This window comes from Chionomys nivalis, chromosome 9 (genome assembly GCF_950005125.1).
Source record: "Chionomys nivalis chromosome 9, mChiNiv1.1, whole genome shotgun sequence".
Lineage (NCBI taxonomy): Eukaryota > Metazoa > Chordata > Mammalia > Rodentia > Cricetidae > Chionomys > Chionomys nivalis.
In genome coordinates this window covers 75,281,813-75,353,901 of record NC_080094.1, presented here as the reverse complement: position 1 = coordinate 75,353,901, position 72,089 = coordinate 75,281,813, and the positions used below count along the sequence as shown (strand labels likewise).

The window sequence follows — 72,089 nt, the reverse complement described above, 5'->3', positions numbered from 1 at the left end:
ACCCCAGTTAGGACCCTGGGCATTGGAGGAGAGGTTGTCTGAACTAGCCTTGTCCCATAGTCAGACTGATGATTATCTTGAATATCATCATAGAACCTTCATCCGGCGACAGACGGAGATAGAGACAGACCCACATTGGAGTACTGGACTAAGCTCCCTAGGTCCAGTTGAAGAGCAGAAGAAGGAATAAGGTAAACAAGGAAGTCAGGACCATAAAGGGTTGGTCCGCACACTAAGACAGTGTGCCTGAGCTAATGGGAGCTTATCAAATCCAGCTGGACTGGAACTGAATGAGCATGGGATCAAACTGGACCCTCTGAATGTGACTGACAATTGGGGCAGACTGAGAAGCCAATGATAATAGCACTGGGATTTGTCTCAATTCCATTTACTAGCTTTTTGGGATCCTATTCTATCTGGATGCATACCTTCCTAAGCCTGGATGTAGTAGGAAGGGCCTTGGACCTCCCACTGGGCAGGATATCTTGCCCTCTCTCAGGACCAGAGTTGGGAGAGGATGTGTGGGGGAGCGGGAGGGAAATTTGAGGAGGGGAGGAAGTGAAATTTTGATTGGTATTATTTATAACATAATAAAAAAAGAGCCATCTAGGTTATTTCCAGGTTCTGGATATAAAGAATAATGCTTCTGTGAACATTGTTAAGCAAATGTCGTTGATACATGATTGAACATCCTTTGTGTATTTGCCCAAGAGTAGTATCACTGGCTGTTGATATTGATTGATTCCCAATTTACTGAGAAACAACCATATTGATTTCCAAAGTGACTGTACATATTTACACTCCTACCAGCAGTGGAGGAATGATCCCCTTATGCCATATCCTATCAAAAATAAACTGTCATTAGTGTTTTTGATCTTAACCATTCTGACCAGTATAAGACAGTATTCAAGACGCCTAACAATAGTGGAGAGGGTGCATGAATTGTCCTTCTTCTGTATTCAGACTGGTGACTATCATAAATATCATCATAGAACCTTCATCCAGTAAGTGAAGGGCAGAGATTCAAAGATCCACAGTCACACACTAGGCAGAGCTCCTGGAGTCCAGTCAAAGAGAGGGAGGATGGATTATAGGAGCAAGGGGTGTCAGGATCATGATGGGGAAACTCACAGATTAAGCTGATGCAAGCTAGTGGGAGCTCATGGGCTCTGGACTAACAGCTATGGTACCAAACTAGAACCTCTGAATGTGGGTGACAGTTGTGTGACTTGGTCTTCTTTGGGGGCTTATGGCAGTTGTATATGGATTTATCACTGATGCAAGAACTGGCTTTTGGGAGCCCAATCTTTACAGAGAGATATCATGCTCAGACTTGATATAGGGGAGAGGGGCTTGGTTCTGCCTCAACTTGATTATGTAAGCCTTTGTTAACTCCTTAAGGAAGGCCTTACCCTCTCTGAGAAGAATATTGGAGGTGGGAGTGGACACAAGTAGGAAGAAGGGAGAGAGGGGGGAACTGTGGTTGGTATGTAAAATTGATAGAAAGTTAAAATCAAGAAAAAGACATATAATGAATAATTTTTATTAAAAATAGAAAAAATGAATGAAACATGATATAACTGAGAAGCTTCTGTAAGGCTAAGGACATTATCAAATCAGTGGCCTACAGAAAGATAAAACATTTTTTTAAACACCTACCAAATGAATAGAGTGCTACTATCCAAAATGTATGAAGAACTCAAGAAACTATATATTAAAAAAAAATCTGATTATATACATATATATATATATATATATATGGTATAGATTTAAACAGAGATTTCTCAATAGAGGAAACTTAAATGGCTGAGAAACACTTCAAGAAATATTCAACATTCTTTTTTTGCCATAAGGGAAATGAAAATAAATTTTTTGAGGCTCCAACTTATGTCTATCAGAATGGGAGGGATAAATAATAAAAGTGACAGCTTGTGCTGGTGATGATGTGGAATTGTTGGTGGAAATGTAAACTTGAAAAATTAATATGAAAATTAGTATGGTGATTCCTCAGAAATATGGATATATATATATATATATATATATACACACACACACACAAATACACACACACACACACACACACACACATATATATATATATATATCCAGCTATACCACTCTTCATCAGATACCCAAAGAAACCTCCACCACACTGCAAGTAAACTTGCTCAATCATGCCCATTGTTGCTCTATTCATAATATTCAGAAATTGGAAATTATCATAGATGTCCCTAAATAGAATAATAGAAAAAATGAGGTTCATTTATAGAATGGAGTTTTACTCAGATTTTTTTTTAAAAATTGGCATCATAAAATTGGCAGACAAGTTGACAGAACCAGAAAAACATGTGTCTGCATTAAGATATCCCAGACCCAGAGAAACATATATTGTATCTATTCACTGATATATGGTATCATCTGTTAAGTCAATAATAACAAAACTACAATTCATAGAATCCCAAAGGTAGGAACAGAGTAAGGACTAGGGGAATCAGATAGATCTCATTAGGAAAGAGAAATGAAATAGATATTTATGGATAAATGGATGGTTGTATGTATGTATGTATTTATGTATGTATATATGGATGGATGGAGTTGTCTAGAATGGAATGCCCAAAGGCATATACATGAAGGCCATATAAACAAATTCACCAAATCATGATGGAGGCAGAGACATAACTGTCCATCTTTCATCATCAAATTAAAATTTCAGTTTTATGTTTGGTTACATCTAATTCTGTTTGCCAGAGACCCCATAGGAACCTCTAAACAATTCAGGCTATTGACAAGACTATAGGTTGCTCTCTAAAAACTGACAGCAATATCCTATTTCTTAAAACAGGTCCATAACTCATTGGACATGGAGATGTCAAGCTGCTGCCAATGTTCAACCTTCATGCCTATGTTCCACCGTCTTTCTTATAGAAAGATACTCAGCATGGTATCAAAAAGGAAATGTAAACACCAAGCCAGTCATAAACCTTTTATCTAAAATGGAATTGGGCTGACTTCAAGATGTGCTAAAGCAATCATGGCACAAAGCTTGTGGGAGTAACCAAGCAATAATTGATCTGACTTAAGTTCCACTCCACACCCGACATTGCTTGGGTGACTGAGAACCAGAGAATAGATAGCCCAGTGACTCAGGGTAAAACAAAATGCCACTGGTCTCAAAGAAAGAAAGAAAGATAGATAGATAGATAGATAGATAGATAGATAGATAGATAGATAGATAGATAGATGATAGATAGATAGAGATAGATAGGGATAGACAGAGAAATAGACAGAGATAGATAGATGATTGATAGATGATAGATAGATGATAGATAGATAGATAGATAGATAGATAGATAGATAGATAGATAGATATCCTCCAAAAATATAGTGATAAAATGACTCCTAATAATATTCTGTTATACTCAGGGATCACTGCTATAAGACTATGCTATACCCAAAATAGCATAGCAGCTGGGGAAAAATAGACACCCAGAGCAAGACATTAAGCAGAGAGTGAGAGACCTTGGAACACTCAGCCATAAACCGGATGTCTTCTTCAAATCCCTTCCCTCAGTTCCATGGAAACCCCAAAGAAGTGAAGACAGAAATAATGTAGCAGCAGGGCATGGGGAACACTAAGAAATCAAAGCCCTCTAGATTAACATTATCAAACATCAGATGTACCCACCGAGAATGAAGTTACATGCACAGAGCCTACTTGGGTCTGCACCAGGTCCTCTGTGATTCCAGTAGCTTTCAGTTTAGTGATATTATGAGATCTTTGAGTGTTTGAACAAGAGAGTCTCTCACTCTTGTGTCCTTTTGCACTCTCTGGCTTTCTTTTTCTTCTGTTAGTCTTTTGTGATCATTTTGGTTTCATCTCATTATATTTTATTTTGTTATATTTTGAGAAAATAAATAAACAAATGTAAACAAAACTTTCATTCATACCTACTGATAATGGGAAATTTTATTTCTTCAGTGGAATGACACTGGGTATACCAACCACTCCAAGACAGTTGTCACATTCAAGAGTATTGATCGACAAATAATGGACTCCAAAATACTGTTTGTGTGCTCTTATTTGGTTATAGCTTGATATGTTTGTTTTTTTTCTTTCTGTTTTGTTTTTTATTTTGAATTTGTTTAGGGGGATATTGTATTTTGTTATCTATGTTTTGGGAATTTTGGTACTGTTTTGAGTTTTTGAAAATTAAAGCTAGGTAGGAAGAGAGAGAAGAGAGACTCTAGGTCACTTTAAAGTAGGGGAATTATGTGATCAAATATATTTAAATATAAAAAATAATAAAAATCTTAAAAATAAAATTTTTTAATGTTAAAAAAGGTGTAACGGCCAAATGAATGCAGACAGATTGTAAAAATATATACAGCTTTAATGGGGAAATAGACTTACAGAACCACAGGTTGCCACGAAGAACAGGAAAGCAGAAGGGGTGGCTGTGAGCATGCCCGGCAGATTTATAAGTAAACATTAGCCAGAGGCGAACACGCCCCCAATGGGCGGGGCTTATCCCTACAAAAAGGTAAAACTGAAAATAAAATATCAGCTAGACAATGAGAAATAGACTCAATTAAAGAAATCAGAGGAAGACTTTACAGCTAACAGCACTAAGTACAAAGACTCTAAAATATTTTTATGAACAAAAGCCACCAATAAATTTGTCAACCAAGATGAAGAGGGCAAAAAAATCACATGGGCTCTTGATCCTCAAATAAGTGGACTCACGAATAGACATATAATAAACAGATTCAGTGAAGGTACTGAGTCAGCAAAACAATTTGTCTCTAGTCAAAGTATAGTCTTAAATAGATTCACTGATGACTTTTTCCAAATATTTAAAGACATTAAGACAGGAAAAAATGTCAAAGAAAATTAAATGCTCATCGAAAATGAATGGAGCCCCTCATCTTGAATACCACTCAAATTTATTAGCAGATAAGTACCACTTTTGATATTAGCAGCAAAATTCACTCTAAAATTAGGAGGCAATTTTCCTTTTTATAGAGCTACTTCAAAAAAGAATGCTTACATATCAATAAGCTATGCATGGGACTAAATGTCTAGCTCACTGACTTTAAACTTATTATTTTTATGTAACCATCTGTAAAACAATAAGTTTAAGAGCCTAATTTTTAATAAAAAATATTCCTATATTTTCTTGTTACCTAGTAAGGTAGGCATTGTGTTGACCAATGTGACCTGTGATTTCTTTTATCTTATTGACTACAAATAATTTCTATTCACCCCTGAAAGTAGTGAGTTATTATCAAACTTCTCTTAACCTTCTCTTCTCTGTCTGTCTGCCTGTCTGCCTGTCTCTCTCTCTCTCTTTCTCTCTCTCTCTCAATTTCCCCAACCCTTTAAACAATGCAGTGTGACACCCAGAGCCCCACAATCATATCTATGACCATTTGTAAGATATTTGAGTATAACACTTGCCTGGAAAATCTGAATTGTTGTGTTGGGTGAACACTATTTACCTAGTAATACTCTTTCCATTGGTTTCTTTCTGCCAAAATAACAGTGCTTAAATCAGTTTCCAAAACTTTTTTTTTTTATTAAACTCTAATCTTGCTTCATAATGACTCATTTCTAAATTGTGTCCTGCAATAAAGTCAAGTATCCTGATTTTCAACTAAAGGACTCTAAAAAGAATTTGAGCTCCTACAGTGAATTTCAAAATGATATATTTAGTTTCTCAATTTGTCCCAGAAATGAAAGAGGTTACACCAATAAAGTCTCTTCAACATGATTGCCTAAACATGATCTAACAAGGACATCAATGGACAAACCATTAATGGATACAGAAAAGGCCATAAGGCCTAAACTGCACCCAACGACCTATGGGTAATTGAAGAAAGCTCAGAGTGGGAGATGTGGTCCTCCACAGCAAAGAGCCCACCAATGGCTGTCCAGTGTAAAAATAATCAGCCCTGAAAATATGTATACAAGTCAATATATATGTTTGTATATGCATATATAGTCTAAGTATATCCATGGAATAACAATGAACAAAGAGGACATGAATTTGAAAGGCAACAACTTTTGTCATATGGGATATTTTGGAGCAAAGAAGGGGTAGAGAGAAATGTTATAATTGTATTTTAATCTCAAAATAAAAAAACTCAGCAATATACATTGTATTAAAAAGTCACTCTTTGAAACAATGGAAGAACATTATAGCATACAAATACAAAAATATGAATCTTAGTCCCCAATCTCTGACTACTTACAAAAAACTCACAATCAAAAGTTTATTCATTTTTATTTATGGGCATTGCTGCTTCACCTGAGTGTTTGTCTGATCTTTGAGCTACAGATAATGTTACCATGAGCTTAGTTACCATGAACGTGCTGGGAAATGAACCCAGGTCCACTGGAAGAATAGTCCACTTAACCACTGAGCCATGTCAGCTAACAAAAATATTAATCCAGTCCCAATTTTAGCTTTTCTTTAATTTCTTGTTTTTATTTTATGTGGATTGGCGTTTCCACATGACTGTTACTTTCCCTGGAACTGAAGTTATAGACAGTTGTGAGCTGCCCTATGGATGCTGAGAATTGAACCCTAGTCCTCTGGAAGAGCAGTTAGTGCTCTTAAACACTAAGCCATCTCTCCACCCCCAAGAGTGAAACATTTTAAAGCATTAAAAGAAAACAAAGTAATTCTTTTCATACTATAATACTTAATGTGTATAATTCAATGAAAAGTATAATTATGAAAATCTTAAAATTAGGTATTAAATAGTTAATTTATTATTTAAATTACAATTAATTAAGTAATAAAAATGACTGTGATAGCTAGTGTTGTGAAAACAGCAAACTCTAGAGTCACATGGGAGAAGAATCTTTCAACCAGCCAGCGAAGAATTATCTTGATTACTTGAAGTAATGTGAAAATACCCACCTTATTTTAAGATGAAATTGTTATCCCAGCAGGGGACTCCAGACATTATGAAATGAAAAGTACCACAAACTGACACAAACACATTAGCCCTTGTTATTTTTATCTACTGGTTACTTCATGCTTCTGCTGCATTGACTTCCATACCAGATGGAATGCACCTTGAACAGAGAACTAAAATAAACCATTTCTTTCTTAGTATTTCCAGGTTATTTTTGTCACAAAAAGAGAAATAAAGCTAAGATATTGGGCTCATTTATTTGTTCATTTTTCCACTAATGAGTAGAGTTTCCAATTATTTTCAAACAATGCATTTAAATAATTTTTACTAAAAAGATAACAAATGGGAATTTCAAATAGCAGGATTTGGTTTTGCATCTGCTTCTGGAAAAACTATCTAAAGGCAAGTCCTAAAGCTGCACACTGTAATTGTAAATTGTGTTCCTTTTTTTTAGAAGAAATAAAAAGAAACCCAATGTCTTAACTACATTTATGAACCAAAGATGAAGAGAATTGTCAAAAGCAAACTAAGGTGTCCTGGAGTAGTCCTATCCTACCTCTTAAATTCTGCTCAAAATGTGCTCAAAAATTAAATGAGTGCGATCTTTTTTGTTTCTTTTGTTTTAAAATCAAGTTAGAGTTTAGTAAAAAGAAAATAGGTTTAATACTGATTTAAGCATTGCTATTTTGGCAGGGAGAAACAAACTGAAAGAGGTTTTCTTTTTCATATTTACTAGGTAAATAATGTTCACCCAACACAAGAATTCAGATTTTCCAAGCAACTGTTATAGTCAAATTTCCTACAAATGATCATAGACATGATTGTGGTTCTATGGCCATCACACTGTATTGTTTAAGGGGTTGGGGAGATGGACAGAGAGAGTGCTGGGGAAGGTTAAGAGGTTTCACAATCTCTGACTTCAAACTCTACTACAGCGTTATAATACTGAAAACAGCCTGGTATTGACATAAAAACAGACAGGAAGATCAATGGAACTGAATCGAAGACCCAGATATCAACCCACACACTGATGAATATCTAATTTTTGACAAAAAAGAAAGAGTATAAAATGGGAAAAAAGAGCAAACCCAATCCATTTTCTTTATCTAGGGTTGATCTTTGAATTTTGTTCCCAAGATTGAGATACATTGATAATTCAAAACATTAACAAAACTCAAGCAAATATACTCTTTTGTTTTTGTTCCCAACACACTTAGTCCATATTTTCAATCTTTCAGATTTACTTGAGTCATTTTATTAAATGCAACACTTTAAATTTGCTTAAACTTGTCATTTAATTTAATCTCGTATTTGTTTGCTTTATTGTTTTCTGACACACTATCTATAGAAATGGATAATTTATCAAGGGAAAGAATATGTAAGTAACATATGTTTTTGCCCATCAGGCATCTTATTAAATTATTTAAATTGTAACAAAAGACAAACTAAATTTATCTTACTATTCTTAAAAGAGATTAAAAGTGACCTTAACCTCCCCTTCCTTTTAATTCAGTTCAGTGACTACTAAAAAAAATGGGGTTTTATTCCATTTTTCTCTTTCTTCTTTCTTTCTTTCTTTCTTTCTTTCTTTCTTTCTTTCTTTCTTTCTTTCCTTCTTTCTTTCTTTCTTCCTTTCTTTCTGTTTTGTAGAATGAATGGCAAGTTTCCCAGGTTCTCACAGGGACCTGGATATGTTTTGTTTGTTTTCTTGTCTATGGTAAGGGTCATGGACCACATAACCTAGACTAGAATACGCTTTGGCATGTGTGACTTTTTTTTATTTATAAAGGCATTATTTTCAAAACAGGAGCTCAGACTGGGAAAATACTTCTTTAAAATTTTAAAATATATCACTTGTTATCTGTGGAACCAAAATAAATGACATAAGAGCAGTTTCTTCACTAGTGCAATTGAGATAAGAGACAGTGGTTATCAGAAATGCTGAGAAGTTAATACATCTAAATTTGAATCTTGCATGAATAAAATGCCATCAAGAGTACTCTCTACTTTCACGTCATATGTATTTTTGGTGCTTATTAGTCTTATTTAAGTTTAATCTTTGAAAAATTCAACATATAAAAAAATGATTTCAGGAAGCTGGAGAGATGGCTCAGTGGTTAAGAGCATTGCCTGCTCTTCCAAAGGTCCTGAGTTCAATTCCCAGCAACGACATGGTGGCTCACAACCATCTGTAATGAGGTCCGGTGCCCTCTTCTGGCCTGTAGGCATACATGCAAACAGAACATTGTATACACAATAAATAAATAAATATTAAAAAAATGATTTCAATGAAGAAACAAAAACTTTTTCATGAGGGTTTAGTTTCATAGAAAAACATGACTTTAAAATGCTCTTAAAAGTAAAACTCCAAAGCAATTTTGATAGACTATGAGAAAAAAAAGCAACAAATATGGAAAGTTGTGAGTCTTGTTTGTGGCCACAAATATGGAAATGGACCAGAAAGAAAGAAATATGATTTATTTGAGTTACCAAGAAAACAAGCAGGCTGGCAGCAGTATAGAAAGATGGAAAAATTACAGAAATATATGTATGGCAAGAACCCCATACACCACTTGAAATTGAAGCTTTTCTTAAAGAATGTCAGAACAATTAACATTTGTACAAAGATTGTGTGATGGATGAAGGTCATTGGTTAAAAAATAAAGAAACTGCTTGGTCCTCATAGGTTAGAACATAGGCGGGTGGAGTAAACAGAACAGAATGCTGGGAGGAAGAGGAAGTGAGCTCAGATGCCTCAGACAGATGCCAGGCCACTGCTCTCCAGGGCAGATGCGATGAAGCTCCAACCCAGGACGGACCTAGGCTAGAATCTTCCCGGTAAGCGCACCTTGGGGTGCTACACAGATTATTAGAAATGGGCTAAATTAATTCGTGAGAATTAGCCAAGAAGAGGCTAGATATAATGGGCCAAGCAGTGTTTAAAGGAACACAGTTTGTGTGTTGTTATTTTGGGGCATGAGCTAGACAGGCGACCAGGAACTGGGGCGGCAGGAAAACAGCCCGCAGCTCCTACTACAGAATGGCACCCAACGTGGTAGCAGCAATTTCTTGAGTCTGCTCTGCTTGCTAGATGCAAGCAAGCGCTCTCATCTAAGAGAGGCTTCCTGACTCAGCTTTAGCTGCAAAGCTTGCAGCTCTTTTAAGAGGTCCTGCCATGAAACACTTAAATGATATTGATAAAAGCTGACTGCATGCTTGTTTTCATCCGTAGCAGGAAAAAAGTTGTATTGTTTTAAAATGCCAGCTTTCTGGGCCATCCTGCCAGGGCAAACTCTGACTCTTTGAGGCAGGAGGGCCAGCTACAGTGGGAGTACTTGAGTGTTGTCTGTGGATATACTGTTGAAGCTTGCTTGCTGTCAGGGACCTTGAAACGCCATAGAGTTGTGGCAATAAAGATGGCTCCAGTAGTACCTCCGCCATCAGGCTGGAAAGCTAAGGAATGGGCTGGATCTAGCTGGCAAAGCTACGGCTTTAGTCCTATCCATATTGCTGAGTAATTTAAAGGCTCGTGTGGTCAAAAAAAGAGAGGTATACAGTAAAGAGAGATTCAAAAACAAAGAAAATTTCTAAATGATTTACAGTTTGTTTAAAAAAATATATGCAAACTAAAAGTTAAAGTTCTTAAAAGTAAAAAAAAAAGGAAGAGAGTTGTTGGGTATGGTAGTACATACCTTTAATCTGAACTTTTGGGAGACAGAGGGAGATTGACCTCTGTGACTTCAAGGTGTGGTAGCACACGCCTTTAATCCCAATGCCTGGGAGGCAGAGATGGATGGATCTCTGAGAGTTCAAGGACAGCCTGGTCTACAGAGTTATTGCAGGACAGATATACAGAGAATATAAAATAAAAGTAAAAATAAACGAAATAAAGGTCAAAATAAAGTCACACCAAGATGGGAAATACACAGAGAATCTTGATACTGTATGCTATTATGCTCTCTTTGAATTGTTTGAATACTGAGAAAAGAGCATCAACTGCTAAAATATATATGTTTATAAATGCTGCTGGACTAATCCAACATAGATATTTTGAAAATACCTTGACTTTAAAATTTGGATCTAAGGACATGATGCTTTGGAAAGGAGTTTCTTCTTTTGTTTTCACAGAGGATGAGACCCTGTGGATTTCTTCTATTCCAATATGGTATGATAGACCACGCCCTCCTAAAAGGTTGCTGTGAACACCTTCAGAAAATTAATTTGCTCAACTGCCGACTGAGATGAACCTAGCAGACAGGTTATCCCATAAAAGACCCGAATAACAGCGCCCCCATTCAGCAGGAATCAGTTTGGAGAGAAATAACTACATTCATATTCCCAAATATTGTTTATAAATATTCTTTTACATTTAAAGGGGGATATGATATAGGTATGAATAATTTGCATTGATATGAATTTTACTTTAGTGATTTAAATTTAAGGTCAATTTTGTTATATGTATATGTGTTTCTGATCTCAATTAAGGTATTGTGATTGTGTAGTTCATTTAAAAATGTAATGTATATAGGTTGTTAATAGATAATCATAATAGTCAAGTTTGTAGTCATGTTAGTTAGATTTCCTAGATGTGCATAGATATATTTTAGATAGGTATTCTTCATATCTTTCAAAGATTATAGAATATGGCATTTTAAATGTTTTAATAACTTAGGATTTTTCATGACAATGAGACACTCTGCTTCAAGAAGATGGGCATCAAAGAGGATCCTTATGGAGTTTGATAGCCATTTGGGTAAGAAACTGCTCTTGCCTGGACTATTGCATAAACTGGACACAGAGAACCCTCAGAGAGAGGACTGCTGAAATTGCCTAAAGGTGAGATGATCTTTCAGGGTTCATGATTCATGAAGGAGTCTGCGAGACATTCTGCAGGACACAGCAGAGAGTGACTGAACTGCCTTTGAAATTTCCTGCTTCATGGAAATGTCTCTGGAAACTATGGGCCTGTAGGCCGAAGATGGATGCCCCAACGGTACAGAGGAACTTTGGGTGACTGTCCAAAGTTTGGGTGAGATGTCTCTGTGATTTCTAGAGTTTTGTAAGTTGCTTACTTCTCATTTACTTAGGTAATATTATATCCTTCTGGAGTCTTTGATGGAGTTGAAGAATAGATAGATAGTTAAAGTTGTTTTCCTTTGTTATGATAAAAGATAAAGTAGATATAAATATTGTAACTGTAATTTTTACTTGATAACTGTTTTGTTATATGTAATTTTGCTATGTTCAAGTTAAAGCCTTCCTTTTTTGTTGGAAAATAAAGAAACTGCTTGGCCCTCATAGGTTAGAACATAGGCGGGTGGAGTAAACAGAACAGAATTCTGGGAGGAAGAGGAAGTGAGCTCAGATGCCTCAGACAGATGCCAGGGCACTGCTCTCCAGGGCAGATGTGATGAAGCTCCGACCCAGGATGGATGTAGGCTAGAATTTTCCTGGTAAGCACATCTTGGGGTGCTACACACATTATTAGAAATGGGCTTGTCCAAGTGCGAGAGTTAGCCGAGAAGAGGCTAGATATAATGGGCCAAGCAGTGTTTAAAAGAATACAGTTTGTGTGTTGTTATTTCGGGGCATAAGCTAGCAAGGCGACCAGGAGCTGGGACGGCAGGAACACAGCCTGAAGCTCCTATCACAATTGTGGACCTGGAGACAATCCCTTTTATATGCTGATGTTTCATGTTGATATGCTAAGGAGCCATATTTACTTTCTGATTTAATCTGCTTTTAGAAGGGCCTTATTCCACTTCTAGACATTTGGGGGGACACTCACAACTAAGACTATTAACTTTGTTTACAAAGAAACCTTAACCTCCTGCTACATGCCTATGATCTAGAGTAGAACATTCCCACTCATGATCCTGTCAACTCAGAATCTACTCTGTGATCTTATTAAGTTCCATGGTAATCCTTTGAAGATAATGGCTTCAAAGTTCATCAAAATGGTACATGCTGTTATTGCAAATACCATGAAATGAGCCTCTCTCTGAGAAACCCACCTGTACTCTCTTTGGTGTGTCTCACTTTCGTCTGTATTTTCTCTATTAATCGCAATTTCAAAAAATAAGATGTCTCTTAAAACTATATATATCTGTTTTTCTTGTATGATTGACTGAACATGTGTGTGTATTTGTGTATGCACACACACTGAAAATGATGCCAGCTGAAAATTCCTGAGATGTATTACTGATTTAAAGAAGATTTCATAACAGAATTATGCTATTATTTAGAGGTATTCTCTCTAAAGTGATGGGAAATTCCAAAGATAGGTGAAAGTAAGGCTATTCTTTCTCTTTAATTTAGTATTGCTGAAGTATACATACAGCTGCATTATCTGCTATGGCTTGTGCATCAGAATATGTGAAATGCTTCACTGAAAAACACATGGAACTCTTGTCAAATATGCTAAATATTATGCAAAGCCAAGTTGTTAATCTGTCTTTTCTAAATTTACAACCATAACTAGACTATTTAAATAATTTAATACAGGTAAGTTTTATATCTAGTATAATTTCTTTTATTGATACAATTTTTTCATATTGTCTTCACAGCACAGTGAAAGAATTGCTTTCAAAGTAAAATAATAAAACTGAACCATGTGCAAGAACATAACTATCAGAATTTGCAAGTAATCCTAGTAATTAAGTGTTTTCAGTATATAAAAATGCCCATGTCTGTGTTATAGGGAGGAGGGCCCCTTGTTCTGTCCTGCCCAGCTAGCTTATACCCGAAATAATCACATAGAAACTGTATCCATTTAAACACTCCCTCGCCCATGAGCTCCAACCTCCCATTGGCCAACTCCTTCATTGCAATTCAACCCATTTCCATCAATCTGTGCATTACCACATGACTGTGGCTTACAGTCAAGATTCTAACTGGCATCCATCCCAGGCATGAGAACCATGGCATCTCAACTCTGGCCTTCTTCCCCCCAGCATTCCATTCTGTCTACTCCACCTACCTAAGTGTTGCCCTATCAAAAGGCCAAGGTAGTTTCTTTATTGAACCAATGAAAGCAACACATAGACAGAAGAACCTCCTACACCACATTTGTACTGCTCTCACCATTTTCACTAATGTTTTCTTTAAAGATAGTTTTTTTTTAGAAATTTATTTTCATTTATATTTTTTTCAATTTCTTTGCTGAAATACTTTTATTTCTTGGGTGAGATTTATAACTTTTTCTTTGCTTTAAGTAAGATCTTTATAAATAGCACACTTTCACATGGAGGTATTTTATCACAATTACTTTATAATATTAAGAAAACTATAATATTATTGCCATCTGACTATTAACATCTACAAATTGACTTTTACACCTGCTTTCGGGTATCCCTAGGTTTGAATAGTTCATTTTCTTCAAAAATATTACTTTTTTAGTATGTGATGATACAGTACTCACTTTTAGATGGATTTAAAGCATTGTTTACAAATTAACCTTTAACAGACATCACTACAAAGCTAATTAAAGTCACTTCCATAGGAAAAAGATAAAGAAAGTTGTCTGAACACAAAGGTTTTCTAGAAGTGCTTATACTCCTGAAGAATTGTGGCTGGAGGCTCCTCTGCTATCTGTGTTTGCTAATTGCTTGTAGTCAAGTCAAAGAAAACTTCCTTGAATATTTACCACATGGTGTAGTTTTATAACTTTCAATCAGGTGAAAACCTGACACCTAATTAGGAGATAGTGCTGTTATCTTTCTTGATGATTGCTCTTCAAAGCATTTCTAGATCCTTGGAAAAGATAGTCTTCACGTCTTCTGCTGTAAGCTGGCAAGCAGCTTTTAAATGTTCCATTTCAAAGGAGCAGAGAAAGAATTTGCAGCTGCAAAGCTCTGCAGGTAGAAAGGTCAAAGATCTAGAGTCAGTTACAGATTTGGTCACAAGAGAGAAAAGTTAAGGTTTTAATGGTCACTGTCTAGTGTCGATGCTTTCCCAAGAAGAACATTGATGAAAGATCACATTTTTTGGTTATTAATTTCAAGTGGACATTTCAAATTCAGATTTTCCACTCAGTCTTCTGGACATGCAAGGAGGTGATTTAATCTGAGGAGTTTCATTCCCATATGTAGGCTCCACCTTTCTACTGGTGAGCTAGAAGGAAAAGTACTGACAACATAAACTTTTTCAGTCCCAATTGTTGATTCATTTGGGGGGCAGAAGTTCAGTTAACACTATTGACCCTGCACAGCAAGAATTTTGTTATTCACCAACTGTGTTTGGTATCTATCTGGCCTTCTCAAACAACTTATTATCACTCTTTATAATTTGGTAGCCTTTCGTAATTTTTTTTGGTTTTTGGTTTTTGTGGTTTTGTTGGTTTGCTTTTTTGTTTGTAGGAGTATATACTCTGATATTAAGAACTGATCTACCTCTCAACATAAAACATGAACTTGGCATGATCATGTCAGAATCAGCTATAATTCTATTTTTATATGAGTACAAATGGCTGGTCTTGCATTGTAGAATACTGTATGTGTATCACCTAGGTAATTAAGCATATAACAAAAATAACATATCAGGCCCAAGGATATAGTCTAGAAATTCTTGTACCATTTTGATATTATAAACTACCTCTAAAAGTACTGATCCTATGATGTCACACTCATATTTTGTGTGTATTAATATGAACATACAAGCATGACTTTTCTCTGACTAGATTTGAGGCTCCTTCTCTTTAAGAAACTCTATATGTCTCAAGACAGAAATCCCCCAACTATTTTCTCACTTAAAAAATACATGCATGTGTCAAAACTCAAGTCCAAATGGATCAAAGATCTCAATATAAAAACATCCACACAGAACCTCAAGAAGAGAAAATGGAAAGTACACTTGAACGCATTGGCACAGGAAAACAATTCCTAAATATAACACCAGTAGCACAGAAATGAGAGAAGTAATTAATAAATGGGGCCTCCTGAAACTGAAAAGTTTCTGTAAAGCAAAGGGCATGGTCAACAAGGCAAAACGACAGCCTACACAATGAGAAAAAAATCTTCACCAATCCCACATCAGACAAAGATCTGATCTCCAAAATATACAAAGAACTCAAGAAATTGGTCATTAAAAGAACATATAACCCAATAAAAAAATGGAAAACAGATCTAAATAGAGAACTCTCAAGAGAGGAATCTAAAATGGCTGAAAGACACTTAAGGAAATGCTCAACATCCTTAGTCATCAGAGAAATGCAAATCAAAACAACTCTGAGATTCCATCTTACACTTGTAAGAATGGCCAAGATAAAAGACACTAATGACAATTTATACTAGGGAGATTGTGGGTAAAGAGAACACTCCTACATTGCTGGTGGGAGTGAAAACTGGTATAGCCCCTTTGCATATCAGTGTGGCGATTTTTCACAAAATTAGAAAACAACCTTCCTCAAGACACAGCAATACCACTTTGGGTATATGTCTAAAGGATGCTCAACTGTGCCACAAGGACATGTGCTCAACTATCTTTATAGCAGCATTGTTTACCATAGCCAGAACCTGGAAACAACCTAAATGTTTCTTGACTAAAGTATGGGTAAAGAAAATATGGTACATTTTTGTGTAAATGGAGTACTACACAGCAGAAAAAAATAATGACATCTTGACATTTGCAGGCAAATGAATGGAGCCAGAAAATATAATTTTCAGTGAGGTAACCCAGATCCAGAAAGAAAATTATATGTACTTACTCATAAGTGGTTTTTAAACATAAAAATAAAGATAACCAGCCTAAAAATCATAATCCCAGAGAACTAGACAACTATGAGAATTCTAAGAGAGACATACATGTATCTAATCTACATGGGAAGTAGAAAAATACAAAATCTCCTGAGTAATTTAGGAGCATGGGGATCTTGGGAGAGGGTTGAAGGGGAGGGGAGAAGCAGGGAGGAGAAATAGAGAAAAATGTGGAACTCAATAAAAATCAATTAAAAATATATGCATGTGTAAAAAGACTCAAACTTATGAACTTGCTTAAATTGCAAAACCTGCTTTTAAGCCTTGTAAATAATTGAGATATAAGAAAGAATCAGTAGCAATTTTAAAATGTAGTATAAAAGAAAAGGTATATAAGTTTTTAAACATAAACAGATCTGGAATTCATAGTTTTGAGTATTTCAATATTCAATAACTCATATAAATCACTTGCTTTATATAAATATCATTATGTAATTAAGGGAAGTTATAATTTATCAAAGTTTATAAATATTATAGTTAAGAAATAGGTTTTTTTTGATGGAGACTTGTACTTGTTTCTTTTTTTAAATTAATTCAGTAGTCAGTCAACTGGCCAAAGAATAATCACCTAATAGTCATGCTAAAATGATAGAAAAAAGTAGCTAGTCTTTTAGTGAATAATTGATATTTATTCTCAGTATTCCCAACCACTTGCCTGGCTGCAGTCTATCATCTTAGAAAGTCACTTTCCTGACTCAGTAAGAAAACCATGACATTTGCATATCTTAAGTTTACTTTCCCTTTCACTTTGGGCTTCAGTTTTTCTCTAAAGTCACCTCCCTTCCTTGTGACTTCTTGCTGAACCTGTGGCCAAGCTAGTTGTCTTAAAACTAATAAGCCAAGCTCCCAGTTGTCTTAAAACTAAAAAGCTATAGCTTTATTTTGCTTATTTTCTCCATTCCCATTTGGGCAGCTGATAATGTACAGTTTGCCTGCCCAGTAATGTTTTTCTCTTAAATGTCAATGAAATACAAATTGAGATTTGATTTGAATCCACTCTTAAATTGTTTTATAAACATGATGAAAATTCCTAAGAAAAGACTTCTATTTTGTTGTTACTATCTGACAATTGTTATTTCCAAACATTATAAGACAAAGGCCACTTGTTGACAGAGGTTTCTGCCCCACCTGGTCCCATAGTCATTCAGTCACAAAGAAACACACAGAGGCTTATATTAATTATTAACTGGTTGACCTATTAACTCAGGCTTTTTATTAACCCTTATAATTTATATTTACCCATGCTTGACTGTGTTAGCTACATGGCTTGTACCTTATATGTGCGAGGCATTCTCATCTTGCTTCCTGTGTGTCTGGGTGATGATTGCACACTGAGCCTCTCCTCTTCTCAGAATTCTCCTATTCTGGTTGCCACACCTATACTTCCTGCCTGGTTACTGGCCAATTAACATTTTATTAATCCAGTACAACTGACAAACCTTTACAGGGTATAAAACCATTGTCCCACAGTACTTGAGGTCTAATCATTCTCAATCACTGTAGAGAAACAAACATGTCTCACCAGGAAAATTAAACAATCCAGTGCCTACTGTAAAACAAAACAAAACATTCTGTTCTGAATGATGGAATAGACATTAAGGATGGAACAAAAACTCTATTAGGTAATAGGAAATGCATAATTTCACAGATTTATATAAATGATCAGAGACCCAAAGCCAAGGGTGTATATAAAAGACATTGTATTGAGGGGTTACTAGACATGGGTGCAGATGTGAGTATCACTACTCCAGAATCTTGGAATCCAGATTGGCCTCTTCAAGATGCACATATTCCACTCCTAGGAACTGGAACCCTATCTAAAGTTAAACAAAACATGAGATGGATTAAATGCATAGGGTGAGAATAAAGGCTGAGGACATATGTAGATAATATTGCAGTAAATTTATGGGGTTGTGACCTATTGCAGCAATGAAATGCCCAGGTTAATATTTTTGCAGTCTCAAAAACTCATGCTTCTGGGAAGGATATTATAGGATATTATAAACAAAAGTCACCAGCAATTCAGGCTGTAGGAGAACACAAGCCAACGATACCAACTAACAAACCTTCAGAGATACTAATGGCCCTGCTTTTAAAATGGTTAACTGAGAAATGCATATGCTTAAACAGTGAACTTTAACAGAAGACAAACTGCAGGCTTTAGAACAGCTGGTACAGGAGAAAGTAGATGCTCACCATATTGAAGAATCAACAAAACCTTGGAATTCTCCTGTATTTATTGTTAAAACAAAATCTGGAAAATGAGGAATGGTGACAGATCAAAGAACTGTCAACAAGGTTATTCAGCCTATGGGCCCTGTACAATCTGGAGTCACTGACAGACACATCATAGCCACTAATTAAAGAAAGCAATTCATTAAGGCAAGCTTTCTTATTCATATTCAAGTGCTGACTTTCCCTAAAATCAGGGTGCAAGAGATAAACATTGAATATGAAAAAGGTGAGTTTTTCATAGGTTAGAGGAAGGGAGTTTCCAAATGGAGAATTTGGCGTAAATGTAGGGATAGTTATAGAAGAAGAACATAACAAGGCAATCATAACAACAGTTGGTTAGTAACCTTTGAATCAATGGTAAAGTTGCAAGAAGGTCATACAATATTTTGTGGGGTTTTTTGTTTGTTTTTTTTATAACAACATTTTGTAACAAAGTTATGATTGCCATTTTCTGGAATGGGCACTACAGAACTACATGAAGTTAAAGTTACAGGTGGGGTATAGTTCAATCTTTGAGAAATAGAGATTTGTTCCTAAACTGGATGAACCTAGTTTGTCTATAATATGGTTTTCAAGTTTAAAATGAAGGCAGTCTGGTTCATCAAAACCTATTAGAGAGCCTACAATTGTCAGTAACACTAGGATGGTAACTACTGTCTGTTAAGTAGCCTTACAATCTACTTCAAACATGCCTGAATTCTTCTTCCTTTAATTTTTTTCTTTTTCTTTTTTCTTTTTAATGTTTTTCTGTTTAGCCTTGGCTGTCCTGAAACTCACTTTATAGAACAGCTGGACTTAAACCTGTCTTTGCCTGACGAGAGCTGGGATTAAGACATGTGCCACCATTGCCCAGCCCCCTAAATATTTCAATTTAACACTTCACAATTCTAATATATAAAGTAGATACACCACAAAGTGACAGATACACCAGATAGAAAAAATAAACAATACTATCATTTTCCTTGAAAAAATACACAGAAAATTAGAGATGATTTGTATTTAAATTGTTGGTCATTCTACAGAAGAGAATTTCAAGTCACTTTATATCCAATAACAGATGGAAATTAAACTTAGTTTGATACACAGCTTCTGTCAGCATCGAGTCTAATGTTGTTTGTATTATAAAGTCTGCAAGTTCATTAACTGAAGTTTCCTGTAAAGACGTTTGACATTTCTATAGAAAAGTAGCAGATTAAAATTAAGCTTTAGTTACATGAAAATACTCAGACACAAAAATATGTTCAAATCACCAATTCATTCATGTTTCTCAAATTATTCATAAAATATTTCCTAAACATATTTATTAAAAAGTAATGTCAGAAGATGATTCAACAGTTATAAAATGTCAGTTATAGGTTGTCAACTCATTCCACAATAGCTTTATGCTCCAAATTTTTTTCTTTTCTTTTCATATGATCTGAAATTTTTCTGAAATAGGAAATGTTATTAGGTTTAAGATATTAGAAAACACTTATCTCAGGATCAATTGGATGAAAGAAAATCAGTCTGTAATTTAAAACCAGAATGTTAATTTTGGAAAGAACATTTGTGTTTCATTCACCTAATTCCTTCATTTTACAGTTGACAAAACTGAAATTTTGGGCATTAGAACCTTAATTATGCACATAAAAGTATGAGATATTTTATACTTTCTTTCACTAAGTATTTTCTCAAATAATAATACCTCCAAATTTCAAAATACATAAGACACACAGAAAGAAATTATGAGATAAAATATGATTTGAATCACTACAAAAATAATAAATTTTATAAAAAAACTATTTTGAGTGAAATAATTCACAAAAGTCATGTATGGTATGTTCACTATTTTTCAGATATTCATAGCAATTTATTATCACTAAAACCTGTCCAGGTAAGGTGATGCAAACCTCTAGTTTAAGCTATACAGGGGTACCAAATGACCCAGTAGTTCAAGGCCAGTTTGATCAATATAAAGGGACACCAAGCCAGGAAGAAGAAAAAAAAGACATGAATAAAGGAGGGAAGGAGGGAGAAAGAGGAAGGAAGAGTAAGAAGGTAGTGCAAAGAGTAGAAAGAAGGAGAGAAAGTCAGGGAGGATAAAGGAAAAATAGGAAGAAGTAGCATAGGAAAGAGGGAGTAAAGGAGGAATGGTTAACTTAGAGCTAATGAAATTATTTTGTAAATAATTCCAATAATCTGACCTCATCATTCAATTGAAAAAGACATAGATATTTACATAGTTATGCATATACTCATGCTTTCATGCTTTACTTAGATATATTCTCAACAATATAGTGGAAACAACTATAAAGTATATGCAGATGACAATTTTACCTATGGTAATCTCAAATCATATATACTGTCTCCATATTTAAGTATTCCCACTGTAAGTAGAGTTCATATTTAATCTTTTAGAAATAATTGAAACCTATACTTTCAAACTTTCCCCTTTGAAATTTTACTGCACTATTACTACAGATTATTGGTTGACTATACTCAAAATCCCATATCTTTAAGAACTGCTCACCAGGGTGTCACTATTTGGAAATAGTGCAGAAATTTAACAGTGTGGTCTAATGACCTTACCCATTCTCAGTATCTGAGAATGTGCCTTTGTGGCAGGCTGGCTCATTCTTTTGCTTCCTGCTTTTTCTTTTTTTCTTTTTTTTGCTAGGTTATACGATCAAAGAGACAAACAATTGTAACCTGGAACTTCGAATAATATAATTAAAGTTTCTTTTTGTAAATTGATCATCTCATGTGTTTTGTTACAGTAATCGGAAACTGAATACTTAGCGACTTCTGTACAATGATGTAAATAAGTACATACTAGAGCCCTTTAATTATGTTTAACTGTGATGTGGGAAGTCCTTCTGTACATTTGTTGCTTTTTTTTTTTTTGGCTAATGAATAAAGCTGTTTCAGCCAATGGTTTAGCAGAGTATAACCATCCAGGAAATCCAAACAGATATAGAGAGAAAGTGGAAAGAGTCAAAGAGATACCACATAGTTGCCACAGGAGACAGATACCCAGAACCTTACTCTTTAAGCCTAAGCCTCATGGAAATACACAGATTAATAGAAATGGGTCAGTTTGAGATATCAGAGCTAGTTGGAAATATTCATGAGACACTGACCAAGCAGTTTGTAATTAACAGTTTCTATGTGATTATTTGGGTCTGGGAGGCCAGGAAACAAATTAGCATTCTCCAATTATATAAATGTATTTTTCTTATAAAATTCTACTACCATATCTCAGTATTTATACCTCCTTCACACATCTAATATATTTCAAGATATTTATTTCTGTATCTACACAAAATAATTTTATTTACCTCTCAAAAAAATGACCCTTACTTAGCAAACATCTCTCCCTCTCCCATCTCCTCTCTCTCTCTCTCTCTCTCTCTCTCTCTCTCTCTCTCTCTCTCTTTCTCTTATACACACACACATGCACACACACACACACACATATACTGGCACATGAAGAGACACAGACACATATACACAGTCAGATACAGCCAGACAAGAATGCAGAGGCATGCTCAGGCACAAATACACTCAAACAGACACACATACATACACACACACACACACACACACACACTGGAGTTAATGAACAGATATTGACTGCCTTAGAAATGTAAGTAAATACTTAGCCTTTGAAACCAGGCAAAATTTCCATTGCAGCTCAGAACTGCACTGAAGGGTTGAAGAGTGCCTGACTGATTTTAGAGCAGTAGGCACTGTCCTTGCAGTATCAATATGTAAGCATCCTGTTTTTTTTTCTGTCACAATGTTCATTTCCTCTGAGTCCATCACAGGACCACAGAAGTTTAAAGCAACTGAGAATGAAAATTTAGAAAGTTCTCTGCTTCACCTTCTCCCTTCAGTATATTTGAGATGAAGAGGAAATTCTAAACATAGACAGCCTCTTAGATATGAGCCTTGGCTATTCAACAAGAATGCTCCATTATTGCTGAGTAGTACTCTAATATGTGTATATTCCACACTTTCTTCATCCATTTTTCCAGTAAAGGGCATCTAAGTTGTTTCCATGTTCTGGAAACAAATAATGCTGCTATGAACATAGTTGAACAAATGCTTTTGTAATATGATACGGCATCTCTTGGGTATATTCCCGAGTGGTATTGCTGGGTTCTGGGGTAGGTTGATCCCGAATCTTGAATTTGAATGCAAATTGATGGAAATAGAAAACACTATCCTGAGTGAGGTAACTCAGACCCAAAAAGATGAACATGGGATGTACTCACTCATAATTGTTTTCTAGCCATAAATAAAGGACATCGAGCCTATAATTTGTTATCCTAGAGAAGCTAAATAAGAAGGTGAACCCAAAGAAAAAAAATAGTCTTCCTCCTGGATATTGGAAGTAGACAAGATTGGCAGGCAAAAATTGGGAACATGGGGGTGGGGTGGGATGGGGGTAAAGGTAAATGGGTGGAGAAAAGTAAGAAGGGAAGGATGGGGGAGATTGGGAGAATAAGGATGGTTGGGATAAAGGAAGGGTGGATATGGGAGCAGGGAGGTATATATCCTAATCAAGGGAGCCATCTTAGGGTTGGCAAGAGACTTGACTCTAGAGGGGCTCCCAGGTGTCCAGAGAGATGTCCCCAGTTAGTTCCTTGGGCAGCTGAAGAGAGGGAACCTGAAATGGTGCTATCCTATAGCCATACTGATGAATATCTTGGATATCACCATAGAATCTTCATCTGGCGATGGATGGAGATAGAGACAGAGACCCACATTGTAACCCTGCAATGAGCTCCCAAGGTCCAAATGAGGAGCAGAAGGAGAGAGAACATGAGCAAGGAAGTCAGGACCACAAGGGGTGCACCCACCCACTGAGACAGTGGGGCTGATCTATTGGGAGCTCACCAAGGACAGGTAGACTGGGACTAAAAATGCATGAGATAAAACCAGACTCTCTGAACATGGAGGACAGTGAGGGGTGATGAGAAGCCAAGGACAATGGCACTGGGTTTTGATCCTCTTGCATGAACTGGTTTTGTGGGAGCCTAGCCTGTTTGGATGCTCACCTTCCTATACCTGAATAGAGGGGAGAGGACCTTGGGCTTCCCACAGGGCAGGGAACCCTCACTACTCTTTGGACTGGAGAGGGAGGGGGAAAGGGATAGGAGGAGGGGGAGAGGAGTGGGGGGAGGGGGAGGGAAATGTGAGGGGGGAGAAGGGGGAATTTTTTTTTAAAAAAAGAATGCTCCATTATCACTTTCAGTTTTAACAAACAAATTTAACAAACAAATTTTGTACAATTTTTTAGTTACAGATAATTTGAACAATAAAATTATTTAGCTTTGAAAGATTGTGCTTGCATTTAAAATTAAAACACCATATTTTCCAAATGCATTTCAAATAAAATCTTTAAGAATTACTGTATCTTCTGGACGTAGATAGAAGGACCTTGGTCTTCCCGCAGGGCAGGGAATTTGGACTGCTCTTCAGTATCGAGAGGGAGGGGGAATGGAGTGGGGGGAGGAGAAGAGGAGTGGGGATAGGGGGAGGGAAGTGGGGGGAGGGCAATATTTGGGAGGAGGGGAGGAAAATGGGAAATGGGGAGCAGGTGGAAATTTTAATTAAAAAAGAATAAAAATAAATAAATAAGTAAAAAAAAAAAAAAACCTGAAGTATATCATTGATTTATTGAATGTTTTCATCCCTACATCTAGCAAATATATTGAACATTTATATTCTATGCAAAATGCAAAATAGCTGTTCTCCTTAATCTACTATAATTTAATATACACACATAATACATAATAAAATACAAATTTGATTGCCTTCAGTGTTACTTTCAAGAGTTTCTGCTTTTTTCCAAAGTTAAATCTTAATTATTTTCTTTGCAAAGGGAAATCTAATAAGCCCATATTAATCCATCACAGATTTTGTGTGCATTTATATTATGTTGTATAAATGTTCTGTGTGCAGATAATATTTTGCAGACATAATAAATAAGTTCAGATGAAAATATTAGCTTATTGTGAAGATATTTCTTGAAGTTCTACAAGTGATGAAGGTCCTGTATTATGGATGAAGGACAAACATTTAAAAATAATTGCTCTGTAAAAGGAATGTTTCTGAGAAAATGCATTTATTAAATTCTATTACAATGGTAGCTAAGTACAGCAATCTCTACTGATGACAGTTATTTCTGTCCTGGCTCAAAAGATGTCAAGCTAGGTATTGGAGCTAGAAGTTTCTGTCCCACCTGGTCCAGTTTCAAAGAAACACACAGAGCTTATATTAATTATAAACTGTGTGGCCTACTAGCTCAGGCTTATTATTAACTAGATCTTATAACTTAAATTAACCTATAATTCTTATCTATGTTTAGCCATGTGTCTTAGTACCTTTTCTCAGTAAGGCATTCTCATCTTGCTTCATCTGTTTCTGACTGTTGACTGACTCTTTGTCTTTCTTCTTGCCAGACTTCTCCTAGTCCAGTTGCCCTTGTTACATTTTGTGCCTGGATACTGGTCAATCAGCATTTTATTAAGCCAATACGAATGACTAATCTTTACAGTGTACAAGAGTATTATCCCACAGCAAGGTGTAAATTGAAAAATTAAAATTTTATTTCTTCATTTCAAAGCTGTTTTCACATTATACTTAAAACTGTAAATAAATTCTAAGACTCACATTTAATTCCTTTCTCTTTAATCATTATTCCACTCTACTTGTTAAAAATATGTTTTGGTTCTATCTGTCTGAAAACTACATTTCCATAGAGCTACACTATATAACAGAGCTGTGCTTAAACTTTTATACAATGACAATGGTCATGACACCAATTATCAAAACTATAATTATCAAAACAGATATGATATAAAGATTATACTGATTATTTGTAAAAGTAATCAAAAATTTTTAAGTGTTTGCATGTTTATTATAGGAAAGCTAATGAAAATCATTACTGTATCAGATAATTTTAGCAAATTAGCTTACATGAGAAGATACTAAAATATACTTTATAAGCATTTTTCTATATTCATTGATAGTATTTAGTACATTTCTTAATGATTTATTTCTTCAATAATGTACTTAATAAGTATAACCAAGAGGCTGGAAGAGAATGATAAAAATATATGGGAACAGGCATGGTCTTTATAAGCCTGTTAATAAAATAAATAGATGTTTGTTATATAAAACTATTAAGAAATGTCATATCTGTGTAAGGACTATTTCTGAAAGGAAAATTGTGTCTTAAGTGATATAATAGTAGAATTAGATATAATTAGCTAGTAACTAAGGTCTAAACCACTCATTATATTGAAAATGAAAGACAATGAGTAAATAAAATCAACATATAACCACTAGAAAAACATTATACACATGAAAGGTTTTTATCCATGACACTTGAATTAGAGGGAATAGAAGAGAGTTACTCCACATAGAGGAACTTTGGTCGATAGGAACACAAGTAGAGCCACACTATACCTTAAGAAAGGGGAAGAGTGCCCAAGTAAAATCAGCATTTCAAAAAGTCACTTTAACTAGAAGGATATCTGAGGAATCAGTTGGGAGGGAACATAGCTACTTTCTTACAAAGAAAAAATATTTATTTCAAGTGAAGATAGGGGGATTGAGGATGTAGAGTGTTTGCCAGTCATGGACAAGCTGTCACTCTTGATCTGTAGCACTACATAAATATAATACAATACTTGTTGCCCACCTATAATCTTATCTTTGGGGACATCAGAGCAGGAGAACCAGGTATTCAGTATCATCTTTAGTTGCACAGAAAGCTTGAGGCCAGCCTAAGTTACACATTTTCTCTCAAAAACAAAAATAATGAGTAAATAAAAGAGTAAGCAAACACAGGATTACTTTTATTATCATCTATGATGTTTTGATAGAACAGAAACAGGTTATAAGAATAAATATGACTTATGTAATTATTAATAAAATTTGTTAAAATAAAACAAACTATATTTATATGATTAATTCTCAATGTGTTATTTTTATGTTACTCTCTTCACTAGAGACTGCAACCAAATGAGCCAAACTGTGACTTTTGAATGAACGACTTTTCCTTTATGCAGTACCCTTAATTTTACCAACTCTTGCTTTTTTATCTCCATACCATTCAGCAATGCTGAATATCAAAGATATTTCTATTTTGTTATTATGTCTTAAATAATTTTTACAAAGTAATAAACTATTTATATATAATTTTTTCAATTATTGCAAATTTTCAGATAATAAGTTGTTTTGTTTTCACACCATGAGTTTAATTTTATTTATTTTGTGAAACATAATGTACATGTTTTAGAAAGCATTATTTTCCCAATAAAATATTTTGCCATTTAATGATCATTAAAATATTTGACCATCTTCACATACTACTAAGCTTATAAAAAAAATATAGGAATCATGGAGATGAGACAGAAAATGGATACAGGACAAAAGCTCCTCTCATTCAGCAGACATAGAATTTTCTTTTAGAATAAAAGCCCTTCTAGGATCAGAGAATTTTATCTTTATTATCACAGGTGCTTTGACCATTTTATAATTGTAGACATCCATATAAAACAGACATAAAATTTAAATATTCTAAAATCTGAAGAAACCTTTTACAAATGTGTACAAAGCAATATTGTGCTCATCTATAGCATACTTCAGTGAATTCTCGTTGTACTTTGAATAGAATCCACTTTCCACTTTGAGTGTTATGTAATCATCCATAGAAAAAGAAACCATGTACTTCATCTAAATGTAATACTCTCAATCTTGATAACATAACCAGATCATTTCTAAATAGAAGTCTAGGCACTCCTTATCCCTCTAACCTTTCTTACCATGGAGCCACAAGTGATTATCACCAACATCTGAGAAACAATGTGAGTTTCTAAGTAAGATTTCTCTGAACACCATCCTACTCCTAGTCACCAACAATCATATTATATTTATTTGTCCTTCTATTTATGTGATAAGAGAGAATAACCAAGGCAACTTTTAGTCAGTTTTTACTATTTATAATTATATTTATTAACTGCCTTATAGTCTTTCTTTACATGTAAACACTACAAAAGCAGAAAATCTCTCTGGTTCTTTGTTTTACTTACAAAGAACAGACTATCACCTATCATCTTTTAAACACTCAATAAATATCATGGTATATGAGAGATTTTGAAAGAGTAGCTAAAGAAATCACACCCCAAAATAATCAACCATCCAAATCAACTCATCACCGCAGTGACAAAGAAGCAGTAGGCACATAGATTATAGATAGGTCCTTTGTTGACAGAATTTAAAATGTCCACATCACTTTTCAACTTTCTACTAGATATGTCCAGAGACAGGTTTACAACTTTTTATGTAATTTCCTGATTTAAAAAAAATAACTTGAAATAGTAACAATTTCACTCTAATGGGAGTTAAATTGACATCAATATCTTCAGTTGATTATTTTTTCTTTTTTTTCTCTTGAAAATAGGCTCTTCTTTCATACAATACATTCTAACTACAGTTTTTACATCGTTCACTCCTCCCAGGTGCCTAACACCTCACCTCCCACCTGGTCTTCTCCTATACTATCTCCTTTCAGAAAAGAACAGACTTCCAAGAGACACCAAAAAAAAAAAAAAAAAAAACACAACAAAACAAATAAAACAAGAAAAGGAAAAATTTCTCACACTGAGGCTAGAAAATTCAACCTAACAAAAAGAAAAGAGTGTTCAAAGCAGGAAAATGTCACACCCACAGAGAGGAGTCACACACACACACACACAAAAAAAAAAAACCCACCATGATAAAGGCTACTACATACATGTACAGGACCTGATGCAGTAGGCCCCATGCTTGTCTTGTGAGCTAATATTCACCCTTAGTTGATTCAGTAAGCCATGTTCTTACAGTGTTCTCTTCTACCTCCTCCAATCCTTCTGGCCCTTCTTCCATGGGATTCCTCAAACTCTGAGGGAAAAGAACAAGTGGAAATCACTATTTAGACTCTACACACAAAGTCTATCTGTGGATCTCTGCATGAATTCTCATCTGAAGCCTCTCTGATGATGACTGGACTAGGAACCAGCCTACGAGTTTAGCAGATATCATTAGGACTCTTTTTTGTGATTCCTTCCTTCCTTCCTTCCTTCCTTCTTTCTTTCTTTCTTTCTTTCTTTCTTTCTTTCTTTCTTTCTTTCTTCTTAATGAATATAATTATAAATAGTAAAAACTGGCTAAAAGTTGCCTCAGTTATTCCATTTTAGCACAGAAAAAGGACAACTAAGTATAATGTAGTAAATGGTGACTAGGAGTGGGAAGGTATTCAAAGAGGCCTTCCTCAGAAGCTCATATTATTTTTCAGATGCTAATGATAAGCCCTTGTGTCTCCATGTTAAGAAAGGTTAGAGGGATAAGGAGTGCCTAGGATTCTATTTAAAACTGAACTGGTTATGTTATCAAGCTTGACAATATTACATTTAGGTAAAATACAATGAAGGCATCTCTCTCTCTCTCTCTCTCTCTCCCTCTTTCTCTCTCTCCCCTTGTCTGTATGTGTGTCTTCCTTCTTTTTTTGTTTATTCTTTTTTCTTTTATTATTTCTTTCTATTTTTTTTTAATCAAACCACCTGTGTTTTATTCTTCCTAGGTCCTGGCCATCTGAGCAGTGTCAGTTATGGGCTCCTCTTGTGGAACAATGGTCTTTTAGCCTGTAAAGATTTGTGACTTGTACTGATTTAATAAAATGTTGATTGGACAATAGGTGGGGCAACCAGAATAGGAGAATTCTGGGAAGAGAAAAGACTCAGACTGCAGTTGTCACCCAGATGCAGTGGAAGGATTGTGAGAAAATGTACCAAGCCAGGTAGCTAACACAAACAAGAATTATTGGATAATTTAAGATGCAACACATAATAAGATGCCTGAGCAAATAGGTCAACCAGTTTATAATTAATATAGACCAATGTGTGTTTCTTTGTGACTGAATGGCTTCAGAACTGGGTGGAACAGAAACCTCTGTCAAGAAATCATGCCAGACCCACACTGGAGCACTGGACTGAGCTCCCAAGGTCCAAATGAGGAGCAGAAGGAGGGAGAACATGAGCAAGGAAGTCAGGACCGCGAGGGATGCAACCAACCACTGAGACGGTGGGGCTGATCTAATGGGACCTCACCAAGGCCAGCTGAACTGGGTCTGATGGAGCATGTGATCAAACTGAACACTCTGAACGTGGCTGACAATGAGTGCTGACTGAGAAGCCAAGGACAATGGCACTGGGTTTTGATTCTACTGCATGTACTGGCTTTGTGGGAGCCTAGTCTGTTTGGATGCTCACCTTCCTAGACCTGGATGAAGGGGGGGGGGGTGGACCTTGGACTTCCCACAGGGCAGGGAACCCTGACTGCTCCTAGGACTGGAAAGGGAGGGGGAGGGGTGGGAGAGGAGGAGGGATATGGGAGGAGGTTAGGAGGTGGAAATTTTTAATAATAATATTTAAAAAAAACAATAAAAAAGAAAAAAAGAAATGGTGCCAGAATGGACAACTATATCCAAATGAAACCAGAGAGATCTTGGAAAGTAATTATAGACACAAAAGAACAGAGTTAAGCATGGCTTCTTGGTAGCATTTTCTCAGGTGGACTCAGTTTACTAGAGGCAAGAGTGTCTCATTTAAGAAAGGCTTCCTGACTCAGCTTTGGCTGCAGAATCTTGCAACCCTTTTAATAGGCTCCGTCACAAAGTATTTCAATGGTGTTTATGAATAGCTGACAGCATGCTTCTTGGTGGTGGCAGGGACCTTGGAACTCTATAGATTTATGGCAATAAAGATGGCTTCCTCCAATATTTCTGCTATGAAGCTAGACTCTCAGAAATCTATGAAATCTGTCAAAACCATGAGTTTAGTCCTAACCATGTCACTTAGCAAATTAAAGACTCATGTGTTCAGAAAAATAAAGATATATAGTAAAGGTAGATTCAGATGAAGAAAACCTCTGAATTGGTCACAGTGTGTTTAAAAAATATATGTAGGCTTGGGAGAGAAAAGAAAAAGGATAAAATCCTTAAAAAGAAAGGAAAAGGAAGAAAAAAAGAAGAAAAGAAAAGAAAAAGAAGAGAAGAGAAGAGAAGAGAAGAGAAGAGAAGAGAAGAGAAGAGAAGAGAAGAGAAGAGAAGAGAAGAGAATGGTAGTAGTTGGGTATGGTGACACAAACCCTTACTCCCAGCACTTCGGAGGCAAAGGCAGGTGGATCTCTGTGAGTCAAGCTTGGTCAACAGAGTGAGTTCTAGGACAGTCAAAGATACACAGAGAAACAATGTTCTCAAAAAAGCAAAAAAATAAAAATAAATGAAATCGCGTTTAAACTAAAGCCACATAAAGATGGAAAATACAGAGAGAATCTTGATACTATACATTATTGTGTCATTGTTAAACGGTTTGATGGCTGAGGAAGGAACAACAGCTGCTAAAATATATTTGATTATTTGATTATAAATGATGCTAGATTAATTCAACATATATATTTTGAAAATGCCTTGACTTCAAAATTTAAGTCAGAATATATGTTACTTTGGAGAAGAAGTTTTGCTTTTTCCACAGGAAATGAAAGGTTGTGGATTAATTCTAGGTTATGAAAAATCAGGTTTGATCAATGAAGACCCTTGAAAAATGTCCAATAGGAGAGAATGGCACAGATGATCCAACATTTTTGAGGACCCCTGTTGTAGTTTCCTCTGACTTCTATATCCAGAACAGCCTCAAGACTGCTGGTTCAGATTATCAAGCCTCACAGGACATTTCAGTCAGGACTTGACCATAACCCTAAATTTTCTTTAGGTCCCTATAAGATTATCAGCACCCCCAATAAGCAGGAAGTATCCTAGAAAACTATGCCTGCATTCCCAAAAAATAGATTATGGATGATTGTCTTTGTTTAGATTGTTGGTTACAAGTTATTATAAATAATGGTCAGTATAAAAAGCTTAACAAAGGAAATTAGATTCACAGTTCTTGTTTTGAAAAAAGGGAGGAGGGAAGTTCTATAGGAAGATGGTCTTATACCCTGTAAAGATTTGTCACTTGTACTGATTTAATAAAACATTGATTGGCCGGTAACTAGGCAGGAAATATAGGCAGAATGCCCAGAACAGGAGAATTCTAGGAAGAAGAAAGGCTCAGTCTGTAGTCATCACCAGACACAGAGGAAGCAAGATAAAAATGTCTCACTGATAAAAGATATTAAGCCATGTGACTAACACAGACAAGAATTATGGGTTAATGTAAGATGTAAGAGTTAATAAGAATCCTGGGCTAATTGGTCTTCTGTATATTTGTTTGGGACTAAACTTTTGCAGGACTGGGTGGGATAGAAACCTCTGTCTACAGGCTCCCTCTCATAGTGTGGTCCTCAAGTTATGTTAGACATTGGTTGACCATACCAACAAATTCTTGGTCACCATTGCCCCAGTATATCTTGCAGGTCAGACAGAGTGTATGTCAAAGGTTTTGTGGCTGGGTTGGTGTTCACTTTTCTCTTTCAGTAAAGTGTGAAGTATTGTTCTATACCAAAGAAACCTGACATAGAGAGATGGAGGCTGCATACATGTTCCAACTTGACCTCATCTTGTACAGCCAGCTATCCTAGATGCTGTCCTAGACAATGGTGACCTGTTGTCACTTATCAGAGAACACTCATCTGTATAAGCATTATCCTGGCTTATTTAGGATCTTCACAGGATCCCCTTGAAAAATTACTCAGCTGAATTAAAACCAGTCACGAACCTGGTAACCTTGTCTGGCTACAAAGGATAGTCAATTCAAACTTTATGTCCCCATCATTTAAAATTCTCACTAGGTGCACAGTAATAATTTCCAGGAAGTTTTTAATGCACTAGGGTTACACATCATCCTCTAAAAATACCCTAATCCCAACTGTCTGCCAAACCCTCTCCCTTGATCCAAACTCCCCCTTTCCACCTTTTCCCTGTGTCTCCCATCCCTAGAGCTGCCAGTACACCCACAAAATCTATTTTCCATTTCTCAAGGAGGTCATGTATCACCCTTAGAGACCCCCTCTTTACCTAACTTCTCTGAATCTATGGATTGTAACTTTGTTATCAATTACTTAGTACATAAAATAATTCAATGAATACATACCATATTTATATTTCTGAGACTGAGTGACATCAATCAAGATGATCTTTTTTTCTGGTTCCATCCCTATAACTTTAAATTTTATTTTTAATAGCTGAGTAATGCTCCATCAAATATCCCATGGTTTCTTTATCCATTCTTCAGGTGAAGAACATCTAGGTTACTTCCAGTTTTCAGCTATTATGAATAAAGCTACCATGAACATAGCTAAGCAAGTGTCCTTGTAGTAGGATGGAGTGTCCTTTGGGCATATTCTCAAATGAGTAGAATAAATCAGTCTTGAGGTAGAACATTGTTGCAGAAATAATAAAAACCCAGTGGCAGATATAGGGGTTGAACATAAAGATTAGAAAAGTAAAGCAGGAAACTTCAGAGAGACCTTCTACCTCTGCCAAATTTTCAGACTGAAAGGGCAAGATCCTGTCTTCATGATTCTTCATACTTCACACTCCCCCGAATTACTGTCTCTTCCCATTTATATTCTTCTCTCCACCTAGCCATTTTACTTCTGTCTCCATCTCCTTAGTATTGGGAATAAAAGTGTGTGATTCTCAAACAATAGAATTAAAGGTATGAATCACCACCACCTGGATATCTTTCTGTATTTATCTTATGTAGACCAGGGTAGTTTTCAACAAACAGAGATCCATCTGCTTCTGTCTCCTGAGTCAAGTCCTGGGATTAAAAGTGTGTGCCATCATGCCTGGCCTATATGTCTTTCTAGTATGTCTGCTTTGTGCTCTGATCTTTATTTATTTACTAAAACACAAATAATCTATCACTGTAGATCATTTCCTAATTTTCCAAGAAAGGACTATATTGATTTCCATAGCTGCCATATAGGATTGTTATGGTTCCTCCCCAGCCTCCCCAGCATGAGTTGTGACTTATGTTATTGATATTATCCATTCTGACAGGGAAAAGACAGGTTCTTAAGGTAGTATTGATGTGCATTTCCCTGATGAGTAAAGATGTTGAACACTTAAGTATTTCTCATACATTTGAGATTTCTAAGCTTTATATCTGTCCCAGATTTTTTATTGGGTTATTTGATTTTTTTGATATCTAGGTCTTTGTATTCTTTATATATTTTGGATATTAGTCCCATCAGATGTGAAGTAGGTAACTTGTCTTGTTCCTTTCTTATGTGGAATTATTTTGAGTTTCCCTTTACTTTTATGTTGGCCATAGGCTTGCTGTAAATTGCCTTTATTATTTTTAGGTATGTCCTTACACAGTTAATCTCTCTAGGAATTTTTTAATGAAGGTGTGTTGGATTTTTCAAAGGCTTTATGGCATCTAATCTGATGATTATGTGGTTTTAATCAGTTTTTATATGCTGGATTTCACTTACTGATTTGTAATGGAGAACCCTTACTTGATTGTGCTAGATGATCTTTTTTTTGATATGTTCATGGATTCCATTTTTACTAATTTTATTTACTATTTTTGCATCAATGTTCATGATACAAATTGTTCTAAATTATTTTTTGTTGACTCTTTTGTGTTTGGATATCAGTGTGACTCTGACCTCATAAAATGAAATTGCCATGGTTCCTTATGCTTCTATTTTGTGAAATAATTTGAGGGGAGTTTATATTAGCTATTATTTGAAAGTGTGATAGAGTTCTGCACTAAACCATCTGGCCCTGTTCTTTCATTGGTTAGGAGACTTTTAATGATTGCTTCCATTTCAGTGGGAGTTATAATCCTATTTAAATTATATACTTTATCTTGATTTAGCTTTGATAAAAGCTATCTACCTAGAAAATTATTGTGGGACAATTCTGTATTGTCAATTATGTTTGAAATAAATGCTGACTGGCCAGCAGCCAGGCAGGAAGTATAAATGGGACAACTAGACAGGAAGTAGAGGTGGGACAATGAGAACAGGAGAATTATGGGAAGAGAAAAGCCCATTCCTCTGCCATCCTGCCCAGACACAGAAGAAGGAAGAAGGTACTGAGCCATGTGAATCACATGTACTAGAATAATGGGCTAATATAATTTATAAGAGTTAATAAGAAGCCTGAGCTAAATATTTTATATATGATTTTTACATATCAACAACAACTTGTCCTTCTCCTTCCCATTCTCCTGCTACCCCATACTTCCCCCCAATCCACTCTTATCCACTTCTCAGAAAAGATAAGTTCTTCTATGGGGAGTCAACAAGACCTGGCACAATAACTAGAAGCAGAACCAAGCTCTTTCCCTTAGGTCCATTGTTTCATTTCTAATTTTGCTTACTTGGATACTTTCTCTGTTTCTTTCAATTGGTTTGGATAATTATGTGTACATCTTGTTGATTTCTTCAGAGAACCAATTCTTTCTTTCATTGATTTTTGTTATTGTTCCCTTTATTTTATTTTATTGATTTCATTCCACAGTTTGACTATTTCTTTCCATCTACTCTTCTTGGATTTGCATATTTCTTTGTTGTTCTAGCCTTTTCCATTGCTAACATAAGATTTCTCTTTTCTGTTTTCTTGTTTCTTTAATGTAAGCACTTAATGCTAAGAATTTTCCTCTTAATACCATTTTAATTTTGTATCATAAGTTTGGGTATGCCATATATTCATTTTCTTTGAATTCTAGAAATCACTTAGAACTTTGTTTCTGTTTTGAACCATTTTTTATTAAGTAGAGTTTTTTCAGTTTCCATGAATTTGTAAGCTTCTGTTATTTCTATTGTTGATATCCAGCTTAATCCATGGTGAACTGTTAGGATGCAGAAAGTTATATCAATTTTCTTGTATCTGCTGAGTGTCACTTTGTATCTGACTATGTGGTCAGTTTTGGAGAAAGTTTTATGGGTTGTTTAGAAAAAGACATATTCTTTTGTGTTTGGGTGAAATGTTGCATGAAACATGCTATTTAAGATGTTTTGATATCATAGGCCCTTTTTATGACAATGAGAAACGTCTATTCTTGCCAGCATCATTCTATGTCAGAGACAATAGTAGGCATTGACGAAACTCCACATATAATTTACTTTCTTTGTGACAAAATAAGCTACCAAAAAAGAAAATGCCATTACCTCAACTGCTGACAGAACGCTGTCTTAATTGGACAAGCAGTGCACTAAAAAGAGTGACTGCCAAACATTGTCAAGACAAGAAGGACTTTTCCAAAGCATCATAACCTTAGATCCAAATTGTGAAGTCAAGGTATTTTCAAAATATCTATCTTGGATTAGTTCAGCAGCATTTATAAACAAATAAGCTTTAGCAGCTGTTGCTCCTTTCTCATCATTCAAACAATTCAAAGAGAGCATAATAGCAGCCTCATTACTACATTTAAGATACTAGCCCATATGGGCATGTCTCTTGTACTATAAATGCTGATGTAAAGCTTATGTGGTCTCTCTCACTCAGCTGTTAGTTTCAGTTCCTCTTTCCCACTCGTGCAGAGGATTGTGATCTGTGAGTCTACCCCTAAATAAAGAACTCTTTATTACACTCAATTCTGAGCTAGTATGGGACTACTTTATAGTGTCCATCTACAGTGACTGATGCCCCTCTTCAGAAATGTGGAGGGTAGCCTATGGGTTTCTGCTGCTGCTCAGAGACTGAGACAAATACTTAAAAGAAGTATGAAATTGGATTCTCAGCCATCACAGAAACCTTCTCTTGTGTTTTTATTGGAATGAATTTAAGAAAATTGTGATTTGATAAATTGTGTGCTTATTGTTAATTTCCACAGTAGAATTATGGTATTGACATGTTAATGTTTGTAATTGCTTTAGTTCACTATAAGATGTTAATGATTAGAAAAGGATTAGGACCTATCAAAGAGAAGTTTGGCATTGCCAATGAGTTCTTGAATTTGATATGTTTAGTAAAACAAGTTTAGATTTTAATACAACTGAAAACTGTTAAGAAACACACTTGAACAATTCAAATTTGCTTTCCCACCCCTAGGGACCCTCAATTTCTTTAACTAGGAGATATTGTAACCATGGGAGCATGTATATCACAAAACATTGTCTGCTTGCACATTATTATCTTGTTACTTATAAACTCTTTTGATACAAGTTGGCTCAAAGGCTCATGGAGTATTAGGCTCATGGAGTATAGAAGTATACTCCCTTAAGGTTTTGCTTAAAGAGGTCAGCAGTCATAGACGGTATGATCCTTTTCCCCCTGAGAACCTAAGACATGGGCATGCATAATTAGAATGCATGTACCAAAGACAGGTAAGTCTGAAAAAATGAGAAAATGTTAACCTAAGGCAGATACAATCATCTTCCTGTAGTAAAAAATAAGGCTTTATTAAAATCAATAAAAAAGAGAATATGTGGAGGCCTAAAAATGTAAGCCTAATTTTACCTTGTCTGAAAGCCAGAGAGTTGGAACTTATTTCTATTCCTTCTATCTAATTTTCTGTTTCTACCTCAATCATTGGTACATCTCGATTTAGATGAGAGAAGTTCTGCTCTTTTAAGGTTTTTGCCAACAGGTGTGGCTAATTTTAGACCTTGTATTTCGGGTATAGAGAAGTAGGTATGTTTATAACTCAAACAAAAGTCTAAGGATTCTACTAAATTTCTTCTCCCTTTGGGACATAACAATAGATTCCACCCAGGGAGTGGCTTACCTACAGAATGTTTTGGTCTAGGGTGTGAGCATTATTTGTCTTGCTCTAACAACAGAATAGTGAAAGCAGCCTGCAACTTTCAACTGGTATGTTTATTTCCTTGTATTATCTTTTATTTATTTATTTATTAAAAATTTCCACCTCCTCCAATTTCCCTCCCACTCCCCCCACTCCCTCTCCCCCTCTCTCTCCAGTCCTAGGAATAGTCAGGGTTTCTTACCTTGTGAGAAGTCCAAGGTCCTCCCCCCTTCATCCAAGTCTAGAAAGGTGAGCATCCAGAAAGACTAGTCTCCCACAAGGCCAGTCCATGCAGTAGAATCAAAACTCAGCACCATTGTCCTTGGCTTCTTAGTTAGCCCTCATTGTCAGCCACAGCCAGAGAGTCCAGTTTGATCACATGTTCCATCAGTCCCAGTCCTTGTATCATCTTAATGCAGGTTTTATCTTCTGTCTTTTTGTCTCTGGTGTAATTAAGCAAAGGGAAATGAAATGTAGATGGTTTCAGTATTCACTAGAACTCCCTCCTGGTACTATTCTATGTTTTCTGTTTTATAATTTTCACTCACATCTTCACTTCTTTACTTTTTTTTTTCTAATCCCCATGTAGCTACACTGGTAAGTGGTATCTTTGTTGAAGCCAGTCTCCAACAGAGGAATGGAGAAGGAGGAAAGGAGGCTCCAGCTAGTGTTCTGTTGCTAAGAAAAAGCCTGAGAGATTCAGAAAATCATCATTATTTAATTTATGTCTTCATAAAAATGTAACCTTCCATTGCATTGTTTTCAAATAATGGTTTGGATATCAACAAGTATAAAAGAAGAAGCACAGACGCAGTAGAACCCTGAGATAGCTGCTATAATAAATTGTGTATTTATTTATGGCAATCTTGTGAAAATAAAATAGTGACTTAAATTTTTTTTCAAAGTGAAATAGAAATAGTCTTTGAATATTATAGAAGTTATCTAGTGTTCCAAGAGGACTGAATGTTTCTCTAAGTAAACTTCTAATACATACCAAGTCTTTATTCTGTTTCATCGTACTAAAAGCAAATGTTTCTATAAGTCCCTGTATCTTGTCCCATGAACTTCACATAGATTCATAAACTAACTCTTTATGATCACTCTTCTTCTTTACTGTAACTATGGCTCAATAACAGATGGGGCTAAAGTCTGCATAAGATATAATTCAGTAAACCCAGGAAATGAATCTTGGCAGTCTCACATAGACTCCAATCCCTTAGCCACTATGATGTTCTTCTCACACAGGTTTTCTCTTTAAGAAGATAGATTTGGAATAAGGCTAAATTTAGTTGACAAATCATAAGACTTTTAAAGTCAAATGCAGAAAATCAGAACATGGGAATCAGAAAACAAGAAAGAATTATTTTAGAAAATAAATGATTCAATTAAATTACAAATTGATTTTGACTGATTTCATCCCTAGTAACATTTCCTGGCATAATTAGGATGTTAAAAACATAGCTGCCAAGTTTTGAAAAACAGTACAATCATCATAGACAATTAATCAACTATGTTATATGTTCTTTTGGTGAACATCCCTGTGCCTGTTTTGTTGTATGTAGTAATGCTATGTTAAAAATAAAATAAAAGTTAAAACCTTTATTTTATTTAGACAGAAAAGGGGAGGTGATGTGGGATTTCCCTCTGTATGCTGTGAATACCATTGTTTATTAAAGAAGTTGCTTTGAGCCTATTGCAGTACAGAACAGGGCAAGACTGGAATTTCAAGCATATAGAGAAGGAGAGAGGCAGAGTCAGAGAGAAGCCATTTGGCTGCAGCAGGAGACAGACGCTAGAAAGAACCTTACTGATAGGCCAGAACCATGTGGCCATCCATACACATATTATTAGAAATAGGTTAATTTAAGCTTTAAGTAAAGGCTAGATGTGTGTGTAAGCTAACAGGCTAAGCAATGTTTTAATTAATCCAGTTTCTGTATGTTTATTTTGGGCCTGGGTGGCCAGGAAATAAAACAAGCCACCTTTGCAAAACCTGTGGTTCTTTGTGTAGCATGAAGTCCTCTTGGGCTTTTTTGCAATACATTTTTGAATTTCTGTTGGCTCATGTTTGTGCAATCATGTTGTTGAGAGTATGGTTGCACCTTCTGGTGTCACCTGGAGACAGCATCATATCAAACTCAGGATCTCTAGCTATTGCAATCATTCTGGCTCCTGAAGATCCTTGTTGAGGGAGTGTTTTATGAGTGCATCAATTTGGACCAAAGCTCCATAACTCTGTGTTTTGATTGTTTCTGGGTTTCTGTAGTGATCTCTGTGTGTTGCAAAGAGAAATTTATCCATGAGGAGTTAAGGCTATAGTAATCTATGTGTTTAGATTGTTGTTAGAGATTAAGATGGTTTATTATAGTACTGGCTTTAGGTCCTTCTGCAATATCCATGACTTTACTAGCACTGAACAGTTAAGTAGCTTTCCAATTGCTTCACCTTGTTGATAAGGTCTTAAGTCTAATTAGGTAGCTGGTGGTTACTAACAAGGTATGCATACAACCATGACACCCTCAGGTTTTTCTGCCATGCTGGTCATTGATGTGGTTCATAGGCATCAAAGCTGGGTAAGATAATTGGTTGTTCCACTCCTTGGGAATCTTGAATATTGTCTTTTGGTGAGATTTTACAGAAAGGTGGGATTTAGGTCAATTCCAGCTCAGATGTCTCTGGGCCCTGTTTCTGATGTACATTGTATCTTCAACAGTAGAGATGTACCTTCGACCTCTGGCGAATACTCAAGTATAATAGCAGTAAGCTGTATGTTTTGGAATTTTTTTAGACAGCCATCACAAAAGGTCTTTCATGTCTAGTATTGCAGTTTTGTTAGGTGCTCTCTTGCTCTTGAATTGAGTATTGCTATCCCAGATTACAAAAGTTTATTAAAACTATATATGAATATTTATTTGCAGAATTATATGCATTACAGGGATGTAGTTTGGTAAAAAGGCAACAATGTGATTCCTTATGGCTTACATCTTCACTGTCACTTTACCTTCCTCCTTTTGTATTTGCCTTCTTCCCCTTACTAAAGAATTCTCCTTTCTCTTTTCTCTTTTCCATGCTCAGATCAAAATTCCTGCTATACTTTTTCTATTGCTCCCAAAAATCTTATCTTGACAATGGTCCCATTTTAAATTTCTAGTTTTTGTAGTTATAATTGGAAAAATATTCATATCTGAAGATTTGAAGTAGGATACTATAGTGAAAAAATATATAGAAAATTTTATGGAAGAGTCCAGGTCAAGAGGATCATGCCTAGTTCCATCTTTTTATCTGTGAACTTTATGACTTAATTTTATTTTATAACTAAATAGTATTCCATATTGTATATGTACCATATTTTAAACATTCATTATCAGTTGAAAGAAATTTAAGATTATTGCATTTAAGATGCAGGGCCCAAACAGGAGTATCAGAAGGAGGATAATCAATCAAGGGACCCATCAGAGGAGACAATAGAGTCGTAAACCAGGGAGACTTATTAAACCACCCTGTTGTGATTCGAGCAGCTTTTGTGTCTGTCTTTACCTCTCTCTAAGCTTTGTCATAGTGTGGTTCGCATAGAAACAACATTCCTCTTTGAGTGCTGCGCATAACCCTCCCTCTTGTAAAAACAACATGTCTAGCCCCCTCCTGTTTTGTAGGGCTACCTCTGAGAGGGAGGTTAATGACTCTTCAAGTGTGCTAACCCGATTCTTTCAGCGTCTTGATATCAGTATGCATGGCTGCCTGAAGTTGTCTAAATTGGCTGGTCTCCATAATTTAGGACTAAGGGGTTGCATTTACCTCCTGGGGTGGCACCCTGGACATTGGTAGCAGTAGTGATATCATAGCAGGGGCCACAAGCTCTCCCCCACAAGTCCAGGGTCCCCTTCCTGAGTACCCAGGCGTGATTAGATCCCAGATGGAGGAGGGTTTCCAGTAAGCCTCCCCCGTCGTTTCGCAACCCCATTGGGCACAGTAACAGTCCCCCGGCCCTCCACGTCCCTTTTGTGTGTTTTGTCCTGGACAAACATAGAAGTCTTTGTTCCTGGTCCCATGTCGTCCCCCTCCACCCCCCCGGGTGATGGCAGTCATATCCCGGGAATGTCGTCATCCCCAGTCTTAGTAGGGCCCATATAATGATCCAAGGGCCCCACGGGTAAGCCTTATCTTTAAGGGGTTTTGAGTGCGTTGGGCTCTCCATGCTGGGGTTGCGGCGGGCTCCATTTTGTCAGCTGTATGGGCGGCCTTAACGTGTGAGGCGTGGATCCAGGCTGCGATGCCGTCAACCTTTAGTGCCATTGGGGGTCAGAAGGACAGTGTAAGGGCCTTTCCACCAAGGTTCCAAGTTTTAGGTCTGGTGTCTGCGGACCCAAACAGTATCTCCTATCTGGAAGGGATGCGGTTCCACCAGCTGGTTCAGTTGGTCTCGGTAAGCAGCGGCAAGTGGCTTCCAAACCTCTCTCTGCACAATCTGTAGACACCTGTAAATGAGCCTCCAGAGAAGGACTGTTAGCAAAATCAGCAATGTTTGAATTAAAGAAATTTATAAATGGGGAGGAGCCCCATATAGGATTTCAAAAGGAGTCAGTCCATGAGGCCCCAGGGTGTTGCGGGCCCTGTACAGGGCCAGTGGTAAGAGGAGCACCCAGTCTCTAGTGCCAGTTGCAAGCGTTAATTTGGATAAGGTCTCCTTAATTGTTCTATTCATGCGTTCTACCTGTCCTGAACTTTGGGGTCTATACGCACAATGTAATTTCCATTCGACCCCTAGGAGTTTGGCCACCAACTGACTTACCTGGGAGACGAAGGCGGGCCCATTATCGGTGCCAAGACTTGAGGCATTCCGTACCTGGGAAATATTTCTTCCAAGAGCTTTTTGGTCACTACCTTTGAGGTTTCGTTTTTGGTGGGAAAGGCTTCTACCCATCCTGAAAAAGTGTCTATGAACACCAAGAGGTATCTGTACCCCTAGAGACCTGGCTTAACCTCCGTAAAGTCGATCTCCCAATGTACTCCGGGACAATGTCTCCGTGCCCGAACTCCTGGACCAAGCTTGGTTCTGCCTGCATTTACCTGAGCGCAGGCTTGGCATTCATCAGTCACTTTTTGCAGGGCTCTGTCCCTGTTCAGGAGGTATTGGCCTGACTCCTGTCTGTCCAACAAGGTTTTCATCTTCTTTGGCCCCAAATGAGTCAATTTATGCAAGTAGTCTATTATTTTATAAGTATGTTTTGTTGGCATACCAATCTTTTCCTTGAAAACCCAATGTTGCTTTTCGGGGTCATATGTGGCCCCCATTTTCTTTAGGAGATCAATGTCCTCTTTACTGTAGGGTAGCGAACTGGAGGCTTGGGCCTCTTCCGGGTTCATCAAGGGGAGAGCTTGGGAGGTCTTGGTTGATTTTATAGCAATCTCTCGAGCAGCGTTATCTGCCAGCCTATTTCCCTTTTCCTCAGGGCTATGGCCTTTTTGATGCCCAGGGCAGTGCATAATACTTAATTTTGGGGGCAAAAATAAGGCTTTCAGGAGTGCCAGTGTCTCAAGTTTGTTTTTAATTTCCTTTCCTTCTGAGGTCAGCAGCCCTCGTCTTCAATAAATTTCCCCATGTATGTGAGCCGTGGCGAATGCATATCGGCTATCCGTATAAACATTCAGTCTCTTACCTTCTGCCATCCTGAATGCCTAGGTCAGAGTGATGAGTTCAGCCCTCTGGGCTGAGGTGCCTGCTGGTAGGGCTTCTGCCCAAACTACCTCAGTCTCTGTTGTCATTGCTGCCCCCGCCTTTCGTTTCCCATTTGCCAGGAAACTGCTGCCATCCGTATACCAAGTATAGTCAGCATCTCGGAGGGGTTGATTCGTCAGGTCCGGTCTGGTCCCGTGTGTTTCTGCGAGGATCTGGAGGCAGTGGTGGTGTTCCGAGTCCTCAGGCAGGGGGAGCAAGGTCGCAGGATTAAGAGCGACCACAGGTCTGAATTGCACCCGGTCCACATTCAGGAGCAGGGCTTGGTAGTAAGTCATACTGGCATTGGAGAGCCAGCGGTCTGGAGGCTGCTTGACCAAGGCTTCCACCACATGGGGTGCCAGGATAGTCAGTGGCTGGCCCAGGGTTAGTTTACCCGCGTCTTTAGTGAGGACTGCAATAGCTGCTACCATTCGCAGACAGGGCGGCCACCCTGAAGAAACTGGGTTGAGTTTCTTTGAGAGATAGGCTACAGGATGCCTCCAAGGGCCCAGTTTTTGAGTTAGGACCCCTTTGGCGTAACCCTGTCTCTCATCCACGAACAAGTCAAAGGGTTTGGTAATGTCAGGGAGGCCTAAAGCAGGGGAGGCTGGTAAGGCTTTCTTAATGTTTTTGAAAGCCCTCTGCTGTTCCTCTCCCCAATCAAACATTGTCCCCTGTTTAGTTAGAGGATACAAGGGTGCAGCCATTTCGGCAAACCCTGGGATCCAGAGGCGGCAGAATCCTGCTGTTCCCAGAAACTCTCGCAGCTGGCGGGGGTTCCGGGGGGCAGGGATGCTAGTGATAGTCTGTTTGCGCACCTCGGTCAGCCATCTCTGTCCATCTTTTAATTGATAACCTAGGTAAATGACTTGCTTCTGGCACATCTGAGCCTTCCTGGCTGATTCCCGATATCCTAATTGTCCCAATGTCTGTAGGAGGGACTTTCTGCCCTCCTGACATTCTTTCTCCGAAGCGGCCGCCAGAAGGAGGTCATCAACGTACATGGGATGGTGGCAGAGTGCTCAATAAGTTATAGGAGTTGGGGACCGTGGGGTGCATGTCCTCCACCCTTTTGTAATTTCCTTCAAATCCTGCACTGGCCGGTAGTCCCCAGTCCCTGGTTTCTTTACTGGTAAAAGGGGGGGTGTTCCATGGTGACCGGCAGGGAATGAGGATGCCCTGGTCCAAGAGCCTCTTTTTTTTTTGCTATAAACACATTGGTCCCTGTCCATTTTGGCCCCCTTCCTTTCTCCCAGCCTACCTCCCTCTCTTTCTTGTCCTTGAACTACAGTGGCCAGCAGCCTGCTTAATTCTTTATTCTGTTTCATGTCTCTTTCCTCATTTATTGGTTGCTCCTCTGAATATACTTGTAAATTCTCCTTTCCTTCTCTCTTTCTTTGCCTCTTCAGCAGATCCTGTATTGTATATCCCTGCAGACCTTCCAGCCTCTGTAATTTACTTCTGATATCCAGACTGGACTGCCAAATAAAAAACATTGAAACGCTAGTGGCCTGCCCCGGTTCCCCCGGGTCATAGGGAGTATACATCCTATAAGCATCCTTGAGCCTCTCTAAGAAGGCTGCGGGCGTCTCTTCATTTCCCTGTATTACTTGCCTAACCTGGGCCAAATTGGTGGGGCGGCGTGCCACCCCTCGGAGACCCGCTGTAAGCAGCTGGCGATAGAGGCGTAGGTGTCCCTTACCTGCAGCTGTGGTGAAGTCCCAATCAGGTCGCATCAGAGGGAAGGCCTCGTCAATTTCGTTAGGCAAAAGGGTTGGGCGACCGTTGTCGCCTAGAACGTTTCTCCGAGCCTCCAAAAAGACTCTTTGATATACATATTATAACTGTAATTCTTGCTTGATAACTGTTTTGCTATATGTAATCTTACTATGTTAAAATAAAAGCCTTTCTTTTTTGTAAAAAAAAAAAAAAAAAAAAAAGACTCTTTGCTTTTCCTCTGAGGTCAGCAGGGCTTGCAAGAGTTGCTGGCAATCATCCCAGGTGGGCTGGTGGGTGACTAAAACAGACTCGATTAGATTAGTCAGCGCCACTGGGTTTTTGGAAAAGGAAGGGTTATGCTGTTTCCAGTTATAGAGATCAGAAGCTGAGAATGGCCAGTACTGTTGCTGCCCATTCGGACCCTCTCGGAGGGGAAGGGCATGGGAGGTGGAATCAGGCGGCGGCTCGCATCTGTCCCTCTGTTGGCCAGCCATAGGTGAGAGGGCTGGGGATTCTTGTGGGGGCCCCTCGGCCATCGCCGCTTCAGGTCCCTCTGGGCTATCTGATCCTGCATATGGAGGAGGCTCAACATTTTACAGGGGGTGTCAAACTTTTCCAACTTCTATAAGCAGTTACAAATATCATCAGGTCAATTCCAGTAAGAGTACAATGACAGACATTGTTGTTATTAAATACCATCAGTTCCAGTCTCTGAGAAACAGTTAAAACCCCAATTTTCCCCCCTTCTTAAGTGAAGAGGGGTTGTTAACGATTGTCCCATGGTACCAGATTTAGGCTCGAGCACAAACAGATATACAAAAACAAAGAACATATTTAAACACAAAAATCCAACAATCAGACACAAACAATATGGACGCTCAGCACGGCTTCGGCGCAAAACCGAAAGCAAAAATTCAGACGGAGACTGTGAAAAATCAGGCTCCGGCCACCTTTGGAATGTGGCCCATCAGATGAGCACCGAAAAGGCTCCAGATTCAGACCCAAGTCAGCAAAGCAAGACTTTGGGATACAGATTGAGCTCCGGAAAAAGCTGCCACCTAATTCAGGGCTCCAGACACCCTTGGAACGTCTTCCAGGGCTGCGGGGTGGAAGCCCGAGCTCGTCAGCTCCTTCCTGGGCCCGCCAGATACAGAGCACCCAGATCTGAGTGTACAGAGTTAACAAAGCACATAAACGATGCAGACACAGACTAACAAATCCGTGCTGGCCAACTTACCTCCCGATGATGGGTCGGTGGTCCCTGGGTGGGGGCCTTCAATTCCTGGCCAACGCACCAAATGAAAGACCCCCGGTAGGGACCTTCCCTCAGGTGGAGACCCCGGACCCACAGACCAGGCCGAGACCACGAGTCGGATGCAAACTGCAAGAGGTTTATTAGGTAGACACAGGTACCTGCGGGCGGCAAAGTCTTTCGGAGGACTTGCGCACCTGCAGACTGGGAGGAGGACTTTTTATAGGAAAGAGGGCAGCAAAAAGCAATTTACAGAAGCAGAAGCTTGGTTATTGGAATGAGGCGGGGGGGGCATGAATGGTTTTCCTCTCTCAGCATGGATGTCTGGCAGCAGACATCCTGCTCTTATCTTATAGATATCCTACTTTGCAGCCATCTTGCTTTGTAGATGTCCTATCTTATAGATATCCTGTTTTCCTCTCACAAGAGCAGGCTAGCTGCTGATCTTGAGAATCTTTCAAGCAAACAGGACGTTCTCCCGGGGAGCCTGCTGGCTGCGGGTTCTGAGGAGGGGGTCTGTAGGGTCTTTCACTGGAGGTTCACTGGAAGAAACTAGACTAAAGGGGATCCAAAGGAAGAAGCTAGATTAAATGAGGTTCAAGGGAAGAAGCTTTCCTTTTGCTGCCATCTTGCCTTCAGTTCTGGAAAGTTTATTCAATCGATCAGTGAGTCCACTAACCCTGATGCTATTATTGTTACAGTTGCTTCATTCCTTCATGTATATAACTCAGCTTCTTTAGTCCTCTGTAGAGGACTAGAGATAAATGGCTATCCAGAAATCCCCAGCCCTTCAGCACGAGATTGATATAACACTCAGCTTTGCTATATCACCACGACCACTGAAGTTTGCCCCTCGACCAAAATTGTCATTGCTGCCAAAACAGCCTCCACGACCACCACCAAAGTTTCCAGAACCACTTCCACCTCTTTGACTGGACAAAGCACTAGCCATCTCCTGCTTGGATAGGGCTTTTCTTACTTCACTGTTGTGCCCGTTCACAGTATGGTATTTCTGAATAACAGTCTTGTCCACACAGTCATGGTCATCAAAGGTGACAAAAGCAAAACCTCTCTTCTTTCCACTGCCTCTGTCAGTCATGATTTCAGTCACTTCAATTTTCCCATACTGCTTAAAATAATCTCTCAGGTGATGTTCTTCCGTGTCTTCTTTAATACCACCAACAAAGATCTTTTTCACGGTTAAGTGGGTACCTGGTCTCTGAGAATCCTCTCTTGTCACAGCTCTCTTAGGTTCCACAACTCTTCCATCCACCGTATGGGGTCTTGCATTCATAGCGCAATCCACTTCCTCCACAGTGGCGTATGTAACAAACCCAAAGCCCCTGGATCGTTTGGTGTTTGGATCTCTCATGACCGTGAGTGTTCCCCATTGCTCAAAATGGCTCCTCAAACTCTTGTCGGTTGTTTCGAAGCTCAACCCTCCAATGAAGAGTTTCTGCAGCTGTTCCGGCTCCTTGGGAGACTCTGACTTAGACACTGACAGCAGGGAAATGAGAACGTTCAGTGATGCTTCCTCAGCCACGTCAATAGGCAGAAAGGCAATAAAGACATTTTTTAAAAATTGTGTTTGTTTGTGGGTTCCTGGAAGTGAGTGTGCATCGCTTCATGTCACAGTACATATACAGAGCTCAGAGAATAAATTGCCAAATGGTTTTGTCATATAGTCTTGTCATTAATTATCCATTAAATAACCACTCAAAGTGAAATGATCAGATAAAATATAGAGGTATTCAAATTTTTTTAAGAAAACATTTTTTTGTTCTAAAACTTAGAGGAAAAAATTCTGAATAACTTAATAAGGTATATTTTGCCCACAGACCCTTCATAACCATCTTATTAAAGTGGATATTACCTTAAAGAACACATGCGTTAATGTTTGTAAATGCAATAGTTACCTTTTATATGCCACTTAATAATCAAAATACTTACCCAGGTGCTAAGAATTCTATGCAAATGATTATTTTATCTTCTTGCACTTGGATTCATCATCCCTCAGGATTGTAAATTTAAGCTTCCTGTTTGGCAATTATAGAGTATTATAAAAGAGAATTGAGGGTTCTGATTTTTCAAAAGGTATAGTAAATTAGCACCATTAAATGCTGCCATGAAAGAGGTGAGCAAACATTAATCAGAGACGCAGACTGCTAGAAGGAAGCTGCAAAGGTCACATAGTTAATTCTCTTGACTATGTGTAGACTGTCTTAAAATTAACCTAGACTGATGGGTGTATGTCCTAGCTCTTAGACGACAAATGGTGTCAAGAATGTGTGAACATCAACATACCCAAACCGTGTCTGAGATGATAATTTGTGCAATGCAAAAACAAAGTCATCACAGTTGTACACACTTGAATATATGAAGAAATCAATTGGGCTGTAAAGCACTTTAATAGGACAAAGAGTCAGATTGTTTGTGCTAGGAGATTCTATGAAAAATAGAGAGCCTAAATATAAAACTTCCTGTATTATTTACCTATTTTTTTTGTGTGTGTAACTAGCCATGATAAACTTAAAACAAGAATATAAAAATTTAAAAAATTGCTTTACTTATTAAGGTGTGTGTGTATGTGTGTGTTGTTGTTGTTGTTGTTTTGTAGTTAGCAGGTTTGCAAGGAAGTACTTTGCTTGCTGAGCCATCTGGATAAACCCAAACAACAGTTTTTAAAGACCTTAAAGTCATTTAAAAAAGAGCAATTTATCTATACAATTGTTACCTTAACTACATGGGGACTGAGAGGAATTTGTTTCAGTATAGTACAGCAGTGCTTCTGGGACATGGTGATCTATTTGGTGGAATGTAGAATAACTTTGCCCCCATGATATCACATACAGAAACTAAATACATTTTTAGAAATGATCTTCTGAGACAACGCAACAAATACTAACATAATTTTGGACATGTAGTCTAGAAATAATAAATATCATTTTTCTTTGTTATCACCTAGATAATGTGTAAATTACTCCTTTAATTAATGTGATATAGTTATTAAATAGTAATTTATAAAATAAAACATTTCCGTTAAATTTACCTTTTATAAAGATGTTTCAAGGATTACACTTGAAAATCTGTTTAAAGCAAAACAATGACTTCAGTGGCAAGTTAGATTTTAAAATCTAAAGTAATACTAAATGACACACTTAAATCTGAATATGTGGTACAACCAAAAAGAAACTAAACCATGTGGTGTTTAGTTTTCAACCGGGATTGAACAGGGTAAGAAGCTATTAGAGTTTGTGGAGAAGACTAGAGGAAGAATTAAGATATCAACTTTGAGCTGAAGGAAAGTAAGTGAATATCAACAATTAGGAAAGATATCAGGGCCAGAGTGAGTAGAGAATGCTTAAGTTAAAAACTAAATGCAGAAAATATAGCTTACTTAAGCTATATTGAGAAAAATATATTTAAAAAGCCAATTCATTCAGTCTGTTCAACAAAATGCAAGAGAAGAATAAGGTATAAAAAAATAAAATCTTCACTTTTGTAAATAGAACAAAAGCTGCATTTCCATCCATATAGCTCCTAGGTTGATATTCACAGGCTCAAATGTAAAGAGATCTTCAAGTAAATATCAAATAAACTAAAGCCAGCACAGTGAGCTATACATATTTTTCAAGTTTTGGGGAAGTTCAAAAGGAGGCTTGCTGCTGGTTTGAAGTCAGCTTGGTCTACATAGAGAATTCTAGTCCAGTAGTAAGTGTAAAAAACTTGCCTATAAACCCATCATGTGGGATGCTGATAACCATTACCATCATCATCATCATCATTATAATCATCATCATCATTATTTACGCCCGGGCAATGCGTAAGTGTGCATGGACAGTCAGTTTATGGTTGTTCTCCAGTTGTTCATATCCTTGGCAGTCCTAGATGCTTGTGTTTTGCCACACCCAAGGTTCTTTCAGTTCCCCTCCCCATTTTTGGCTTCAAGACAGAAGCATATGTTGATGGCTGATAATTGAATACTATACATTTAGGTGTAAGCAGGGGTTATATACAAAGTTGCAGGCAACCTTGAATTACATTGCAAGATTCTGTCTTGAAAAATAAAACTAGGAAAGATCGGAGATGATGGACAAAATATGTCACCCTTCATAGTAAGTTAATATCTAAATCTTCTTACATATAAGGTCTTCTTTATAAATCCTTAGGCCTTTACAAGAAAAGAAATAAATGGTTCCTAAGTCAGACAGAATATTGTACAATAGAACTCTGGTTTGTGGCTCAAAATTGAAAATAGCCTGATGTGACATTTTATGAAGATGGCTTTTTTCTAAGGAAATTAATACAAACCTGAATAAATTTCAGATGCAGTCAACACATATTTTTTTCTCATTTTCCAATGTTTTCTTTATTTTTAAATATTCTTTAATTTGGGGGATCATAGCATATCATTTCCCCTTCCTTCCCTCTCTTAACCCTCCGCTACATACTACTTTGCTTTTTTTAAATTGAAAACTTCATTTCATTAACTGTTATTCTAGATAAAAATGTGTATGTGTACATATATACTATATGCATATGTATATAGGTACAATCTACTCAGCCTGCATAATGCCACTTTTATTTATGTCTACTCATTTTTTTTAAGGTTTTCTTCTGCACTGCAGCAAATTACATACCCAGGAAACTTATCCAACTGTACACCTGAAACAGATGGTGGTGTGAGCTATCCTGTTCTAATAAAGGCCGTTATATAGAAACTGAATCAATAGAGAAAAGCAGCATATCTTCTACATGAAAGAATGCCTGTTAAAGTAGGGTACATTTTGATTTTAGTTTATAAATGTGTCTCTTTTCTGCACATGCTTGCTTTCTTCCCATCAAGACATGCCTGCAACATTCCCTTCTACAATTACCCATTGGCCTCCTGACTTGTGTGACCAATAAAACTCAAAAGGTGAAACTTAGATTGTTTCAACTTAAAATACTCATTAAGTCCATTTAAGTCATCTCTGAGTTTTATATAAAAAACTTTCAGTCTTCCTTTGCAGAGAGCACAAAAACATAGACGTTCAGTTTCAATGTGCTCCTAATAACTCAGCAATTCCAACAACAGAACCAGATATTGAGTTAAAGTTTTCAAAAAAGCTTTTATTTTATTTTAAAACATCTATATTGGTATATATATATATATATATAGACACCACCCTGGGGCTTATGTTACAGGCTGTGTGGAGTTGCCTGATGTGGATGCTGGGACAAAGAAAGTCTTGAAGAAACAGTACACAGTACTTATTTTATTTTCAATTAAATTTATTTATTTATTTATTTTATATCTGATGGAAGTTTTCCCTCTCTCCTTTCCTCCTATTTCCCTTCTCCTACCTGACCCCAATTCACTCATTCCCTGTTTCTGTTCAGAAAGAGGCAAGCCGCCCATCTGTTGAAATGAGGGAGAAAGGGTTGCAGGAGTCAGGTAGGTCTAGGTCATCACAAGAAAACATACAGAAACAATTAACCTAGGCTCATAGGAATTTATAGACTCAGACCCAACAGCTAGGGATCCTGCACAGGACACAACTTGGCTCTTTACATTTATGTGACAATTTTAAGTTTAATTTTAAGTGGAACTCCTAAGAGCAGGAGCAGGCCCTGTCCCTAAGACTTTGACTGACTTCCAGGAAGCTATTCAGCATACTGGGTTACCTTGCGCAGCCTTAATTCAAGAAGAGGAGTTTAGTCCTACTTCAACTTGAAAGTCACACTCTGATGTACATTTCCTTCTCAGTAATGTTTTGAAATTTTAAAAGCTACTTGAACATTTATGACATACTGTTTTTGCTATATTGAGTTTGTTTTGAAGAAAAATGAGATGTGTTTGAACGTGTGAGTAGTAAAGATTTTTAAATCAAATCTTTGTTGTTGTTGTTATTGTTATACTTTCAGAAACTCCCCACCTCCCCCATTCTTTACCATTTCTGTTTTTATAATAAAAATAAAAGGAAAAAAAAAGGAACAAAAGGAAAAACACACACACTCATTGAGGACTCAATATATAAATAAAAGATCAATAAGACAATGTTCAAGCAAAGTAATATGGGACAAAACATGTACAAAAATAACTTTGGGTTCATTTTACATTGGTCAGCTACTCTAGGATATGGAATTTACACTTCGATGTGTTTAGGAAACCCAGTGAGATTCTGTTGAAGAAAACCAATTTTTCCTTGGCAAGTGCTTGTTAATTGCACATATCTTCTTAGTCATGGGTAAGAATCCATGTCTACTCTACCGTTCTTTCCTCTTAGCTCTTGGAGAATGTCTGTCTTGAATCTGTGAAGGCACTGTAGATGTTATCACAGTCTCTTTGTGTTCAGTTCATATGTCCAACAGTCCTGCTCTTCTGGAAGGATACTATTTCCTTGGAGTAATCCATCACCTCTGGCTTTTACAGTTTTTCTCCTTTTCTATATAGATTCCTGATTCCTGAAAAAGGGGGCTTTGATGACAATACCCTTCATAGGATTTAATCTGTGAGAAGGAAAGTTTTATTATTTTTGTTGTTGTTGTTGTTTGTTTTGTTTCTGTTTTTCAAGACAGTGTTTGTCTGTGTGGCTTTGGTGCCTGTCCTGGAACTACCTTTTGTAGACCAGGTTGGCCTCCAACTCTCAGAGGTATGCCTGCCTCTGACTCCTAAGTGCTGGGATTAAAGACATATGCCATTACTGCCTGACTGGAAGATTTAATCTTGAATATTTATTATAACACTTGATGGGGAGAAATATGTTCTTTTGGAGATGGCTCTGTTTCAGCTACATTATCTTTATGTACACAGAGGTAAGGAATTCAAATTTAATAGTGTGAAATTTTTTCTGTGCTTCCTACTCTGCTTTTCAACCATCAGTTTTTCATCTAACAATAATGTATATGTGAAAAGTCCCTCTGTGATTAAGAATGTAGCTGAAAATATATCATATTATGTATGTTTTATATAGATATGGATATCATACAGGTGAGTATCAATATGAACCTTGAAATGGAACTTTCCACTTGAACATTCCAAAAATTGATGCTAGGGGCTGGAATGAAGGTCCACCCAAACATTCCAGACCCTGTCTCAGAGGTGGAGTCTGGACTGCAGCAACTCCCAGGAGAAGGGAATTAAAATGAAACTTTCCACTCAGTCAAACATTCCCAAATGAATGCCTGGTGAAGGCCCACCCAAACATTCCAGACTCTTTAGATATAGGGGTGTTAGGGGCTGAGGTGATGCTTCTAACCAAACATCACAGACTCTCTGGGTATAGGGTATGCTGGCTTAAATCTGGCTACTTCCTGCAGGAATGCAGTGATGTGGGAGAAGGGAGATTTTGCAGTTATTGGGATAATGCTCAGCAAGAGGTGTGGTTGAAGGGAGCTATAGTACCTCCAAAAGATTGGCTATAAGGGGTCCATTAACTATGGGAGTGCCCTTGGTAGTAATGAATCCCATTTCCTTCCAGAGTACAGAATGGATATGGGCTATTAAGAAGGAATATTTAGGGTCAGTATAAATGTTATCCCATTGGCTCTTAGCTATCTGGAGTGCTCTAGTCAAGGCAATTAATGCGGCCTTTGGTGAGGTGGTTTCCATTGGGAGGCAGGTCGCTTCTATTGTGTTAGTGGAAGTGACCACTGCCTAGGCTGTCTGGAAGTTTCCTGGTTTGTCTCTAAGGGAACTTTCATCAACAAACAACGTGAGTTGAGAATCTGTAAGTGGCTTGTCTAAGAGATGGTACTGAGGTGAGCATAAGGCCTCCATAGCCTCTGGAGAAAAATAAGAGGAGGTACCAGATAAAGAGGGAATAGGAAGGAAATTTGCAGAGTTTAGGGCATGACTGGTTGCCAAGGTAATTTGGGGGTTTTCTAAAAATAGTAAGTGAAAGACTTGGACTCATTAAGGCGCATGGAGAGACAGAGAGAGAGAGAGAGAGAGAGAGAGAGAGAGAGAGAGAGAGACAGGGGGATGACTCAGAAAGTCTGAGAGGTGATGTGTGGAATATACTGTGATTGGCCTGGACAGGGTTATCTTGAGAGCCTCCTGGGTGAGTTCAGCTGCTGCTTCCAAAGCTCTCAAGCAAGGTTGCCATCCACAGATGATGAGTTCCAGTTGTTCAGATAAAAAGGTGACAGCCCAGTTCAAAGGGTCACCCAACATGATGGGTTAGAACCCCTGTGGTCATTTGTGACCTCTCATCTGTATAAAGGTGATAAGGTCTCATGGGGTCTGGAAGAGCAGGGGCTGTTAGAAGGTCATCTAATAGTAGAGAGAAGTGGCAACAGACAATGGCTGGGTGTGTGAGAGGCCCCATTAAGGTCTCTCTGGCTGCCTAGTACAGAGGCTTGGCTATAATGGCAAAGTTAGGAATCCAGTGATGGAAGAATTCCATCAGGCCAAAATTAAAAGCATCTGAGCTGCTGTGGTTGGGGTTGTAAGTCCCACAGAGCTTGGACCCTGCCAGAGGTAAGGATCTTAGACCCCAGGCTGAGTTGAAAACCCAAATATACCACCGTGGGAGAGAAGAGCTGAGCCTTAGTTTGTGAGACTCAATATTCCAGGGTTCTGAGGAAGTTCAGGAGCACAGAGGTGGTCTGTTGAGACAGAGGCAATGTGGGACTGCAGAGAAGGAGATCATCAACATAATGGAGAAGCATGATAGGACCAGGGTCAAAACTCGAGAGATCCCGAGCCAGAGCTTGACTGAAGAAATGGGGGCTATCCCAAAAAACATGAGGGTGAACAGGCCATGTAAGCTGTCTGGAGGACGGGGAGTCAGGGTCCTCCCAGGTGAAGGCAAAGAGGAAGTATGAGTCAGGGTGTAAAGGAACAGTAAAGGAAGAACATCTTTTAGGTCCAGAGCAGTAAAGTAGGGGGTGAAAGGAGGGACATTAGACAGGAGATTGTATGGATTGTTAACCACTAGATGAATTGGATTAACAGCCTCATTTATGAGGCGGAGGTCTTGAACCAAACAGTAAGCACCAGAAGGCTTATGCACAGGAAGGATGGGAGTGTTACAGGGTGAACCAATAGGTATCAAAAGTCCTTAAGATAGGAGGTAGGTAATAAGTGGCTTAAAACCTCAGCAGTGGGTTTCAGAAAAAGGAAACTGGGATCTGGAAGGGAAGAAAGAAGGGTCTTTAAGGTGAACTAGGACTGACTGGTGGTGAGTAGCAACCACAAGAGTGGAAGTATCCCATACTTGAGGATCTACTGAATAAGTGAGGATAGGGACAGTACAATCTGAGATAGGAACTTGTGAGGCTATTAAGGTGAGAAGAAAGTGGGACTCAAGAGAGGGTGTGAGGGTCAAGGTGAGTGTGGCCCTGAAGTGGCTAAGAGTATCCCAACCAAGTAGGGCTTCAGAGCAAGCAGGTGTGACTAGAAAAGAATGAGTAAAGATTGGCCCTGCAAGAATGGAGGGCAGTGATAGGATCTCAAGTGGGAAGGGGCAGGTCCCATCTACCCCCATGACTAAAATTGGTGAGGAAATTGTAGGGCTGAAGTGAGGTGTCAAAACAGAATATGTAGCTCTCATGACCGACAGAAAAATAATGGACTTACCCACTACATGCAGCATTACCCTAGGCTCAGAGAGGGCGATGGGAGTCACCAAGTCTGGGCCATGTCAATCCTCCACCAGGGTGAGTAGTTCAAAGGCTGGCACAGTCTCACTTGCCAGTGTTGGTGAGGCTGGACCTCTGTGGCATGACATAGAGGATGAGTCTGCATGGGGGCATTGTGATTTCCAGTGGTCAGACTGCTGGAAGGTAGGGCATGGCCTTATAGGCAGTGGATGCTTAGGGCAATATCGTGCCAAATGACCATTAAGGGCTCATTTGTTGCAGGCTCCTGGAAAAGTAAACGTAGGCTTAGCATGGGAGGGATGGAGCCTCATGGTCAACTTCCCTTGTTCTTCTTCTGGAGGTCCCAGTAGCCTCAGGGCATCTGCTAGGGCTTGGGCTTGGAACATAGCCACCCGTTGCAGCCTTATCTATTGGGAAGACTCAGCTGCCTCTTCTTGGGCATTAAAAATATTAAAGGCCATTTTTTCCAATTCCTGAATGGGGGTTTGGGGGACCCTTCTCAGCTTCTTTTTATTTTTTTCTAATATCTGGTGCTGACTGAGAAATGAAATCGATAACTAGGACTGTGGCTCCTACTGGGGAAGCTGGGTGCAGTTGAATGTGTTGAACAATAGTCTCTTGTAATCAGTTTAATAAAATGGCTGGGTTTTTATCAGCTAGCTCTGTGATCTTCCAGAGTTTGTTGAAGTTAACAGCCTTTTTTGAAATTATCTCCATATCCTGAAGGAGTCAGCTGACCATGATGCTGTGCCTCTGTTGACCATTTCAGCTTGGTTGATATTCCTAGTATGGTTCTGTAGCTTGCATGACAAACCTCTTAGCTGACTCAGTAATCCAAATTAGACCAAACCAAACCAAATTAGAAAGAGACCAGGTTTAATGCCTGCCTGTGCCCCCAGGTGGCCCTCCAAGAGAACACAAAGAGGTAGAAGGATAACCAGAAAGACCACATGTTCCTTCTCTCGGGGGCAGTTTAAATAGTCTATGAGAGTTGTCTTAACCCTCTCTGCAGAGGGGTCACCGTTTGGCAGGCTTTCTTGGAGGTAGAGTCTAGACTGTGGCAAATCCCAATGGAGGGGGCTGAAAATGGAACTTTCCACTCCAACATTCTAAAATGAATGCCAGTGGCTGGCGTGAATTCATGCCCCACCCAAACATTCTAGACGTTTCCTCAGAGGAAGAGTCTGGACTGTAGCAACTCCCAGGAGAGGGGGCTTGAAATGGAGCTTTCTACTGAAACATTTCCAAAATCGATTCCTGGGGCTAGGGGGAAGCCCCTCTCCCCCAAATAATGAGACACACCTTAACCTACCAGTAGCCCCCTTGGAATAGAAGAGAAGCAATTTCTTGATGAAAATACTCAGGAAGACTGACATCCTTTACTTTTAGTGTCAAACCTCAGGGAATGAGTCTAAAAAGCAAGGGAAGCTTCAATGGTTAGAAAACTCTGGATACACATTGGCAGTGACAAAAGGAGCTCTCTTACACAGTGTCAGTAGTCAGGGCAGTAAGTGGTTTTAGCAGGGTGGCCTCTACCAGAAATGAACTGGGAGATTATAGGAGTCATCTTTATTTTTATGAGACACAGGCATTTCAGAAAGCTTTTTCAAAGGGCTTTGTGTTGGCAATACTGGGAAAGAGTTACATGAAATATGTTTTCAGGAATGACCACAGTGTTCTCCTCTGCTCACCAAAAGCCTCACAGGCTACCGTGAAGAGAGTTGTATGCTGCCCTCACTTTCTCCCTCACTTCACTCAGTTTGCACACTGATTCTCAGAGTGAAGAAGAAAGAAACAGGAGTAAAAGGGACAACAGGAGTGAGTAGGGACAAGTGGGGTCTTCAGTGAATTCAATTCATGTGCATGGATCAGAAGTGGCTTAGAAAGATTATAATAGAATATTTTAGGTGAATGCATAGCCAGGAGCTTCAGTTATAGTGGGAATGAAAGAACTTTCAAATTCTGATTCCTGTATTTATATATTTATACAAGTACTATGTCAAATTGTACACGGGAGATCTACCTATGAACTGAGAGCATTCTTTTGAATTTGCAAGTGTGTGCTATGTTTTCAAGAATATTTACAAGCATATTTACATGTACATAGGAAGATATGTGTGCTACTACTCATATATGTATGTGGGCACATGCAAGTATTGACTCAAAGTTGACACTGATTTCTTACCACTTATATATGAAATGGGTTTCTCTCTAAATCCATAGTTCACCATTTTGGCTAGTCTATCTACTCAGCATTTACTGAGAAACTTCTGTCTCTTAATCCCATGCTATAGAATTGCAGGCAGGCTGTAGCCCACCAGATTTTTGCAATGGTTCTCTAGGAACTTAACTATGGTCCTTGTGGGTCTCAGGCATCTTGGCTATACTGCTGCCATGACAGGCTCAAGAAAAACTAGATAAAAAGTAGACTTGAGTTTTGGTTTACCAGCAGACAGTAAATGGTTCCTGGAAAAGCCATAAATTGACACTACCTTAGGATGGGCTAGCATCTAATGGAACTACCATATTCCAAACATTACAACTATTAGGTAAGGTTAGATAAGATCACCTCATGTCTGTGAGCCCAGCACACACCTATTTCACTTTTGTCAAGATACCCCTAGACAAATGTGAGCCAATCAGGATCTTGAAACCTAGAAGTCCCTATACCCCTAGCCTTTACTATGATAGAAATCCTACCCTTCCCAGGCTCAGCACTCTACTAATGCACTGCTGCATTGGACACACAGAGGGTCCGAGCTAGAGCTTGAATAAAGTCTCTTTTGCTTTAACATATGAGTTCGGACTGTCTACCCCACATTCTGGACATAACAATCCTCATACTTGTATGGCAATTACTTAGCAGGATGAATAACTTCTCAGGTGAAAAAAGAGAAAACTTTTGATATGAGTAAATAGTCCACGAAGATATTTGATTAAAAGGTGAAGTCTCTTAATAGTAATGTTATGTTTTTAATTGCAGGTTTGTTTTTCATTTCTACTGAATGATTATAAACACTGCTGGAAAATAAAATGTGTCAGATCATGTGTGATCAAATCAGAAATGTTCTGTCTTTATGGATAGATTAGCACCCATAGCCAAGGATAAAAAGGCAGAAAGGTACTGTAGGAGACCTTCAGATTCTCCACTGATAAGAGACAATCGGAATTTGAAAGCTTTCACATTGTATAAATATTCTGTTTCTTTTGACTATTCCTTTTTATCTGCAAATATCTCTATATACCTAATCCACAAGAAACAAGTTATGATGTAGACAATGGCTTATCTTTAGTTTTCCACTTACATTTTCTCATGGCAATGTTATAGTAAAAACTCACAGAATAGACAATAAGGCATATGTTTTTGCAAATATTAATGTTTTCATTTAAAAGCATTTCATTTAACTTTGATAATATATCTTGTTATACTTGTCTATCTAAGAAATGTCTTACAAAGGTTTATGGCTTTATTTCAATTACTCTAAAATGTTCAGAATACGTATGGTGTACACCAAGGAAATGAGTCAAGTCTCTAATGCAAATAAGTACACATATAGGTCTACAAACACATGCATCCATATTTTTAGAGATGGTATAGATTAAAAGGAAAAAGTTTACTGGAAAAAATGGTACATTACTCCAAGTGATTACATGTAAATAGAGACTGCTCATTCATTTCCCAGACTCCCAGACCTGAAAAATCACACAAAATATTAATTACAACACTTCTTGGCCAATGACTCAGGCATATTCCTACCTAGCACTTACATCTCAAATTAACCCATTTCTATTAATCTGTGTATCATCACTGGGCTGTGGCCTACCAGTAGGGTTTCAGAGTTTTTCTTATTTGGCAACTATGTGACATCTCCTTGACTCTGCCTACTCTCTCTCTCTCTCTATATATATATATCTGTTTGGACTTGCTCTCTGACATTACTCTGCTATGCCATTGAATGAAACAGTTTTATTTATAAACCAATAAAAGCAACATATACACAAAAGGACATCTCCCATCACCCCATTTTGGGTGCCAAATTACTATTGTAAAAAGTTTCACATTAGATTTGAATGTAGTATAACAAATGTTAATGTATTGGGGGATAATCTCACAGTAAGGGTAGTGATCCACAGTCCTCTGCATGTGCTGGAAACTGGAACTGAATACAGTAGAAAAATAAAAACCCCAGTATGCTTTTCATGTGCATTTACAGTACATAAGACCACACCCAAAGTGGGCCAGTATCAGCTCAGCCTTTCTTTTTTTACTTTTCTTCTTTGTCTAAACTTATATTCTCTCACAGAATACATAGCAAACACATCTTCCTCTCCCTTTAGTTTCCCAATCCCCCAACTACCTCCCCTCTTCCTCAGCTCTAGTTCTCTGAACCTCTTCAGAAAAACAGCAGTCTTTCTAGGAATACCAACCAAACAAAGCATAATAAGCCACAATAAATAAGACGAGGCACAAACACTCTTATCAAGGTTGTAAAAGGCAACTCGGTAAGAGAAAGACTCCCAAGTGTAGTCAAAAAAATAAGAGAAACCCCAAACTTAGGCCGTTAGGAATCTTACAAGGATACCACACAATACAACCCCAACATATATGCAGAGAACCTAGCATAGACACATGAAGGCTTCATGATTGCTACCTCAGTCTCTTCAAGCCTCTATGAGCCCCGCTTTGTTGATTTTGTTGGCTGTGTTCTCTTGATGTCCTTGACCCTTTTGGCTCCCACAATCCACCTAACTTTTGTTCAGTGGTTCTCAACCTTCCTAATGCTGCAATACTTTAATATAGTTCCTCATGCTGTGATGACACCCAAACATAAAATTATTTTTGTTGCTACTTCATAACTGTAATTTTAATACTGTTAAGAATTATAATGGGAATATTAGATATACAGGATATCTGATATGCAACCTCTGTGAGGTGGGCCACAATCTACAGGTTGAGAACCACTGTTTTAGGGATTTTGTTCATTGCATGTTTATGGACTTTTATCTCTATAAAGTAGGTTTAAAGATGTTTTTCTTATGCTTCAGCTCTGTTGAATATTGAATATTCAGGGCCTGTTGTAGTAGGATAGTTGGGTTCTGGTGGTAACATATTGCTCTGGCCATAAGTTCTTAGGTGGATATATAGACAGGGCTTAGGTGATCATAATTCTAGTTGCTAATCTCTAAATTTTCTTTGTTAGATGGGTGTTTTGTTCCTTAGTTTCTGTTTCTCTGGTCTTCAAGTCTATGTATCCTGTATTCTCTGGAGAAGTTGAGTTCTGGACTTCTGGAGTCAGGCAAGGCCTTTGGTCCATATGGAGTCTCCTTCAAAGCTGGGAGTTAGGGGCTGGGACAAGGCAAAAGGGAAGGGGAGATTGTGGGGAAGAGGGCACTGAGTTAGTAGGGGAAGTCTGCAGGTGGGTGAATTACGAAGACTTCTGGTGGCTAGCATAGCGTTTGCTGAACAGGGATGGGTTTTCTGAGTTGGGGACTGAGACACAATAAAGAGAAGGGGAGGGTGACTGAAGAGAATGTTTGAGGGGACTCTGTGAAATTCAAGGAAATCCTCAGGAGGGCAGCCTGTCTGGAGACTGGTAGCTAGTGTGGCATTTTGTCCAGCTGGAAGGCTCTGCCCAAGTTTGGATTGGGATATGTTAATGAACATGGGAGAGGGAAGGGAAGGAATGGTGGCAGACTAGATCCGTCCAAATCTAAGTAAGGGAGTGGGAGACTTCTACAGTTGGGTCACCTACCTGGTCTTCTGACTTTCATGACCAGCTTGATTATTTTTAAAATGTATGTATTTACAGATGTAAATTCTAAACTGGAGGTCTCCGCTGCATTTCTTTTCTTGGAGCTCAATGAACTGCACAGAAGAGAGGAAAGAAAGGCTGTATGGGTCAGAAAGAATGGAAGACACTGAACAAACACAGTCCACAGAATCAAGAAGCAGGGCTCAAGCTCTAGTCATGAAGGGTTCTACACCAGGTGCTCTGTATATATATATTATGTTACCTTGGTGTTTTTGTGGACTATTAAGAGTGGGAGTGGGTTTGTCTGTTTTTGCCCTGTTCTTGTGAATCCTTTATTCCTGTTGGGTTGCCTTGTCCAGCCTCAATATGAGTGTGTTTGTATTTTCTTATTATATCTTGGTTCATCCTGTTTTTTCTTGGAGACCTACTCTTTTCTGAAGAGGAAGTGGAAGTGGAATGAATCTGGTGTGGAAGACAGGTTATGGGTAGTATGGAGGAGTAGAGGGCTGGGGAAACTTTGGTCAGGATGCATTCATTGTATGAGAGAAAAATAATTTTCAATAAAAAGTATTGTTTGACATTTATTTTTCTCTTTTTTTAAAATAAAAATCACCAATGTCTAAAATAATTTAAAAACAACAAAGAGACAATTTACCCTAAATGCTAATTGTTAATGGATAATTTTTATTCCCCACGTCTATCAACAATGCAATATTGAATGTATTAATAATTTTATTGAGTTCTTTGTGTTTATTTTATTTCTGTATAATAATAGAGCAAAAGTAGATTTGTTCAGTTCAAAGAAGATACATTTCTAGATTTTTATTTGTTATAAAATGGTCCCTGCTGATTTTCCCTTTAGGCAAGCATGTGAGCATATTTCAGTCCATGTATATTACTATTAAAACTACTAAAGAAACTGCAAAGACAATTGTTATTAGTCATATGTAAAAGAAAAAAGTGTATCCAAGTAAAATTACTATTCATGAGACAAAATTAGTATTTTTTTTATTATTTTTGATGTTGGGAATATATTATTTAATTTTGTTTTTTTGCATCTTTTTCTATAATGTATTCATTTATGCCTGCCTCTTTACCTCCTATGGCTTTCAATTCCATTTCAAAAGCTTTCATACATGCAAATGTCTTGGTAGCTGAGAGCTGAGTGGTGGTGGCGCATGCCTTTAATCCCAGAACTTAGGAGGCAGAGGCAGGCAGATCTCTGTGAGTTTGAGGCCAGCCTGGTCTACAAGAGCTAGTTCCAGGACAGGCCGCAAAGCTACAGAGCAATCATGGACTGTGTATATTTAAATTAAAATCTCTATATTTTCTGTTTGTTTCTTCATAATTGGAGATTGCTTTTGCCATGATGAGGTACTATCTTCCCCTTCCATATTCTTAGGGAATCTCTAAAGGGAAAACTGTTGAATGCTCAAATAATATTTTTTTGCTTTATTTTCATTTTGTGTTATTATGTTTTGTAGTGTGTTGTTTTATGTTTTTGCCTTTTCGATGGGCCCACTACCCAGCTCCCTGGAAAATTACACATAGAGACTTATTCTTAGTTATGAATGCCCAGCCTTAGCCTAGCTAGTTTATTGCCAGCTTTTCTTCACTTAAATTACCCCAAATACCTTTATCCTCTGGGCTTTTATATTTCACTATTTCTGTATACCTTTCTTTTCTTCTTACTCTATGACTTGGTATGTAGATGGCTGACTGACCCCTGACATCCTCTCCTCTTCCTTGGTTTTCCTTCTATTTATATTCTCTGCCGGCCAGCCCCACCTATCCTTGCTCCTGCCTCGCTACTGGTTGTCCAGCTCTTCACTAGTATCATCAGGCTTTTTTGACAGGCAAAGAATTACAGTTAATCAAATGCAACAAAAGCAAAAGTAACATACCTTAAAATAATATTCCCCAACATTTCCCCTTTTTTTTCTTAAAAAATGAAATTTTAACTTGAATATAGTAAGACAGTATGCCATAATAAACTATTATAGTAAATTTTACAACCACTATGTACTGAATTCCAATTCATTTATGTCTGGTGAATTTAAAGAAAATATTCCATAATCTATCCTATCTTAGTAAATCCAAGTTTTTTAAGCTAACTTACTTTCTATTATATCTAAGAGTATCTCCAACTATAACTATCTAGTTTTCAACACCATCAAAGGCACCAGAAGGGAATAATATTATTTAATTACATAAAAAGTGCATTGCAAATGACTTCTAAAAACTCTAGAAATGACAATGACATTTCAAAAACTACAGTCACTCAAAGTTTTCTTTGCAGTGCAGGGCTGTCCATCTTCAGCCTTAGGCACAAAGTTTTGGTATAGTATTCAATGAAGCAGGATGCTTGGAAGACTGTCCTGACTATTTTGGAAGTTTGTCAGTCACTTTCCTCCATGACTTGCAGAATGTCTGGCAGTTTCTTCTGTGAAACAGGAACCCCAATTGACCTTCCTGTCTTTTATCGACAAAGTTTATAGCAATCACTTTCCTGTGGTTCTTGTATGTCCAGTCTGCATAGCACATAACCATCAGTCAAAGACAAGAGAAGGTTCTTTGTTCAGTAGCTAAACTAGCCACAATGAAAGCAAACTCCATAAGGAGTTTCCTCAAATCCTATATCTTCTCTGAAGTAAATTGGTCCTGCCAGGAGCAATGTTCCTCATTGTAATGAAAATTATCAAAACATTTTAAATGCCATGTTCTATAGGTCTTTGAAGTATTTGAAGGTCATCTATGTATCTAAAATATATCTCCATACAATCTGGAAACAGTTTTAGAATACCTACACATTTGATTATTTTAGATGACTAACTACTGACCTCTGTTTCTTATTTATTCTATATAGTTCATAATAATATCTTTCAAAAACTAGAATTTTTCCCCTATATTTTCAAATGAAATTTCTAGGTGCAACACCTTAAAACAGGAGCAGAAATATATATACAATATTGTGTGACAAAAAAGTTTAATTGATACCAATATACAAAAATCCCTTAAACAAGAATAGAAACATATACACAGTGGGTTATAATAAAAGTTGCCTTAAATTTGTACTGCTATTCAGCAGACATTTAAGCATATTTTAATAAACACATACACATATGTGTGTATGTGTGTGTGTAACAAAATTAACTTTGAATTTGTATCCATATACCAAAATCCATGCAAATGCAAAATATCTGAGATTAATAGTTGGCTTTTTTATCCTATAATGTTTTAAGAATCATTTAAAATCAAATGTTTTGTGTATTTTGAACATATGCATTATGTGGGATTCCCTTCTGTATGCTATGAATTTGTTTTATTAGCATTGGTTAATAAAGAATCTGCTTTGGCCTATAACAGGGACGAATATAGCCAGAGAAAGAAGAGATAGAAAGAGAGAGTAGGCAGAGTCAAAGACACACCATGTAGCTGCTGAAGGAGACGGATGCTGGATCTTTACCAGTAAGCCACAGCCTCATGCTGATACATGGATTAATAGAAATGGGTTAGTTTAAGATGTCAGAGTTACTTAATAAGAAGCCTGAGCTAACAGGCCAAACAGTGTTGTAATTAATATAGTTTCTTTGTGATTATTTTGGTCTAAGCAGTCAGCAAATGAACAAGCATTCTCCTTTCACATATGTACAACAATCAGAAACTGGTTATAAACCTTTCTGAAATAAATGTAGCAGCACAAATTTTTGAAATCAAACAACATAAGCCAATGACAATGATATTACAGCTCTATGCCTTCTGTGTACATTTAAGAGGTAGATCTCTTTTAATCTCATTTGTCATATGATCATGTAGTCTTTGATGTCCTGTGATGTACATATTGTTAATAGAATGGTTATTAGACTATGAGAAATAATTTCAACAGAATTGCTCACCTAGACATGAGCTAATATAAATAATATTCAAACCTATGTGGGTTGACACTAGAGACTACTGATTACAATATAATCTTTTCTTTTAACTAAAGAAGTGTGATGGAAAGAGTGAGAAGTAAAACAATGGAGCAAAAAGAAAAACAAGAATATGAGGGAAAGGAAAGAAAATCAAAAGATAACTTGATTAATGTGAAAATTAATCCTTTGTTTTGGGGGTTGCCTTTATCTTTCCTATCCCTTTCAAAGACCTTGAGAAACAAACACCCACAGTTATCAACATGATTAGCATGTTCACAACTTAGATTCATCAAACTTATTGTAAATAAATATTCTTCACAACAACATCAATATAGTAACTCCCATCTAATTTTACAAAAATTGTGCAATTATGCAACTATGGGGGTGTTCAGAGATCTAATCTGTTCTGTAAATTTTTCAGTAGTAATTAAACAGTAATAAATGCCTTTAGTCAGAGGAATATTACAATGTTTTGATACCAAATAGATGGTGATTATCTTCAGAATAGCTAAATGTTGACACTCTCATTACTGTTTCTCATATATACATTGTTTTATATCAACTATACCCTTCCATCTTAAACTACAGATGCAAACTGTAACATGAAAGGATGTCAGTAGTGGACATAAAATCTCCAGACAAGACATTGCTATTTATATCACAACATGAACAGACTAACATGTTTGGATATATCATATAATTTAGCATAGTTATATAGATTACAGAGATTACTTCAATGGAATTTTAAATAATAGCAACCCATTGATAAAGTAAGTTTCTAATGTTTGTGATAATGTTTTCAAGTAACCACTTTTCTTTTTTCTTTCTAAATTCAGGAGGTTTCTGGATTGAAATTTAAAAATGAAAAATATAAAAAGAAAGACACATTTATCCTTATGATTTTCTACAACAGTGAATGAATCAATTCGGGTCCTTGAAATAGCTGCAAATGAGAATTCATTGAATTAGCTATATATCTTATATTTGCTTATTTATCTTTTGTATATAGTTATTTTAAACTACTTTTCATGTACAGCTTTTTAAAAAAATTAATCATTAATTCTTTGAGAATTTTTGTATACTTTATTTTGAGCATAGACCTCAACTTTTCCCAAAGCTATATTCTCAACCTATATATGTGCAAGTCCCCCTCTCTTCCTTTAAAAAAACAGGATATAATTTATGCTTTCTATATACCCTTGATGTATAGGAATACATTAGAGCATGGCGTACCTGCCAAGAATCAGACCGTTAAAGAAAATTAACCTTACCTCTAGATTTATAAATCCTACTGATAGCAATTTTGATCTTTATGTTATATACATACATATGAAAATAAGAATGTTTTGTGCATATACCTTTACATTCAATGATACAGTACCACCCAAATGCTTTTCCAGTGTGCTGAAAGTAAACACAATTTTCTAAAATTTTTGATTTTTCCTCATCCATAATATTGAAAAATACAAAAGCTACTTGCAGAAGAATTGAGGAAATTTGATCTTTTTAGATATGCTCATTACTAAACCTTGTTTTAAATTCAGGTCAGAAAGTCTAGTGTAATATTGGAGCTGAAAAGAGCAACAGTGTTTTGACATTGTATATCTTGGCACTGACTTTGCCTAATTCACTGTATGAGATATCATGAAAACCCAGGGAAATTGTCATAAAATGAAACCTAATAAAAATGGTTACAAATCAAACATCCAGGTGTCTGTGGTTTCAAGCAGCCAGCAATGCAAAAGGTTTGATGCACCATATTATCATTCCTTCTGTTGTTTAGCATTTTCTGAAAATTGAGATTGTGCTAGTACTGTATTAAAGACACAAAAATTAACAAAACATGTCCCCTAGACTGGGGATATAACTCAGAAAAAGATAATGCTTCTCTACCACGTTCAGAGTCCTAAATTCAATGCCAAGCAGCACATGAACACTGGCCATGATGGTACACATCTATAATAACAGAACCTGGTGTTAGACTCTGTCATTGGACACCCCTACAAAAAACTACCTTATTCTCTAGAGTAGAATAATCTCAAAACTGAGATTTGACATAAATTCCAGGATGAAACTGTGAATTTTACATGCTTCACTTCTGCCTTTATTAACCTCATGAATTCAGTGTACACAGGGAGCACCAAAAATACTAGTTGTAAAAAAAGTGAGCATGAAAATTAGTGGTTAGGAACGGGATGTCAGAGTGTGATTGGAGTGAGGAGAGGGGATAAGTACAATTAAAGAGTGTTCTACAAAATTACCAAAAATCTAACAGAAAAAGGAGAAAATAGAAAACAAACAGAATATATGGGTAAGAAATAAATGCACAAATTTAAAAAATATGGAAAGAAAATTTCCAATTTTAATTATTAATATTACGAGATAAGTATTTAAAATGAGTGAATTTTAATTTCAAAAGTTTTACACTTTCAGTCACAACGTTTTTGCCCTACCTCTGAAGGAATCCGAGTTTCACATATTTTAATTTTGTTCTGGACTAGGGAGATGGAACAGCAATTAAGAGGTTGATACAGAAGATCCTGTGTCAGTTCCCATGATCCATTACCACTAGTAACTTCAGGACTAAGGGATCTAATATTCTTCTCTGCCAAGTACAGGATATCTAATATCCTCTTCGGGTCTTTACAGAAACCTGCATGCATGTGGTATACATATACATAAGTAAAATTTAAACTAATAAGATAACCCTTTGTTGGGTATACTGTGTTTAACTGAATGAAAGTCATGTGGTGGTAGAAAGGAGGGTAGTAAGTCCCCTCCTTTCTTGGTGTTGTATTCCTTTTCTGTGCCTATGTTGGTTCTGGTGAAGCATTGATTCATATCTTCACTGTACTCAGTGGGCAAACTGCACCTCAGGATGGAGAGGAATTGAGAAGAATATGACAGAGAAATAGGAAAATTTGAAATACATGCTGCCATTCATGCAGACACAGCAGACAGATATGTCATGAGGTTGAAAGACTAAACAGAACCAGGTGTGTAAACCTAGTTTGAAATTTAATTTTATATTTTTTATTTTATTTTCATTTTTAATATTTTCAAAACAATCTTATTTTACATACCAATCCTAGTTACCTCTTCTTCCTTTCCTCCCACTCCCCCCATCTTCTCACCATCCCACCCCTCATCCACTTCTCAGAGAAGGTGAGACCTCCCATGGGGAGTTAACAGTGTGTCACATTGTTTAAGGTAGGATCAAGGCCCTTCCCCAAATATCTAGGCTGAGTAAGGTATCCCTCCACAGGGAATGGGCTCCAAAGAGCCAGTTCATGCAATAGGGATAAATATTGGTTCCACTGCTAATGGCCCCACAAACTGCCCAAGCCATACAACTGTCACCCACATTCAGAGGGCCTAGTTTGGTTTTATACAGGTTCCCCAGCTGTCAGTCCTATTGATCTTAGGTTAGCTGTTTCTGTGGTAGTCTTGGCACCTTTGCTCATAATATTGATCCAACCTTTGCCTAACTGGACTTCAGGAGTTCAGCTTAGTACTTAGCTGTGGGTCTCTGCATTTGTTTCCATCAGATACTGAATGAAGCTTCTCTGATAACAATTAAGGTAGTCATCAGTCTGATTACAGGAAAGGACATTTTAGGTACTTTCTTCACTATTGTTTATATTCTTAGCTGGGATCATCCTTGTGGATTCCTGGGAACTTCCCTATTGCCTGGTTCTGGCTAACCCCATAATGGCTCCCTCCTTCAAGGTATCACTTTCCTTGCTCTCTCGGTCTCTCTGTCCTTCACCCAACTTGATCTTTCTGATCCCTCATATTCTCCCCACATGCCCCTTCTCCCTTCCTACTCTCCTACCACCTTCCCTTGTCCCCCCAATTCTGCCACACTATTAAAGAGATCCTGTCAATTTCTCCTTCTTGAGGGGATCCATGTATGTCTCTGTTCGTGTTCTCCTTGGTTCCTGTCTTCTCTGAGGTTGTGGACTCAAGGCTGGTTATCCTTTGCCTAATATCAAATATCCATTTATAAGTTTGTACATACCATGTTTTCCTTTCTGTGTCTGGGTTACTGTATTCAATTTTAAAAAGTTTTTGCTCCATAAATATCAGGAATAAAATATTATTTTGCTATCATAATCGTTTGAGTTATAGTGCTTGAATTTTAATGTTTTACATTAATATGCAAATATTCTAGCATCACTGATTTTAAAAAACATAGAAGAGATTTTTAAAGAACAGTTTGAGATCAAACCCTTCAGGCAAGAAATAAAGAGCAAGGAGGGTCTAAAGAAAGAAGACAAAGCTTTTCTGAGACTGGGAAATAATTCAGGAAATAGAAAACTAGATTGTCTTCCCGAGGATCTGCATTCAATTCCTAGCACCCACATAGTAGTTCACAGCCACTTGTAACTCTTCATTTAACCCAATCCCAGGGGATTCTGCATAATCCTTGTGTACCAGACACATCCTAACTGCACAGAAATGTTTGTAGACATATACATCTACATGTAAGCAAAACAATCATACGCATATAACAAATACACTTAAAAGAAAAAGAAATGCTTTCCACTTGCATTTATTACTGTATATTGCGTTTATTTATGTACAGTAGTAGAATTTCTCATTTATTTATTTTGTGTATATTTTTTATTTCTACATATATATATATTTTCAAAGTATAATTATTAGATAATTTCTACTTCCATCTAAACCTTCTCATAAAAATTTCCCTTGCTCTCTTTCAAATTTTTCCTCTTTTTTCTTGCTACATACACACATACATATATACACACATTCACATTGCTAAATACATAAATTCAACCTGCTTTTTCTGTACAATTTTAGTTGTATGTAGGTTTTCAGGGCTGACTCTTTCGTGTTGCCTAACTAGTTGGTGTGCGCTGCCCTGGAAGATTTTCAGAATTCCTTAGTTGTCTGTAATTCTTTGTGTTGGGGCCCCTTGAGCTTTGCCTGTTCCATTTTTTTATATCATAATTCTTGATCGATTCTTTGGAAATTTCATATCTTGCACCCCAATCCCACTCACTTCCCAGTTTCTCCACATCTACCCGCACCACTGCAGCGTCATCTCCACAAAAGACCTCCCCCTCCCGAAATTAATTACAAACAAAACAAAACAAATATGCCTAGCTCCCCTGTCTTTCCCGTCCCTCCAACACCTCTTCATTCATTCTAGTGATATCATCGGGAGCTGCAGTATGTCATATGGCATACCCTTTTGTCCATCAGCCCCACCTGTAAATGCTCATTGCAATTAGTCATTGTTGAGCTAATCTCACCCCTCATGAGAGAGTAGGTCCCTGCACCGGCGAGAAATGTACCCACCCCTCACCAAAGGATTGAGAGAGCTAGTCCCAGTGGCACTGGCTTATGAGAGTTTGTTCTGCCCCTCACCTGAGGGGGATAGTTCCAGGAGCCAGGACTGACCAGCTCCAGCTGCTATCCATGACCACATCCTGTGCCTTGAGTTGGCCCGACTTAAAGGTCTACCCCTTCTGTGATCTAATGGAGCTGTGTAGGGACTGACCCTGAGGAATGATAGTCCCAGGATCTTCATGCCTCTAGATAACAGAAGAATATCCGAGAGGAGTTTGGTGAGGCTTCAGTGAAGGCCAGAGTTGAACCAGACCCCGCTTCCATTTTATCATGACTTCTGGTGTTATTCAGGTCTTGTTAAGGCAGTTATAGTGCTAAGACTTCACCGGTATAAGTTCTTTCACATTTTTAGGAGAAAAATCTTATGGCTAGCATCCTATTCCTCTGCCTTGCACAACTTTTCTGCCCCCAGTTTAATGATGGTTTCTGAACCCTAAATTCAAGTTACTTCGTAGACATATTATTTTTACAAGCTGTGTCCTGTTTTCTCGTCCCATCCACCTTCATAGGCTTCCCTCTTAACTCTAACCTCATTACTAGTTCAAGTATATGGGGTCTGCACAAAGAAGGTGTTTTTCTCTCAGAAGAGAGACTCAGAAAGCTGTTTATGGAAGGGGTAGTATATTATAAACATCCATGTATTACATGTATGTTAATATTTTTGCTGCCTTTGAGATTACAATCTCATAATTTCTTCCTTCACTCTTCTTCCTCAGAACTTCATAAGTTTAACTTTAAGTTTAACTTCTCAGGAAGGGTAAATGCCCTTGGAGTCTTTTAATTTTAAGTAAACAATTCAGAACAGAACACAATCATCCTTTAAGTAACCCAGAGACAAGGGTGGGGCCTGTTGTTTCTTTTTTAATTGCTTCTAGTGGAATGACTATTTCTCTTTAAATAGCATTATATAACATCAAATGAGCAAGGATTTATAAAGTAGAAAGCTCAGAATTTTTTTTTCTTTTGGTTTTTCGAGACAGGGTTTCTCTGTGGTTTTGGAGCCTGTCCTGGAACTAGCTCTTGTAGACCAGGCTGGTCTCGAACTCACAGAGATCCGCCTGCCTCTGCCTCCTGAGTGCTGGGATTAAAGGCGTGCGCCACCACTGCCTGCCGAAAGCTCAGA

General features: G+C 37.5%; 1 protein-coding gene across 1 annotated transcript; it reads right to left on the bottom strand.

The window, feature by feature from the left end:
* Positions 1-47,125: 47,125 nt before the first annotated feature.
* On the bottom strand, positions 47,126-51,736 carry LOC130881442 (heterogeneous nuclear ribonucleoprotein A1-like). The gene is made up of 2 exons (XM_057781030.1): positions 51,682-51,736; positions 47,126-47,832 (listed from the first exon to the last, which is right to left on the bottom strand). Exons 1-2 carry the CDS (start codon positions 51,734-51,736, stop codon positions 47,126-47,128), a joined length of 762 nt encoding a protein of 253 aa, XP_057637013.1.
* Between the last annotated feature and the right edge of the window lie 20,353 nt (positions 51,737-72,089).

Coding starts and splice junctions, on each gene's coding strand:
- LOC130881442 (XM_057781030.1), bottom strand. CDS start 51,736: ATGGGCGGCTTGCCTCTTTCTGAACAGAAACAGGGAATGAGTGAATTG. Junction 47,833..51,681: donor AATGAGTGAATTGGGGTCAG/GTAGGAGAAGGG, acceptor CCCTGCTGTCAG/TGTCTAAGTCAGAGTCTCCC.